Source organism: Lonchura striata, chromosome 1 (assembly GCF_046129695.1).
Source record: "Lonchura striata isolate bLonStr1 chromosome 1, bLonStr1.mat, whole genome shotgun sequence".
Taxonomy (NCBI): domain Eukaryota; kingdom Metazoa; phylum Chordata; class Aves; order Passeriformes; family Estrildidae; genus Lonchura; species Lonchura striata.
In genome coordinates this window covers 44,003,288-44,057,794 of record NC_134603.1, presented here as the reverse complement: position 1 = coordinate 44,057,794, position 54,507 = coordinate 44,003,288, and the positions used below count along the sequence as shown (strand labels likewise).

General features: G+C 36.9%; 3 protein-coding genes across 5 annotated transcripts in view; 2 read left to right on the top strand and 1 right to left on the bottom strand.

Annotated features, from left to right (window-relative positions):
* Positions 1-883, top strand: part of LOC110468129 (transthyretin) — an 11,074-nt gene extending 10,191 nt beyond the window's left edge. Inside the window, exon 4 of the mRNA XM_021525735.2 lies at positions 598-883. Coding sequence (XP_021381410.1) covers positions 598-705 — 108 coding nt within the window. The 3' untranslated portion in view covers positions 706-883. The remainder of the gene's footprint in view (positions 1-597) is intronic.
* A 1,983-nt stretch (positions 884-2,866) lies between these two features.
* On the top strand, positions 2,867-9,459 carry LOC110468128 (transthyretin-like). The gene is made up of 4 exons (XM_021525734.3): positions 2,867-3,007; positions 4,683-4,813; positions 7,336-7,471; positions 9,139-9,459. The coding sequence occupies exons 1-4, from the start codon at positions 2,939-2,941 to the stop codon at positions 9,244-9,246; spliced, it is 444 nt and encodes a 147-aa protein (XP_021381409.1). The 5' UTR covers positions 2,867-2,938; the 3' UTR covers positions 9,247-9,459.
* An 803-nt stretch (positions 9,460-10,262) lies between these two features.
* B4GALT6 (beta-1,4-galactosyltransferase 6) lies at positions 10,263-40,989 on the bottom strand. 3 transcript variants are annotated; one of them, XM_077783794.1, is made up of 9 exons: positions 40,675-40,989; positions 25,292-25,408; positions 24,814-24,867; positions 19,952-20,076; positions 19,299-19,415; positions 18,298-18,485; positions 16,032-16,154; positions 15,099-15,200; positions 10,263-13,846 (listed from the first exon to the last, which is right to left on the bottom strand). In XM_077783794.1, exons 1-9 carry the CDS (start codon positions 40,787-40,789, stop codon positions 13,699-13,701), a joined length of 1,089 nt encoding a protein of 362 aa, XP_077639920.1. In that variant the 5' UTR covers positions 40,790-40,989; the 3' UTR covers positions 10,263-13,698. The 3 variants fall into 3 exon arrangements, with proteins under 3 accessions (XP_077639920.1, XP_021381408.1, XP_077639924.1); XM_021525733.3 differs by having other exon boundaries at positions 24,814-24,927; positions 40,675-40,980; XM_077783798.1 differs by lacking the exon at positions 40,675-40,989 and adding an exon at positions 28,729-28,925 and having other exon boundaries at positions 24,814-24,927.
* Positions 40,990-54,507: the final 13,518 nt, after the last annotated feature.

The window sequence follows — 54,507 nt, the reverse complement described above, 5'->3', positions numbered from 1 at the left end:
AATACTTTCCTGGGAATTGGATGTCCCATGTCCCATTGGACTAATTTGAAGAGCAGAATATTTGAATTGTCTTAGGGTAAGGGTCTCTCCTTGTTCTGGCAAATCTAGCCACTCAGTTCTTAATGCAAAAACTGACACATCACCAGTTGTCTTAAAAACAGGAGGGGGCACTGAAGTACAGAAAATAGCTTTGGGCTCCAGCTGCCTGCCTTGTTTGGCCAAATCACACAGGAGTTGTATTTAAATTCCCTAGGTGGAATTTCACCCCTGTCTTTCTTACTGGTCATTTGAGATACCTCCCCCTTAGCCTCCTATTCCACATCACAAAGCAGTTTGCCTGGCTCAGGTGTGGGTATTTCCATCCAGCTTCACCACAGCTGAGGCTCTCTGTGGACCTCAGCCCAATTGTCACAAATATCTCAGTCCTTGGCAATCACAAAGTAACGGGAAGCATCACCCTTCCTTCAGCGGGGTAAAAGCACTGAGCAGGACCAGCAAAGTGCTCTGCAGATGAAGTGGGGTGTGCTGCCTAGTTGTTAATAAAGGAGCTTTGGCTGTATTGCTGTTCATCATGACCACGAGTGTTCCCTTTTCCAGGTGGTGTTCACTGCTAATGATTCCGGTCACCGCCACTACACCATCGCCGCTCTCCTCAGCCCTTTCTCCTACTCAACCACTGCTGTTGTCACTGATCCCCAGGAATAAACACGTACTGTCTTTTTCACACTTTCCTCCACTAGAACTATCATAGGCTTTTATGGGAGGAAAGTTTTTCCTACTGCTAATGCATAACTTTCTGCTACATTAGTAGTTGTTTTTTTTTTCCATTTTGTAACCTGGCAAACTTCAGACAAGTCAATAAAATATTACTTCTTTAAAACTATTTTGACTCAATTAATGGAATTTTATTGTCTTCTAAAGTATTATGAATTGCATTTAAGTGCAAAGGACATCTGAAAAACACGCATGGGATGACACTTTATTTAGTTTTGTTATCTTCCTCCATTGCCTTAAAGAAGTCTCACCAAAAACATTGGCTCAAAACAAGAAATTCATATAGTTGTGTTACCTGAAAAAAATTACCAAATAAATGTACTCAAAATAAGAAAGTAATCTGTGCTACTCCAAGTTTGCACACAGAATATATGGTCCCACTACCAACCAGGTCACAGGGTGAATTTGTGAAATTCTGAATACCTAGCAGCAGAACAAACAATGCACAAACCATTGAAATAAGTATGTCCAGAGAGCTGAAAGAATTAAAGTCTGTGTATCTTTACTTAAAACTTCAGGTAAACCTCAACATGATGTTTCAAGAGGAAAGTTGGCTGCTCAATCAATCTAAGTACTGAAGTAATTTCAATTAGCACTTTTTTTAAACATCTTTGATTAAAGTAATTATTTGACATCACACACCCTATATAGGTGGATTCCAGTTAAACCCCTAATAAGTTAAATCTATAGCCATCATTAAAAAGAAATCCAAAAAGACAAGCATCATCTTAATATTCTCTTCATATTTTTAGAAACAGGAAATGGTAAGCTTAGAGTGTCAGTGATTCAAATAAAGTTGCTGATAGCCTGACTAAAGACTTTGAGGGCTTTAGCAGTAATTTCTATCTCGTGGTCTATTGTATTTACAATATCCTGAAGGAGAGGAATTGGTTTTAACTGGATTACATAAATTAGAGAGAAAGAAACTTAAATCATGCCAGCCAGAAACCTTCAGCACTCATTTGCCACTGACCTCGGAGTTTATACCCAGAGCCTGCTGGGATGACAGCATGGCAAGTGAATTCACAAGTTGCAAAAGCCATTAACGTTTCACTGGTTACTTTTTCACAGATTTCTAGATGTTAGCATAGTTACACAACTCTTGTAAGCAGTGCAAACAGTTTCAAAACAGCATCCATCATAAAGTATGGAGATTTCATGGGATCCTGATATTCCTGGAGCTTGAAAACTGGTAGGTTTCATTAAAGTGTGCTATGCTAAACCCTCAAAATAGGACCTAAATTTGCTCATATAGATATACTCAGGGAAAAAACAAACAAACAAAAAAAAAAAACCCCAACAAAACAACAAAACAAAGAGAAAAAAACTACTCTGCATGTAGTCATCCCTGTGATGAGAGGATAAACCTAGTAAAAAAGTGTATGTACATATGTCTGACCAAAGATCAGAAATACAAAACTGAATTTCAAGAAGTCACATAGTCACATTTCCCTCAATTGAACCAGCATCAATGATGCTTCTGGTAGGAGTTGACTTATAGTTAAATGGGGAAAGTCCTGAGCTTGTACTGAATCTAAGGGACAAGAGACACAACTTAAAATACTGTTAAATTGTGCTTCAGAAGTTGATGTGTAGGTATCTTGGTGCCATGCTGAAAACCAAAAGCAATATATTTTTCTTCCTAGGGAATGTGCAAGATAACAAAGTAGGCCACAGATTATCCACCTATCTTTTATTAGTTGGGGGGGAGACTGACACAGAGACAAATCTCTTAATATATGAACATGGGTGACTCAGTTAAACCAAACTATAACCACAGAGAATTTTTCACTGAAATTGCTATGTTGACATAAAATTTGTATTTCTCTCAGTTATATGAGGTCAATACATCGTTATTCATCAATAAAAAGAGAAAAATACAGAATAGACATTTCTTCCAAGAAAATTGACGCAGTACTTGAACTAGGCAATGTTCACAATATTTCCACAGACAAGGATAGAAAATACTTATTTTCACAGACAAGGTTCATGTTTGTATAGGTTACTTATTTTCTCACTGTTTACTAAGTAAATAGTATGAATCTATGTGTTGAAAGTCATAGGGGTTTTCTGATAAGTAGCTTCATCTCAGAGGCCTTGATATAAAAATCACAGCTCCCACCATTTTCTGCTTGCTGACACAGACTTCCTAGTGGTAGGCGAAATGGCTTTTCAATCTGTATTTCTGGCTTTCTTAGCTGGCCTGGTACTTTGCTCCGAAGCTTCACCGTTGGTAAGTGTCTCAGAACTGAAGTCCTTCTACTGATGCAGTCATAATTTTTTTTCTTTTACTGTTTTTTAGTTTGTGTAAGCAATAGAATATTCTATTTTTTTTAATTCTAATTTTGATTTTTCAGTATGTACTGACTGTACTTCTCTGCTGTTGCTCTTTTCTGGTCCTTTCTCCTTCTCTAGTGATTAGTGAGAGGACTTTATGGGTAGAGAAGTAGCGCTTATCATTAGACACGGCAACTACATCAAAACAAGGTAAAACAAGAAAGGAAAAATTATCATATTCACTAGACAAAAAACCTTGAGCCTTCATATCATAATGAACAAGCTGTGTCATGAGGAATTTCATCTGCAAAACCTATGCTGGAGAAAGGCCTTCTCTAGACTTCTGCCTTACTGTTCTTCCCACTACAGCTTAATCCCATGTAAGTAAAGAACAGAGCTAAAGGCAGGATTCTTCTTCCAGAGGGCTCATTTATCCCAGGAAAGCAAGTTAAAGACTCATGTGCTTCAGCCTGAAATTCTCCTACAACAGCCTTGTCTCTCTCTCCTTAACTACTCATTTTTCCTCTCAACTCTGATCTTTGGGAAAATAATACCTGACTAATGTTGTTGAGGAATTAGACTTGCATTGAGTTCCCAGGGTGGCAGCGCAGCCCTTCTTGCCAAGGCCTCATGAGTAACACCAGTGAGGAGCCCTGCATTCCAGAAAGGGAGCATGAGGAATCTGGGCATACAGGCAGTACAGATACATGCTGACACATTGGTATGATACTAGACAGGGTTCCTGGTCCATGGAACATTCCCAGATTGTAAGAAGGCATGAAAGAGAAGGCTCTCAATTTTTAACCATCTACATCACAACTCGTTTTACAATGATTAAATGGATATCAGTGACTGCTATTTTGAGTTCATCCCTGATTAGCTCCTTCTAAAAAGCTCTATTTTCTCAGTCTTCATCTGCAGAATTAGGTAAGGTCAAAGCCCTGATTCAACTCTGTTTTTGAAAAGGTAAAACATCAGGCCATAATCACTACTTGTATTGAATATATTAGGATGAAACTATAGCCATCCTGTATTTGAAGGAAATTTTTCCTTTCCTGTCCTTGTGTAGCTGCCAGGGTTGACAAATCTGATTCAATATGCTGTTTGGGAGAGAGTCTGTATGTGGTCTTATCATGTTTACAGTAGAATTGTAACTCTGTGGCCACAGAGGTAACTCTATGGCAACAAGGTATCAGAGGCTCTCAAATCCAGAAAGCTGTGCTCAAATTGCCAGTCCAAAATACAGGGGAAGAGTTGGCAGATATTTAAACATTTCTGCTACCTTTGAGGATGTAATTATTTCCTGCTGAGGCCACAATTTAGTTACAAATTCATGCTGGAGATGATGTGTAGCTAAGCCATGCCAAAGAAAAAAATAGAAATGTGGTCTCAGCTGCAGTGCCTCCTTGGTGGACTTGGCTACATGCCAAACAGCTCCTGAAATCTTCTTTCCTGGCTCTACCATATCCAGCCCCCAGAAAGTTTCAGATTATGTTTCCTCAGTACACAGCAATATTCTTGTGGAAAATATGGTTTCTATTGTAGATCTGAAGAATAATATTCCTTACTGTTTTATGATGCAATGTCACTTACCCTTCTTGCAACATAAAAATTCTCTCTTCCTATTGCAGGACCCTCTTGATGCCAAGCATCCTCTTTTTGTAAAAGTCGTGGATTCCGTCCGAGGAAGTCCAGCTCCAAATGTTGCAGTTAAATTATATAAAGAAGCTGCAGATGGATCTTGGGAACTGTTAAATTCTAAGTAAGTCACACTAAAACAATGAGTGAAAGATGGGAAAGGCAATAGGAAGAGGCCAAATAGTTGAAAGAGCAGTTACACATTCTCTAAAGTGAGATGTCTCTTTTGCTCAGAGGAAAGATAACATACAATTGAATTAACTTGGTGCAGACTGTCTTCTAAATGTACTGTAGTTTCAACTTAAAAAAACGCTTTATAGTGCTTTATAAATCTTATGAACACAAGAAAGTATTTTAAGCTATCCTTTAATTCAGTCATCACTTCTCTTTATTTTCATTGCAAAGGTCTGTATTACCTTTAAGTACCCAGCAATGAACTGCTGCATTGTTATCAGAAGTATCAATAGAATTTTACATTTTGAAACCAAGACTCTTGTTGAGAATCCTACCTTTATTGGCCATTTTCCATCTTTCGAAATGGATTTTCATTTCTCACAACACCACAGTTTTAAAAAGAAACTGTTTTGAACATATATCACATCATATTTGATAGCCTTCTTTTCTTCAAGATAAAGGACTTAGCCAAAAGGAGAAAATCTGGGGATAAATCTTTCCTCACCTTCTCCCCCACAAAGAAGCAACCATACCTCAAATAATAAAAAATAATCTCCATATATATAAATATTTCCATGTCTTTTGAAAAAGATAATTTTAGAATTTAAGATGCAGATTAGTTTTTTAAATTGCCCTCTAGTTTAGTATATATTAACACTTAAAAAAAAAAAATAAAAAGCAATTTTTACTTAAATTATAGCCTGAAATTAAATTGGAAAAATTCTTAGGGGATACACAGAATGAGTATTCTTTATTCACCAAGCAATATTCCACTTCCACACTAAGTTCCGCATGATAGTTGCGAAGTCTCACCTGAGACCTTTCCAGGGATGCCAACAGTCTATTACACCTTAAAAAAATGGTGAGAAAGGGCTCTCAAGGACTAAAGCTGGCATAGCTCATGGACTTCAACAGTGGAATCCCGAACTTAGATGTATTTCTAGACATGTCTGCAGAAACTGTTCATACACCTCTTTGGCATCACGGAGCAGTGGGATGGCACAAGCAACACTGCTCTCATGTGCCCTTGAAAAATACAGGTACAGTGAAGGCCACACATACTTGTACAATGTGGGGAAAACAATCTATTCATGTTGTCTGGTTAAATTGACTCACTCCCTCAAGTGAGAAGGCAATTTCACACATATTCTATCACTGTAGATGCGTGAAATTTTCCAGTAAGAGTGTTCAGTTCACTTATCTTTATTTCTGAGCTTAGAGACTCTATATAAAGATACTTATAGCAGCTGGATGTTGACTGAAGTGTTAAAACCACATTTAACATTTGAAACCAGGAGCTATGTAAGCTCAAGACAAGGTAAGCAAAAGTCATGCTAATACTAAATCAGCCTCTCTCACCTTGATAATTTGTAAATAATTGAATGTTAGAAAGAGGTCCTGTAACAAATGTTCTCAATTAATGCATTTGGTATTATCTGAAAAAGTTTATTAGAGAAGTGACCAGTTATCTAGCAATGATCAATCTATGACAAAGGAAAAGAGACAATTGAAGAGATATAAAACTTCTGATAACTGACTATAGAGCATCTTGAAAGAGTAATGCACTGCACAATGACATTATTTTTCTCTGCATGCAATTTGAATAAGATATGCTCAGCAAAAAATTGGCAGCTAGAACAAAAGACAGCGATATTTACATACCAAAATTGGGCACTGGAAGCTCTGTTATTTGTGGATAAACTACCTTATATGAAAAACCCTTAGTATTACATAATTTATTTCACAGAAAGGTGTTTCAAAAAAAGGGACATGTCTGAGAGACAGCATTCAATATTGTTTCTGGATCCCTAAATGGGTTGGTATTCAAAGATGTATGGTTTCAAACCAGTACTAGGGCTTTATATAACACTGATAAGTATCTTCAAATCAAACAAAACTACCTGTTTGTTGAGGCCAATACAAACCACAAGGAATTCCATGAGGCTACACTGCTAGCTGACCTATGGTCATTTCAAATAGCAGATCTCAAATTTCTAATAGCCATCTGTAAAAAATATTTACACCGACAAAACAACTCAATATATTTCAATAAGAGACCCATGGAAAACTCAGGACAGTTGACCCTACTTAGTTGCACAGCGAGTGCATCATAGAGCTTCCACATTGCTTACAGCAGTGGTGAAGTTTTCCCTCTGAGTGGGTTCATTTCATTGAACTCTAAGATTCTGCCAAGAGTCTATGAACAATAATGCCAGTTTTTGGCTTGCCCCCAAACCATGCAGAGTTAGTGAGATGGCAGGCAGCCATCTGCTGTGCTCACTGTGGAAGTAGCAAATGCCAAGATAAGCTCTGAGGCATTCATAATACAGATGGACATAAGCCATTCCAGATCAATAGAAGTATTCATCCTATTACTTAAGCCACACACCACTCAAGTTCAATTGCTAAAATCTGCATCTTTCTCAGGCTTTTAACCAAACTATAAAAGTGTGTTTTTCTACCATTACACAGACAAACCAATGACAAAGGAGGCCTCCCAGAGCTTACAACTAAAGAACAATTTGTAGCAGGGTTATACAAGCTTGAGTTTGATACAGCCTCTTACTGGAAGAGTCTGGGCTTGAATCCCTTCTACCACCATGCTGATGTGAGTATTCCTTTTTTCCTCTACTTCTGTTGCAAAGAATAAAGATACTTAATATGTGTAGACTTCAGTTATTAATTGTATATGTTGAATTTAATATTCACTTTAAAATATTTTTCATATTAACACTTTAAATCCACAGTCTCAAATCTTTGTAGTAACATAGTCATGACAGAACATAGTTACTAGCTACCCCACAAATCTCAGACCTCCTAGATGCATTATTTATTGAGAGGTTTTCAATCCTTCTACCTCTACTTAAGTCCATGATTGTTTTTGTAATTATTCTAAGTATCAGAGAGACAACAAGTGGAGTACTCTGTGAAGTCCCCTGAAAAGCACTGATCTGTTTTTTGGACACAACATTTGTATGGCTACAGACAAAATTTGTAATTTAGATTTTTATAGAAACAAAAGTATGTACTATGTTCTGGATGCTTGGAGTTCCAGTTTACAACAGAAAAAAAAATGTACAACATGCCTCTTTAATTTGCTTGGGACAAATAAACTGGTTAGAGAAACGTGTTCCAAATCAGGTACTGCTGAAGGATCTGGGGACTGTCTTCTTCCCCTCAACAGCATATAACCTTTCAGTAGCAGCAGCTCTGTGTTTGTTGTTTGTTAAATTGTGACAGATCTGCTTAGCTGTTCCTTATCTCCATGAAGAAAAGGTGCAAACACCTGGATTAAATTCTTTGTCTTCCTGAAGCAAATGAAAGATGACCTTCTTATACTAAACAATAATGAAGGTTAATGGCTTTGCCTTTGTGGGAACTGAAATAAAAAAGGGAAGATTTACAGGATGCAAAAAAATTGATTGTATATCAAGATAATGGTTGACTGGAAATTAATTTAATCCACAGTGCAAGAGCCTTCTTTCCTGAAAATAAGCCTCAGTAGGGAACACATTTTGCTCAGTTCACTGGTTGTTTAATATTCATCTTTTTTATTAATATTGAAAGGAGCACAAGCTGTGCATCACAGAATGCTATTAAACCGTCTATTTTAAAAGCTGACACCTCTCATCTCACAACACAAAATAATGTATTATGTGGAGTGAGAAATCAAAGGACAGGATGTGCTGGTCAGGGAGATGTTAATAGGGCTGTGATAAATCATTCATATGTAAGGTTATTATCATGCTGTGGCCAAATAACTAATGCAGTCCTTCTCTAACTACCAGATTTTGAATCAGAACTAAAGAAACTCATTGTTTTACAATCTGGCCTAATGATAGCTAGTGTAGCACTGTTTAATTCTGTTCCTTGAAGTACAGAACATGGTAAGAGCAACAAAAGCATTCCAACACTTGAAAGAAGGGGCTAGCTTTTTTTTTTTTTTCTTTTTAAATAAAGAAAATAAATGGAGTTCATAGAAGACCTTCATAAGGAAACAATAAAAAAAGTCTTACTATTTATGAGTACCAACAAGGAAATGCCAATTTGGATAATAAATAAATTTAATAAAGTCTTAAATAATGTGATATTTATACATTTAATAAAGGGTATTTAGCCAGCAGAAAAACTGTGTTACAAGCAGTCACACTTCAGAGTGAGAATATTTCTGAAGTTTCATGTGAAGTTCCATACAGTTATCAAAATGTTTCCATCTAGGCTTTTATCTAGAGATCACTTCTCATTTTGTCTTATATTTGTTTTTTCTTTTTCCAGGTGGTATTCACAGCTAATGATGCTGGTAATCGGCATTACAAGATTGCTGTTGTCCTCAGTCCCTTCTCTTACTCAACCACAGCAGTAGTTAGTGAGCCAGTGGAATAGAAGCTGACATTAGGCATGAAAATTCAGTTGTGTAAATTAAAATTTCCATAAATGATAAGAACTTACTAGCTGAATGTATCAAGAGCTTTATATTTCATAGTAAATCATTAACAGTAGGTTTTTTATTCACTTTGTTAACTTAGGAAGAAAGTGTATTGACTTTGTTTTCAAATACTCTTTTGAATAAAAGTATTCTGCATTTCTGTATTGTCAGTATTGCCCTTCTGATTAAAAATTTAGGATTCAAAAAACCCACATTAACCTCAGGAAAAAGTGTATTGAAATTCCATTATGGGGACTCTGAGAATAAACCAATCTTCCATGAAGTTGATAAAGTAAATTTCTTCTTGCAAAGGAGTTGAATAAAACAACTATGAAAGGTGTCTAACAAAAAGCAAGCAGATAGAAAATGCAATCCACCACTACCATCTCTTACGTTTTATTAATGAAGCCCACAACCTGTGAAGTCACATGGGATTATTTACTCAGGGCCCCACAGAATCATGTATTTGCAGAAAATTCTGCAAATATTGTCCCAAATTAAAGTACTCCCCCAGAATTACTTGCATACCTCAAACCATCAGACATCTTCATAATAGCTGTAAAATGCAAATAAAGATAATTGATGAATCCTGAGAAAACCAGTGTCCTATTTAATGCCAGCAGAAATATGGATGAATCCTTCTATTCCCATTCTAGTAATTCCTATACAGGGAAGAACCATTAGGGGATCAACAGAATAGCAACCCTGTCTTGGAAAAATATGCAAAAAGTTTGAGTCACTTAGCCTAATAAAACCAAAAGCTGAAAGCCTATAAATACAAAAAAAGAGAAAACACCCTGCTACCCTAAGGCTTGATCCCATCACAACCTAACCTGATAAATTTGGACAAGTGTGTCCTTTCTTTTTGCTGTTACTTTGGGGTACTGAGCACTAGAAAAACGAGGATTTTGTCTAGAAACAAAACACAAAGATAATATCTTTTCCACAGAATCTCAGAATAAACAAACCAACACAATCTTTAGAACATTATATTTCATAAAAGACAATGATAAAAAAGTACAAACATTTTCATGAACAACAAAAAAACCCAAAACTATGATAGTACACAGGAAATTCCCAGCATTTGTTTCAGTGCATTTTTTCATTAAGCCTATCTTACATACCTCTACAAATAAAATAATCTTAAGTACACTTCTGCTTGCTGATATGCAATGGATCCTTTTAATTTTTTTAAACAGTTGGCTTGTTAGTAACCCACTACAACAAGTACTAAACATAACAATAGAAAAATAGACTGGCAAGATCCAAGAAAAAGGATATTTTGCACTTGCTTTTCAATACACTGCCTATTTGCAAAATGGACTTTATATTTCATATTCTCCTAATTAAATTTGAGATATAGAAAATGGGCTTGAGAGTATCTTAGCATATTAATCAGATTCTACTCTTGATATTTCTGCAATGTTCTTACTTGCTAATTTGCAAGACCTTCAGAATCTTGTAAAATACTCTCTTCTTCTCCCTCCATGTTCACTCCTTGAAGACATCCCTTGTTTGCCTTGTCAGCAATACAAAAGCCAATGTGATTGGCTTCTCTCTACATGTTTCAAGAAACATGAAATTATCAAAAGGAATGTGCACAACTCTTAGCTCTGCATCGTATTTATTTTGTTTGAAGGCACTGTCTATGTTAAAATTCACTACAGAAGGGTACTGAGTTCAAACAGGTAGTATACAAACACTATTTTGATGTAATTTAAGATGGCAAATTCTAAAGCTTCCCAACAAAGTGATAAACGGTATTTAGAGAAGAGTGTTGGTCAACAATTCACAATTTAACATCCATCATATTGGGGCACCAAAATGCATACTTTTTAAGAACTCAGCTATATGTCACAATCCATTCATATACTGGTGTAATTCACATTTTTCTAGGACCATACATGATCAATCACTTAAAGCTGTAAAGTTATATTAGTTCAGCCACAGCATATGTATAATATAGTATGTATATATGTAAGTATATATACATATATACGCATTAGATTTTTTTTAATTGCACATAAATTTCACAGAATGCCTAAGAAATGGGAACAAAAGCATGCTTCAGAAAATAGTACAGACCTATGGTACCAAAGGATGTTTCATAATCATGTGTGAAATTGTAGGTAAACCTGTACTGAAAACCAGAAATCACTTCAAAATTACATGAAGGATTTAAAAAAATATTCAACTCCTCTTAAAGAACTGTATTAGTCTGCTATGAAATAAGACTAATTTTATTTTGAAGAAAAAATTGTTCATACACTGTATTATCTCGCCTGTCTCCATATGCTTCAGAATGTTCTATATACCCAGTTATAGAAAAATCTATCAGGAGGAGAGCAAACCACTTAAGCATGCTTTTGAAGGATGTTTTCTTCACTTTATGCTTTTAGTTATTTTAATTGTATTACATCATTCTTAAAGTATATTAGATTAACTGGTAGATATTAAAGTAATTCCAGTATGGTATAAAATATCCCTTACAATTGTTCTCAACTACTAAATTAAATAATAATATTTCTACTAAATATTTGGGATGCCTATAGCTAAGCTCATAACATTACTGAAGGACGGCTAAGGGCAAAATTTGCTGCTGGGATGCCAAAGAAATAAAACGTGTTTATGGCAAACAAACTTAAAATATATAAAGCACCACACCATCTGTGGCAGCAATTCAGGAAACCAACATATAGTAATGACTTAAAGTTAGGATTCTTTGTCAACACTCTTACAGAACACTCTGTGGATAAACAATCCTTATTATATATACTGCTTTCCATTCTTTATGGGAGCAGAAGTCAGTCTTTGGTTCCTAAAGAGTTGAGTAACTGTGACAAACAAAACAGTTTAGTATATCTTGGTCACTATATTTGCATCAACATAGAAAATAAATGACCTGGTCCTTTTCCTTTGTATTAACAAGGGATGTAAAAAAATATTAGGAAAGATAATAATGCTTAGCAGTGGGATACTTTTAGGTAGCATAACATTACAAGCAAAGAGAAAATAAGATAAGGAAAGAGGCTAGTTACTCATACATTTAACACCTATTAAAAATAGAGAAACAGACAGGACCAATCCTTAGCGGGACTGTGCAACCTCAATCTCATTGACAGTCATCGATTTGAGGATCCTCAGTGCATCATAGAAGCACTCAGCACTCTACCAGAATAGGCCCTTGAATAGCTATATTGAATAATATATTACGAGTGGGATTTTTAAAAGCCCTTGAGATTGGCCTGCTTTCTGTTCTGCTTATGTCATCACCATCCTCATCAGCAGAACAGCGCGACCAACACCGTGCTTCTGAGAATCCCACACTGCAAGCATTTGAACTATCAGAATTATATTTTATTACTCTCTTAAAAATCTAACTTTAATATTCTTCCAATGAAGACACATTTTTGGCTCTTCTGATTTTGGAGGAATAAAAGTGCTGTTTACTAGAATTTTAAAAAACAAACAAACAAAAAAGAACAATACCAAAATACTGTATGCACCCAGACACATTGTTTTAGGCATTAAAATCCCTGACATTGACACTAGTGGCACACTTGGAAACAGTTAAGAGTTCCTGTAGATCTTAATATGCAACAACTGCAAGATTTTCTGTAATACACATGCAATATGCATATAAATACGATTCAGATGGCAGGCAGGGTATCATACAATTTTGCTGGCAATAAATAAAATCAAAAGCTTTTTTTCTAGCAGGTTTATATAAGAATCTGATTTTTCTAAATATATATGCAGAAGGCCTAGAGCTCAAAACTAGTATAACAGTTTACAGTCATAGCTGGCCAACAATTAATATTTCCTTCATTTCACATAAGGTATAACCTTTTTATGAGCACACTTACATTTTACACTTGTTCTTTCATGCTAATAAAAACATTCCTATAGAATTCAAACAGGAACACACTCAAATACATACTGAAGCATAAAATATTGAACAACTGAAAAGCAATGTACACACATTAATTTACATCACATATTTACAAAACACATTTTAAAAAGAAACAAAAGCATTCATTTAAATATGAGGAGGGGCAGTTTAGTATAAAAAATTCCTGGAAGAGGCCTCTGTCCTTACTTCCAGAGAAGCTACAAGTCTGTTTTCTGCAGTTTATTTAGTTGAGTAGTTAAGATAGAGAGCGTGAAGAATGAAGGCTTGAACAGTAGTCTCATGCTGTAAACATCTGAGTAGTAGCTGCTGGCTTTTCTTTCAGATCAAAATCCATGGTACATACAATCACTTCTCATCCCAAATATGCATCATCAGTTGGTCAAAAACTCTAATTCTAAGCTGTTGTTTGTTGGTTTTGTTTTGTTTTACAGTGTTTATCAGTAGCTTCCAGTGTTAAAAGTTTATTCTGGTAGGATATCTTGCCATTCCACTTCCATCAATAGTCTCTAACAGGAGCAAGTTCTGGTAGGAGATTAACAGTTATATTTTTATACAATCTACTGACAAGTATTTTAGGAGTATATACTAAATTGTTCAACCCATCAATATACTGACGTTCTCTGGAATACCTCAGAAGTTTGTACCTGCAGAAGGAGTTGGGAGAAGAAATATGAGAAAGATTTGCAAGAAACAATTCAGTTGATGTTAAACATGATACTGTGACAGTTATTTAATTTTTAAATATACCTTAAATTCTGAAACCACTTTTCAGACCCTTGAAATTACCAAATAACCTACCTTATGTTTAAAAGCAAGCTTTTAAAGATTTTTAATACAGTTAAACTTTATGGTCACATATACAAGTTAACATGAAGTCTAAATAACAGAGGAAGCATTCAATACGCAAACATTTTGTGGTCACAAACTAAATAGATTTCTTAAAGATTATTCAATTTCTTCATGTTCTTTTGCTATAAAATTCAACTCAGGAGTTCAGGGAAGATTTAGAAATCTTCACGATTCATTATACATTTAAATGTCTGAAATTATTTTCGTTTCACTCTTGAGACTCCTGCATTTGCAAACATCTATATTTGAGGTTAAACTTCCCCTCCCCCAGATTATCCATATATGTATTTTTTCATTTCCTATAACAGATTGACTAATCTTTACTATACATGTCTATAATTTTATTCATAATTCAAAACTGTGAATAAAAGAGAAAAGATATGTTCCCAGAAAAAGACACCCATTGATGACAGAATTGAGTATTTTTAGTTATCTGAAAACACATATCATAAACCCTTTATTTTGTGCTTCACCTTCTAAATTTTATGCGTGGCTCATCTGCTGCATTCTGGTTTCTATTCCATTCCAGGGCAGCCAGAACCTACTGGCCAGTTTAAGTGTTTTGTATCTTTGTAGCAAAAGAAAAGAACCCCAAAATAAAAGGTTTAAATCAATGTATGCAGGAAATGAGAAGATCTGTATCTCAGAAAGAATGAAATATGAGGGAAGAAAGCAATCCTTGAGAAGTTTTAAAGTCAGTTTTCATGCAGGAGTCCTTTGCCCTAGCTGCACTGCTTCCTTTTGCAAAATATCCAAAATAGCTAACTAGTGGAGCCCTGCCAGCACTAATGCCCAAGCTATTATGGAACAACAATATTATGGATCAATATTATGATGATAGTATCTTCTGACATGCAAATTTAGTCACTCTAATGGTTAAACAAAAAATATCCCAACAGCAAATATAATGTGTTTAAGAAAATATAAATTTTAGCACCAAAGAGGAAATAACACTGATAAGAACTGACTGTTTATTCATATGAGTGGATGCAAGAAAAAAATTCTACATCTTTATCTGTAGTATTTGAATTTCTCTGTTTTACTTACCGTCCTAAAAACTGGACTTCACCTCTGTGATGATGAGGAATGGATTTGTACTTCCCTAAATCGCCTTCTGGTCTTGTTACATTATATCCAGCATATTGAACTCTGCAGTATAACACATGAACATTTGCAAAAGCATCTTCTTACAACTTGTCATACAAGGTACAGCAAAAGTGAAAAATACACATCAAATATTTTAAAGTAAGTCTTTATGTTCACTGACATTCCCTTCCTAAAATAACTGCAACATTCCAAACCAAACAACTAAAAAAGCTGGCAAAACTAAGTGCAAAATAATAATAATAATTTCATATTTAATATTTCCTGCTTGTTCCAGCATAAAAGCATGAAAATAGCAAGAAAAAAGTATAAAAGCAAACTCATCCTTAAAAGATGAGTTTACTCATCTTTTTTTTTTTTTTTTTTTTTTTTAAGATGACAAACTCATCTTTATCAATAAACTCATGCAGACACTTTCAACAGTTCAGTTAGAACAGCTTAGACTCATTTATTGAGCAGTTGCTAATGCCATGAGCAGGGCTGTCTGTTGTCCAGTCTGGGACTATCAATATATTTACAAATTAACCTCTCTCAAACACTGCCCCTAAGATATGAAACTCATGCTTACACTACACGTCTGTGGGATGGTATTTCATAATGCTAGCAATTAAGAGTGATGCAATATGCTTAGTATGGTTAGCTGTTGTTATACCTTCTGTTACAAGACCTAGCTCTTACAAACCTACTAGGTGTCCCCAGGCCAAGAAAAAAGAACATCATACTTACTCCTTCAAATGGCATAGTCTGATATTTCTGAAGCAAACTCTGCAGAATTTGTCCATTTACAACAAATTACAAAAATATAACAAGTGACAGAACAAAAAGCACTCTCAAAGAGTGGATGGTACAGAGAGACCTAAAGCACTCTAAGCTCACCTGTTCCAAAGATCATCATCTTCTCCACCCCATCCCCAAAAGGCATTTGGAAAACCATTGATCTTCTTGAACTGTTCCACTGTTAGGCCACTTACACCACCGAAGAACTCATTGTATGGAAGGCTGGAAACAAAAAACAAATTCTATGTTGTTAGTTGAACTTTCATAGGCAGCCCTCTCTTTGAACAATACCTGTCCAAAAAAGCAAGAGCCCCAAGCTAAGGACATGATCAGAGGCTGAATGTATTCACTAAAGGAAACTGATTCACAGATTGCCAGCATTGAGTAACATACATCAACCTGAACAAAAGGTTTGCAATATAGTGTCTGACTTGCATAAAAGGTGCTTCTAAATGTAGCTGCAATTAGTACCACACATATGAAACAAAAGTATACCAGGTATTTCAGATGGCTGATTTAGACGCACAGCTGAAGTGTTAAGTGAAGACCTCAAACTATTTATGTTGACACTATTCAACTGAAAAAACCTCTCTAACCAACCAAAAAACTACAAATCAGTAATGCATCAATTAAATAACTTTAATTTATTACTATATTCTACAGAACTGTTAAAACTTGAGAGAAACAGTTTAACAGTACATATTAACAGTGAAGGGCATGCTGATTAAAAAAAAAAATATCCAGTTTTTAAAAGATAAACTTTTGAATCAAAGGGATCTACAGGCTTTCCTGTCAGTATGCAATGGTATTTGCTAACACATATAATTAAGAAATAAGCAATTAGCCAACATGAACAGCCTATCCATATAACATACTATGCCCCAGACAATGTAATATCCAGTCCTCCAGACACTGTCAATCTAAGAAAAAATTAAAACACTTAAGTATCTATATTTATTTCCACCAATATTAACTTGCATCCTTAACCTAGAAGCTGCTACAGTACAGCGCACAACTTTATAAAACAGAAGCCTCTCAGGAGACCCTTCCAAATCTGGAACGAACCTCTAAGGAGTTAAGACCATCTACAAAAATATTTCCCATTGCTTAGGACACAATTGCCACACTGAACAACTCCAGAATGCAAGGGGAAAGAAAACAGAAATAGACAATCATGTCATTTCTGATCTCTGTGGAAACACAGGATTCAACCAAATCTTAATAGCATGTGGAGAATGTTGCAATTATATTTGCCTTTCAACATGTAACTGACACAGCAGGTGTTTTAACTCCCCTCCTGCCTCTCAAAAAACCCCACATACATATCTCCAAAATAACCAACAAAAAAACATTGCCAAACCAAAAACAGACCACCAACCAAAACCAAAATGAACTGGAATATGACAGTTAATGGGACCTTTTGAGGTTTGTTTATTTTTTTTATTTTATAAATCTGGTTTTGTTTATACAAAATTTATCGATTTTGTAAATACTTACCTTAGACATTATATAAATGCTTTAAGTGCGTTATAAGTACATACAAAGACAGATGAAATCTCTTATTTATTCATAGGTGCTAATTTATTTATTTTTAAACACACATGAAATCTTTAAGCATTTAACTACTGATTGGTTGACAACCTGAAGTCCAGACACAGAGCCATGGTTTAAAGGCATTGCTTTTCATCTGTTAATTGACCAGTTTGTCAAGTTGATTAATTTCACAAATAACGTTCAGGATAGCAAATACATACATGTAGCAAGCAGTAAGCTACCGCTTTCTGTGAAGTGATTCTAAGAATGTCATGAGATAGAAGAGTGTTAAGAAGCAAGTGACACATCATTAATGTAAACTGACAGAAGAGAAAGAGGTAAAAAAACTGCAGGTCCCACTATATTCACCAAATGTCAATAGAGACTGAGAGACAATATACAAAATGGTCTAGCAGTAAAAAAACTTTAGTTGAAAAAGCAGTACGAAACAGAAATAAAAGTGCACATTTATCAGAAAATAAAGACTGGTTTTTCTTTTGTAAAAGCCAGCACAAGTCTTTATGTACCCAGAAAACATTTCTATTAAGTTAGGTAAGATTTTCCTCCTTGACATACAAAGCCTTCTTTTTTTGAGATCAACCTCACTGCAGCAAGCTCAACATAGAAAATCATAAATAATATCTTTTAATTAGTAAAACATCAAATGTAGAAATTAAATTTAAATTTTTATTAACTAGTCATCTCTCTAAATAGCATAGTAGGAGGCTGCTATGTTGTTTTCACCTACTACATATATATAGCATCACAAAATTAATACTTTTAAATATTTCTGAGTATTTAAGAAATAATGTGAATAAGACTATTTACTTACATGTACATGTACTTGTCCAGCTTTGCTGCAAAATGGCGTGGCATTTCTCCACATCCATAGTAATTTCTGTCATTTTCAGGTAAGTGATCCACATCATGGAATATTATGCAGTCCCACACAGCATCCTTCATAGCCTCTTTGAAGCCAACATTAAAGAGCATTGCTCGATTAAAAGGTTGTGTACCTGTCTTCACACAGAAAACAAAGGAGACTTTGTAAAAATAAGAGGAAACTGAAATTTCCATACTATGAGAAAAACATACTTTAACACACACACACATAAAAAATTGATAATGATGCCTCTTTTGACCGGCAGCTCATAGTAGGTTGGCTGCACCCAAGGATGGGGTTTGCCCTCCTGGCTGCCAGGGCACACATTGTGACTCCTGTGAGCCAGGAGTGAGCCTGGCCCCTGCTGCCAAACAGCACCCCCAGATCACTTTGTGCAGGCTGCTCTCCAAGCACTTCTCTCCCAGTTTTACACTTGTGCCTGGCTTTACTCCATCCTAGGTGCAGAATCAAACATTTTGACTTACTACATTTCATCCCATTAATCATTCCCAGTGCTCCAATTTATCTAGAACCCTCTGCAAGGCATCCCATCCTTTAAAAGTCAAAGACAACCTCCCAGCTGGATATCATCAAGAACTTGCTGATGGTGCATTCAGCTCCTGCACCCACTGAATGTAAAGCCCTGGAACTAAGACCTGAGGAACACTGCTGCTGACCTACTTCTTTGCCTTGAAAACTTACAACTACAATAGATTATCAGAGGCCATCTCATTACCTACAAAATATCAGCCTATATTTGAAGAAAAACATCATGTATCTGGCCACTGCTCAAGCTGAAGAATGAAAACAGACCTTTCCTTTCTCCTTTAAAGGAGTAGAAGAGTAGAGTAACAATTTTTAAATTCTGGATTCATCCAAATCTTGGTAAGAATATCAAATCCCTTTCAGTTAGGAATCTTGAAAGTCACTTTACAAGTACATGCTGTTACCTGTTCAACAACATAGAAGGCAAATTCCAGCCGCTGCTTCTGCAACATAGGTATCAGATGACGGAAAAAAATTGGAAGATGCTCGTGACGATTCCGAAAAGGAATAAGGATAGCCACCTTCAAGAAAAAAAAATAACCTATGCTAATAGGCTTAACCTAATACTATTAACCTAATGAACCTAATGTTATTATATCAGCATTTTAAAATTTTTATTTTTTGATACAGATCGTATTTCTTGTGGCTGTTCAACTTCTACATTTAAACTGGTTCAGTGTTTTACATGTTGGCTCCCCCTAGGAAAGTGTGCTGAAAATTTGCTCAAATAATTAAGAAAAAAATTTTGAGTAAAACGTAAATAGGATTTTCCTTTTATGTTCACTTGCTTCTAGTTATACTTCAAGGAACAGACTCATAGGACAGATTTGCATCCATATGATGAAATGTTTAGTAACTACAGCTAATGAACATTTAAAAATCCTTGATGATCCATTTCAGATTTTTCTCCTAGCTATAGTTTCTTCTTGAGCACAGATGGCATACAATGAATACTATAAGATACTACATATGTAGCACCAAAGACTGAGTGCTTGCACTCAGTAAATTATTCTTATATACCAACAAGAAAAAATAAAACAGAAAATCAGCATCTAACCTTCCACCGTGGCTTACAGTCATTTGGCTTCCAGTGTCCTCCAGGTTTAATGTCTAAATCTTTTGAAAACAGTTGCTGAATTTCATCAAAACTAATTTCACTCATATTAACATCAATAAGGCCTCCTAAAGAGAGGAAAAAAAGACATATATTAATTTTAATTATGAAAATTGACCTAATGCTACAAGGAATATAATGGACAAATGGCATCAGAAATTTGTAGTTACACTACCTATAGGAAAAGAGAAACAATTTATACTATCCTCCTAATATTTAATTCTTACAGAATTAAATGAAACCTAATAATAATTCCTTCCATAAAACCTATGAACAAAATACTCATTTCAAAGGACACAGAACAAGCAAAGTAATTTGAATTCTACATCTCTCATAGAAAATTTGGGTTGCCTTTCATTTCAAGTGCCACTGTTAATTCTACATCATCTGCACTATTGAACCTTTACTCAAATTCCGTGTGCCTTCCTGCTCCACTTCCACATTAAAGGAAAATCATCACTACACTCAAGAAATTTCCTCAATTTAGATTTTAGATTATATGTGTGGATTTCTCTCTCAGGGTTCCTGAGGTCAGGGTGACCCCAAGAGAGATCCAAAAGAGTCTTTGCTTCCCTAGCCCAAATGCAGTTAAATGAGGAGTCTTGGAATGCTTTCAATTGTGTTTTCAAGGTTGCTTATTTCTTCTCTTATCTATAATATTTTCTCTCTGACCTGTCATGGTCTGCCTAGTACAGAAGCCATAGCAGTCTGGACTCAAGCCTGGGCAGCTCCCACATTATATACTCAAAACTACGTGTACCATGTTTACAGTTCCCATACCAATACCTAAGATCTATGTTAGACAGTGTGTCTCTAACTTAAACCAACAGAAAAGTGTCACTATCACAGCAAGACATGTGGGACAAGAACAAGAAGGTCAGGACACACCCAAATCCCTCCATCTTGTCCCCTGAACCCTTTATCTTAAAAACTCCAAAATTCTACTTTTTCCACACTGTGTCAATTCAACGATTACACTACTCAAACCCTTGTAACTTGTAATTCCTCATACAAATTGACAGTTTTCAACAGGCTAAAATTGAAGCCACAGATATTTTTGACTTCTTACTAGGGTCTCTGAGACCCCTGCTAGAGTCTCAAGACAGCCAGGCCAGTCAGAGGGATGTCCTGGACTCTGACAGATATGCATATTTCATGTAGAGTCTTCACTCACTAATTCACCACTATTTGCTTCAAACCAATTCATAGCAGTGGGCTGGATTTGAGAATTACCACTGGTAGAACTAATGACCCCAATGGGAAAAGCATTTGCAAAAGAGTAACACTTGGGAAGTTATTGAATAAAGACTACAATATGACTTGAAAAAAATCAAGTTAGTACCTACTGTGAGAAAATATTAACATTAGTTGCCAGCTGACAGTTGTCAGTCATTAGTTTATGCATAGTAAAAAGTTCAAAACTGGAAATAATGATTCATAGTAAATACCTTCAAAAGCAATAGAAAGAAGCAAGGCAATCTGGGGAGAAGAATAATGTAATACTCATTAACCAGAAGCTCATGTTTTTCTTCAGCGATTACTACACTCTAAATCATCACATAAAAATCTTGCAAGAACTTTCTGACAAACACCATAAAATATTCTTCTTATTTTTGTCTACAAAGTTAAGTATCTTGGTGAGGGATGGCTTAAAGTCAGCCCAAAAATCACTCTCATTTTCTCCCATGTCCATATGCAAAAGATCCTGTTTGTACCAAACAGATTACTTGTGTCACCAAATTGACTAGTTAGTATTTTGAAAATACTGAAATTTTTTGGACGTACTGGTAATAATTACTGTTCAGAAGGAAGAAGATACTGCAAGAGATATTTCAGTTTGATTAAATATAGTACTACTTGCAAATGAAGAATGTAACTTTTTAAATGTAAAATCATACATGAAAAATTATCAATAACAGTACACTGTGGAGCTATTTCAAGAGAAGATTTAAAGAAACCCATATTTATTTATTTTAGGAATAAAAGAAACCTGGACGTTGCTAAAAAACCTGTATGGATAGACATTAATAAAAATAATTATTTAAAAATAAGCTTAGATTACCATAATGGTTGTCTGAAACTCTTCAATAACCCAAAAAATAAATCTTATAAATCTTATGGAATATAAAAACAAAGTCAGTCAACAAAGGACTGGTATATAAACATGTACAAAATAAATTTTTAAAAAATTAAAACTAAATTTTAAAAATCAGTTTTAACTACCAAGAGACAGAAAAGCAACAAGACCCTTTCAGTTCAAATACAGAATCTAAAAGGAAAATAAAGATAAATAAAGGTCAATTACTCCACCAAAAAGGGAAGGAAATAGCAATGATGTGATTCAGATACCTCAGTATTCTGAGAAAAGTTCAGATCTGATCAGATGATTACAGAGTTCAAATTAGAAAAAAACATCAAATGGTAGAACAGTATCTAGATAAGGTCTTTAGATAAAAGAGCTTCTAACTCCATGGGACACGATGAAATTTCATCCAAAGTGTTTCAAAAGAAGCTATAGCAAAACCTGAAGTATTGGTAATACCAAAAGCACACAGGAGATGAGTGAATAGAAATCAGCATTTTTTTTCCCTGTCACTGCTGGGGGGCAGGAGAAAACATCTCTGTAAATAATATCTCTGTGCTTATTATTCACTTCCTAGTTCCATCAGTGTCTAGCAGCCTGCACAAAACATATTTACACAACCCCCAAAATAAGAAAGCTGAGAAAGCAAAAAACATTTAGAAGAAGAAAACGCAAAAAAAAAAAAAATTAAAAAATGAGATCGATACAGAAACCAATAGCATAAAATTAATTTAAAATAATAAAAGATGGTTTGTTACTGAAGGAAAAAATGAAGCATGCACAACAAAACAAGCAATACCTAGCTATGCTACAGTATGCAGAAAGACAGTTTTACAGTTTATAATAGATTGCACATTAATATGAGCCAATACAATGTAATTGTACAAAAATAGAAAATCTCATCCAGGAATGTATTAACTGCTGCTATGTGAAAAAAAAAAAAAAAAAAAAAAAAAGATAAGTTTTCCAAAACTAACTTGTTTTGTAACCAGGATTCAAGCCACTTCTGATGCTTTAGAAAGAAATCAATGACAGTCTATGGTGCAAAAAATTCAAGAATGACAAGCGCTTTAGATACTATGCAGTCTAGAAAGGTTGGGATTATTATTTTACATACAAAGGAAAAGACAGACAAATTCCTGCACTGCTTCTACCTCAAAGAAGAGGTGTTTTGCTCTCCAATTACAATAGCACTGCTCAACTGGTGGGTTATAACCTGTTATACTGAGTCACACAAAAAAGGCTATAGCTGTTCCTATTTTAAGGCCATATGTACTTGGGACCAAATATGATTTTACCATGCCCCTTTCATGATATAAATTTGACAAGGTGATGCAAAGAAGAAAAGTTGACTTCTATAATAAACTTAGACTAATTAAGCATGTCAAAGTATACATGATTCCAGACTTTCTTTCCTGGCTATCTCACACTTCCTACATTTCATTAAATTAAAAGATCTTCAGAGATGTTTTATTTTGATTATAATTAGAAAGAGCGATGATGATTAAAATGGCATACATAGAAACCAAAAAGGGAAACACATGTCCCTTTGTTGAAAAGCAACTTATCCAGTGCATTATTTTCTATTACAATTATTATTTCTCTATTGAATTAAACAGGACAGAAGAAACACAGAACAATTGCTAACAAAAAAAAAACATCAACAAGAAAAAAAAAAATATGGAACAAGGAGAGCAGTAACAAGGAGATCTACAGAGAAATAACTTAGTTTTGAACTAAACTGATAGAATTCCAACTGCCAGCTCCCTTGAAAGTGACATTAAAAATACTAATTTATACGCATTTTTCAAACAGCAAAATCAACACACCTTGTTTCTCTGATTATCCAGATTTGGCATTTGTTGAATTTTTATGTTTCCAAAAATAGATAAACATTTTACTATCGAAATAATTTGGTTTTATGTGTTTATAGGTTCAATAATATATGATTTTGAAAGGCAAACCCTATGTATGGAGGGAAAGAGATTGAAATAAAGATATTATCACACCATGGGGCTAATTACCATCTGGCTTAAGACAGTTTTCTATATGATTTAGTTTCATAAGCAACAGCAACTGATCTATACTTTTGGCTCCATATCTGTATATTTAAAATATAAAACAAAGCTTAGAATCTGACATTATTGAAAAGAAACACAGGTAACATGCACTGTTTCCATTTTCTTCAACAGATAAGCTCAGTTGAGGTTTTTAAAAGTTATAATGGAATCTAGATTATCCTAATAAAATCCACTCATTTTCTTTGAAGAAAAATTGATCAGAATTCAGTTCAGCTGCCAGCAACATTTTCTGGTATGATATGGATCTGAACTGCTATATTAGATATTTAATTAATTGCTCATGCTGAATGACAGCCCACAGATTAAGTCAGGTGTCTAAAAGACAAGAGGTTAGAATTCTGCAATGCATCACAAATAACTTCAGAAACTATGTGAAATTTTCTCTCTTACAAATCAGTAGTTCAATTATTTGATTTAAAATTAGTAAAGTTGATTAGTAAAGAAACCAAAACTTCATTAACACATTAGTTACAGGCAAACTTCTGCTAAGCATCATTATGCATTACCAGACTTACTTTATTCATTAATTTCTGTTACATACTTAGACTCCTTACAATTATATTTTATATTAAAATAACTCTGTTTTGTTTAAAATACAATTTAATTTACTAGATGAACATTAAAATCAGTTTAAAACTTACTCATGTAAGGCAGCTTCTCTGGACAAGGCTGGTAAGGAGAGTAGGTGAAGTTCTCTGGAAGATACATTGTTGTTTGAGCAACATAGTCACTAGAATTGTTTCCTTCAGGATAATCTTAAAAGGAAGAATTGATTTTCATAAAAACCTATGTTATCTACTGAAATTGTAATATATCATCATGCAGGTGAGAACATTAATTTTTAGTTAACAAATTCCTAGCAGCATGATTTAAAAAGCATTTTATTGCTCTAGAGGAATAATAATTAAATTTAAGTATCATTGTTACAGCTAATACAAATATTTCTTACTGAAGTGAACTGATAAATATTAACTATTTTACCTAGATTCCAATTTCAGAAAAGTAGGATTTGGGTCTAAGTTTTAATAATCAAGCTATGTCATTAACGATTGCCTTTTTTAAAGTTTTTTTTTTTTTAAAAAAAAAAAGTCTTAAAAATTAAATAAGAAATATTCTTACCTGTGCCATTCAGTGTAGTATTTTTGTTAGTGTACAGTCTTATCATATGTCCTATTGTTTTTACATTTTCTCTCAACATTATACCACGAGCTTGCACCATAAATAGATATGTGTTTGCTGATAAAACAAAAAGCAATTTTGAAGTTGTATTAAAATAATGTATTTCCAAATTATTCTAACATACATCTACAATGTGTTCAATATTTTTTACTGTGTCTGAATCCATGGCCAGTGAACAGTAATTTTTTGAGATGAAGGTCCACACAATGAAACCTAACAGCAAGAATAGAAAATAATAAAATGGATTCATAACCATGGCTCTATTCAAATCGAAAAATTACAGATTGCCAATAGATATTTTATATGACACTTTCATTTCTCTTTAACTAACAAAAAGCAACTGAGTGACAAGTAAATTTAATTTACCAATAAAAACAATTTCAAATGTAGATATATACCTCATATATAGAGCTACAAAAACATCACCGAAACATAGGACAAAAAAAAGTCTAGAAAATCTTTTAGACCCACATAATGGTCCCTTTTTAATGCACTAGTTAACACAACTTCCAGACAAAATATACTGTTATTCATTCACTCCAAACAGCTGCTTTGTTATACAACTGTTACAAATCTCTGCCAATCTCAAAGTATTAATGTTTTATAATTATACATGAAATATTTATTATAGGCATCAAGGGTGAGTAAATCAACATTCTGAGTAATTAAGTGACTCAGTAACTACAACAACATAAAATATTTCTCTGTCTCAGTCTTGCACCCAAAACCCCAAATATGATCTCAAGACATTTCTTTGTATTCAACAGAAGTTAGTAAGGTAGAATTGAAGCTGCATTTGTATCTGAGTGAGCAAATGTCTACCAAGGACTCAAAGAGCTAAAAAAAATATTGCAAAAGGAAGGACAAATTCCTTTACAGAAGGCAGCAAAGGGTCAAAGGGATAATCTGTCACTTCACCTACATTAAGCACCCAGTCTGGGGGATACTTGGCTCCCTGTCACTAGGAACCACCCTAACAACAAAAAAATGCTCTGCATCTTTGCGGGAAGAAATAAACATACCAGGGATGAAAAATAAGCAAAGAGATTAAAAAGAAATTAAAAAATGATCACAGGAACTCCATCAGATGACCCAGCACCAGTGGTATGACACAAGTAACTCCAGATCAACCAATAATTTCTTATGGCCCAACACAGAGTCCAGAGCTACTGAGAGCTGTGTATAAGGGACTGGGGGCATTTCCAGAAGAAAACACAGTGATTAATTCTACCACAATAGCAAACAATACTACCAACACCTACAGACATAAACACATCAGCATAATCTTTCAAAGAATAGTATTTCAAAGTCCTACAATAATGTCTTCATTTTTAAATAAATGAAGTTTTCAAAGAACTCCTTATTAAAACAAGCAATATTGACAGCTAAAAGAGAGGCTCTGAACATGCCAGGTGCCTCACATGGTATGTAATTCTCAAACCCTTGGCCAGCATGACTAGCTGCATGTGTTAACAAGAGTTTGCATGACTGTAAAAGTTACTCAGCTGCTACAATCCTGAAGTTGTCTCAACACTTTCTGGCCACCAAAACAGAAGCAAAACAAAATAAAAAAAAGGTACAAGGTACAACCTTGACCTGTCAACAGGTAGGAAGTCCCCCAGAAGAAAGATTCTTACCAGGATTCAAGACAACAGATAACATTCAGATTTCCTTACACGAAAATTTCTCGAAATTTTAACCCAATTGATGTAAAGTAACATACTGTGGTTCCAATTGTTTCATTCCATTTGTAGTTTTCCATTCAGATACTGGGATTTTTAGGGTGTCTGTACTAAGAATTTCAAGGAATCTGTACAATTTGTGAATTCATATATGAAGTTACATACTCAAGAAAACTTCTCTTTTTGGAATCAAAATAAAGGCAATTTGATCTGTTCCTCCAAGAACAACCATCTATCTTCAAACAAACAACTTCAAAATTCAAGGTTTTCCTGAAAGTAAAGCCATGTGTATATTTACATTCCAAATAGGACAAAAATTCTTAACTAACAAAAAATTTCTTTCTTCAAACTTTCATATATTTTAAATTGGTATCATCTTTTCCCCCAAATAAGTTTTTTTCTCCCATAGGTACAACTCTTCTCTTCAATATCTTCCTATTCCAACAATAAAATAAAGTGGGTTTTTTAATATAAATCCGTTAGTAAATACTGATTTCAGAGCTAATCTCTGGAAGACTGTGTGCTTTATTCTTCTTTTTAATGTGATACCAAAAGCTAAAGTCACTTGAATTTTTAACTCTGCAAAAGGTTTATAGAGCTTTCAGCAGGTTTATAGAAGGATAACCTCAATTCACATAAACCAAGTGTGGTAGGTTGATGTGGCTAACAGCTAAGTCCCCACCCAGTTGCTTGCTCACTCCCCTGAAGTGAGATGGAGGAAATAATAAGAAGGGGAAAAGTCTTAGCAACCTGATATAGTAAAGAACTGAGTAAGAATTTTCAAACAAGTCCACAAAAAAACCAAGAGGCCATGTAAATGTTCTCAATTTTTATGGGAAATGTTATTGCAGTCCAGATAATATAGACATAAACCTTGGAAAAGCAAGATTTTCTGCAAAAGCACCTATATCTTCCCTTTAGTGAAGCAGTTACCCCTTCTGACACAGAGGAAAAAACACAAACACACAAGACCTTTGTGAAACTTAGAAAAAGCATTTGTTTAAAAAATAGACATAATTATAAAAAAAAAAAATCCAACCAGGTAAAGTCTGCTGCCACCTTGGCTTAAGTATGCAAGAGCTGTTCTTGCTGCCAGGAAGATCCAACCTTGCCATGTTTTTATTGAGTAATTCCTGTAGCCTACCTCCTCTTTCTTACTGAGCTGCTTGTCAACTCACTATCCAACTCTACACAAACACATCAGGAATGAAACATTCTCCTTTCTGGGCCGTCTTTTTCCCCACTCACTACCTGGCTCTCCAGCACAATCACAGTTACAAGGAGTACAGTCTGCTCAGTTTATTCCACTATCATTCAGCAGCTGCTTAGGTAGCAGCAGATGCTTGAGCAGCCAATTAAGTCAGAAGCTAAAACATCAGGCAAAAATCAAAGATATTAATGTAGTCCTAAAAATAAATCTCATCTACTGGCACAGGTTTGTTGGCAAAGTCCTGTGACACAGAGTGCAGTTCACGCATCACGTCAACCAGCAGCAACAGCAACAAAGTATTCAACCCACACAGGCCGAAACAGCAACAGAGAAACACAGCTTTTCTTCCAGTGGGGTGGGGGATGACTGAATGCCAAACGCAGCCAGATAAACTACAGAAGTTTCCTGATGTGCCCTGATGGCAACTTTCTGCCACAAGTGCCAGAATCAGTGAGGGGAAGTGATCTGCAGAACCTCATACTTACCAAGGAGGAGGGGTGCGCTGGGGATATGAAGATCAAAGGCAGCCTTGGCTGCAAAGATCACGGGATGGTGGAGTTCAGGATCCACGGGACAGGAAGATGCAAAAAAAAGCTCACAACCCTGGACTTCAAGTGAGCAGACTTTGGCCTCTTCAAATATATGTGTGATGGAGTCCCATGGGATAAAGCCCTCAGGTGAAGGTAGGGGCAAGAAAGCTGGTTAATATTCAAGGATAATCTTCAATTCAATCTTCAATCTTATGAGAGATCCATCTCCAATGACTATGGAAACAGGTCAAATGCCAGGAGGCCCCCATGGATGAACAAGGACCTCTTGTGAAAAAAATCAAATGCAAAAAAAATGTAGTGGGGAGGAAGCAACCACAGGGAATGCAGGAGGAATACAGAAAAAATACATGAGCATCCAGGGATGCAGTTAGGAAATCTAAAGCCCAAATGGAACTGAGTCTGGCCAGGGATGTCAGACAACAGGAAGCATTTCCATAAGTACAAAGATGACAAGAAGAACACACAGGATAACATGAACCCACTGCTCAATATGAAAGACACAGATAAGTCTACAATACTGAATATCACCTTTTCTCAGTCTTTATTAACAGACCAGTCTGGAGCAAGGAAGTCATACTCTTGCCCTTGGTGGAAGACTTAAGCAAACATGCACAGGTTAAGCCAGTGGGCCCCTATGGGATGTACCAAGTGCTAAGGGAGATAGCAGACGTCATTGCATAGCCACTGCTAACCATATTTGATCAATCATGATGAGTGGAAGAAGTGCCTGAGGACTAGAGGAAAGCAAATATCATTGCTATCTTCAAGAAGGTAGACCCAGAGAAGTAAGTACAGGCCGATCAGCCTCATCCTGATCCCAGGAAAGGTGATGGAAACCATTCTTCAGGTACATAAATGAAAAGAAAATCAGAAAATCATCAGAAACAGTCAACTAATTGGGTAACCTTCTCTGATGAAATATAGATCAGGAAAGAGCAGGGGGCATTGTCTGCCAGGATTTCAGTAAGACTTTTCACAATGTATCCCATAAGACTGTCATAGACAAACTGTTGATGTACAGGCTGGTTAAGCAAATGGTGAGCTGGATCAAAAGCTGACTGACCAAGCCCAAAGGGTGAGGTCAGTGACCAGTGATGTAGCCCAGGGGTCAATACCAGGTTCATTCCTGTTTAACACCTCCATTAATTATCTGGATGACAGGCAGAACATACCCTCACAAAGTTTATTTATGACATAAAAATGGGGTAAGTAGCTGATATGCCAAAGGGCCACGCTGCCATCCAGAGGTACCCCAGCAGGCTGGAGAAATGTGCTGACACGAACTTTATGAAGTTCACAAGGAACAGGGCAAATTTCTGCATTTGGGGAGGAAGAACCCCAGATGCCAAAATATGCTTAGGGGCATCCAAGTGGAAAGCAGCTTGACAGAAGAGGCTCATTGGAGGTCCTGGTGGATATCTAGAGGAACACGAGCCAGCAATGTGCTGCAAAGAAGGCCTACAGCATCTTAGGATACATTAGGAAGAATGCTGCCAGCAGGTCAAGGTGATCCTTCGCAGCCTTCACTCAGCACTGTTCAAGCCACACCTGGTGTACTGTCCAGTTCTGAGCTCCACAGAAGAACAAAGAACATGGACATCCTGGAGAACATCCAACACCAGGCCATGAAGAAGACAAAGGGACTGAAGCATTGCTCCTATGAGGAACAGCTGAGAAAGCAAGGATTGTTGAGCCCAAAAGAGAAGGCTCAGGGGGTCACATTAATGTGTACAAAGGGCGGATGCATTTGTACACAATGTATACAAGGGAAGGTGCAAAAAGAGACACAGTCAGCCACTTTTCAGTGGCGCTCAGGGACAGAACCACAGGCAGTGGGCACAAATTGAAACACAGGATATTCCACCTGAACACCAGGAAACGCTCCTATACTGTAATGGGGATGGAGCACCGGCACAAGTTGCTCACAGTGGTTGTGAGAAAGAATCAGAAATATTCTAAAGCCTTCTGGACACAGTCCTGAGCAACTGGCTCCAGATGGCACTTCTTCAGTAGGAAGGTTGGACTAGATAATCTCCAGAGATCCCTTCCAACCTCAACTAATCTGTGATTTTTCGTCTACTTTTGTCTTTCTGCATTTGTACCAACCATCGCTGTCACAGTGCAAGGCAAAGCACAAACCGGGAATGCAAAATTTCACACGTAACCAATGACAACATCTAATAATGTATCCACCTAGAAGCAATTTTATTTGTAGTCTTCTTATTTCACTGCACATGGTCCATAAGTAAGAGAATTTCTGGCTCCAGAAACATAGAATCCAGGCTGTCACACAGCTTACAGGTTAATCAGATGGAAAGTGCAGTGAGGAATATAAAACAACACACACACACATAGTACACCTTGGAATCAATACTATGCTCAGTGTTCCATCTCAAGCAACTGCAAGTGTGAGCTCAGAGCTCATAACTAATTCAGATGAAGTTTTCCTATCAATTGATCCAGATCTGCATCAGCAATCATGAACACACAGCCACATGTCAGTAATCAAAAGTCCCGGTTTTAGGGCATAATTTAAAACTCATTCTGATAACACGCATTAGGGCATTAAAGGGATCATCCTGTATTTCAGAGGACATATTAAAAGTATCAGATGAATCATTTTTTGTCTCGAATTTTTATAGCTCACTAGTTATTAATAGTTTTATGCGCTAGACTGTTGGGGGGGCAATGCATTAATTCCAAAAGTATAAAAAAAATCCATAAAAATGGCTCAGTGTTTTATATCAGGTGGCTTTTTGTTATTTAAGTATTCACTTGAAGACTATTTACCCCTTTTTTAAAAGAAAATTATATCATTCACAGATCACTCTCCATTAGGGAATCAAGCTCCTTCCGAGCAGTACAAAAATCAAAGCACTTCTTACAATACTGCATTAGTTTATCATCCCACATCTTCACAGGAAGCGAAGCACAAGGAAAAGCACAAGACTCATTTTTAAATAGAAACTTAGTAAGTTATCATGCTGTACTCATACACCAAAGCAGAGCCAAAAAAATATGCCACGCACTTAGAAGAAATCAATGTAGTAAAATATGCAACAGAAGAAGTGAAGTTGAAACTGGGTCGGTGACTGACATTCTGAACAGGACTAGGAAGTTAGTTATGTGATTACTTTAAAAATATAGAAAAGCATTAATTATTACTCAAAATTATTTTTAAATGCCGAACAAAAGATGAACAATCTTGGAGGTCACAAATTTGATTTTAAAATGCAGCTTTTATTCTGCCAAAGCAAAACCAGAAAACTAAGGCCAAACAAACCCAAAAACATGGAAGAAAGAATTATGTCAAGAATATTTTGAAAGCAATTAATAAAAAGTTAACATGCCCAGATCTTAAAGAAAAAAGATGATGCTCTATCATCAGAGCAGTTATAGCAACATTATACACTTATCTTTCCAGGGAAAAAAAATTGCTTCATTGACAACCCATGGATTCTGCAAGATTCAAATGCAGTAAATATGGCTTTACAGAGAATAGGTCTTGACAATTCACCATTGCCCTTGAAGTTACTCATCTGCTAGTCAAGACCTGTTTTCATGGGACTTCTGAAAAGCACATTTAACATATTGCATAAAAATTGGTCTGGATTCAAACAGGTTAACAGAAAGTTCTCCTCTAGTAATTGTAAATGGGGAATCATCTCATGGGGGCATTTCTAGAACAAGTCCCCCATGGATCTTGTCTTATCTCAAAGTTATGTGATATTGTTCTCAGCAATACTAGAATTAGAAATATATTACTGGCAGAGTTCATGCATAGCAAATTAACACAGAAGTGTTAAAGATTAAATTCTATGATTAATCTAAATATACAGTAAATAGAAGTCAGTTGAAATTGCTTATGAAATATCACAGTTACAATTCTAGGAGCTAGAATATTTTCTGCAGGATAATGACTTTAGTCTGTGAAACTGATCCACTAAACAATTTAGCTGTGAAGGACAATACCCGAAGTAAGATAAGACTGCTGTAAACTGGTTCCTATTCAAAAATCAACAACAAACATCAATAAATACTATTGCAAGTGTTCAAATTCCTTACCATTGTATTTAACAGATTTGTTGTTAATCAGAAGTTGTTTCTAAAACAGATACAACAGCATTAAAAAAAAAGAAAAAAACTGTATATCTTGAAATATATTTTTACTTGATTTGTTTTTCAATATTCAATAGAGTTTGTGCACTATTTGTAAAATAATAATAAATCAATTCTTATTTCACAGGGATAGTGAAACTGCATTTGAGTCTGTATATGTATATCTACTTATAAGAAAAATATCTTAGAAAGACATAAATCACCTCAATCTGTTGAAAAAATCAAAAGCTACCAATGTTTCCGGTGGCTAACAGTGATCATTCAAATGGCACAGATGGGCAAATCTTTGTCAGCTGCAACAGAGTAACTTCAAAATTGGTTTGTTAATACTTCAGACAACCTCTGTATATTCACTGCAACAATGGATATGCCAAATGGATGAGTTCACTTACTGTAAGTCTGAGGAATTGGATAAATGTCAGTTCACTGTTTATTGGGAAACAGTAAATGAGGGGATCTCCATTTACAGTGAAAAAAATTGAATCAAGATTTCTTTCCCTAGCAGTAATTTTAAGCATGATAAAGGATAAAGTGTTCAGTAAAATTTCTAACATATTTGATACTACTCTATCCTCTCAGGCTATTAGTTGATTATACAGTAAGCTGTAGAATAATTCTATAAATGCACAATGAACTGAAGGTAAAGAAGGACAAACAAATCTAAGAAAGTGAAATGACCATTGGCAATACCTTGCAGAAAAGCATTTTTTATATTTTGTCTGAAAAATATAAAAGTCCTGGAACCAATCTCTGCACTGTGCTCACAAAAATCTAGCGCTGGATCCCACACATGCTGCTCCCCATAATATGATTGCATAATTTGAATACAAATGATTACCTAAGAGTAAGAGCTATAGAAAAGCAAGAAAAATAGTCACTTGTAAAAATAGTCTTATTAACCAAAAACCAGTAGATAAGCTATCTTTCACCACAGATAGATGTGAAAATGGTTAAAGCTTTGGCTCTGTCAGTAAGGCAATAAATGTCCCCAGGGTATGCAATCTCTCCTTCACAACCTATGAGAAGAATGCATTCAAATATCTGGCTGGCTTAAGTGAAAACTCATTTCACATGAGGTCTCATAATTACTTTGTGCTTGTGAAGTTAGTTGCACACCATAAGTACCTGGGTTTTTTCTGTTTTCTGACTTAGAACAACATCACAAAATGAATACTGGTTGAAATCTTATGTAGGCAAGTTCCTTGACTATAGACAAGTAATGCCTAAGGGCTTTAGGAAAGCTATAAAATAAAAAATGCAGAACAACTGATTCAGAAATAAATATTCATGTTTAGTCAAAGTTAATCTGTTGGTAAAAGTGAAAGACAGTCATGAATGACAGGACTACAATAATTGATTCAGCATCAGGTGCTAGGAATGATTGTGCTGGGCCAACATCATGGGAAAGTCTTTGCAACTCTCAGACCAAGGCAGAAAATGTACCCATGATACAGCCCGAGTTCAGTGGGTTCAAGGAGCTCAAGCGCTTAGTCAAAATGCTGAGGAACATTCAATCACTGGAAATCAGAGATCAAGCAAAGTGTTTAAACCTCCATTTCCCCTTTGCACAAGAGAAAAGGGAAAGTCCCCATTAATCAGAAAACAAACTACAATTTCATTGGTAAAGAATTTGGTGATAATGATAACATGAAAAACCACAATGCAAGCAAGAAGAAGACCTCTGCAGCTAATGAAAGTACTCCTGCTCCAAATGAAGCCTTTAATAACAGGTGAACTTTAATAATGGAATATAGCTCAAAATAGCTCCCAAACAACAACCAGCTCTGTAGTACAGGCATTTCCCTGCAGAAATTATGAAACAATGGGACAGACAAGAAACTTTTAAGAGACCCATGAGAATAATTTATTTCTTTCCCTAGAAAGAAATAAAAAGACAATAACAGGGAAAGAAAAATACAAACATGAACGTCTACCACACCTTGCAAAAGTCATCAGCCTTTTATCAGATACTTCCACAAAGCATGAGAAACAAGCAAGTTGTATTAGTCCTATTTCACTGCAGCCCTTGAGCTGCAGTAAACCTATACACAGGCTCTATTACAAAACCCTCAGACAAGCTATTACCAGCTACCTACCATTGCGGCAAACATGGTCAACAGTATCCTGCCCTGTACTGGCAACAGTATAACCAGCACATCCATAGAGCAACTGTTGTCTCTTCAGCAGCTTGTGAAATTGTACTTGGGGTACCATGTCCACTTTGACCATCCCAGTAGGAGCCAAACATTAATACCAGAACAAGCCCAGACGAAACTTTCCAAAGTTGAGCATATTACGAACAAGCAGAAACTAAAATAAATGGGTTTGTTCAGTGTTAAATAGAAATGGCTAAGAGAAGCATGCATTTTATTTTTGCTGTCTTCAGCAATATAGTATTCTTGTACAGAGAAGACTAAATTGAATATTTGAAAGTACTCAGTGAAAAGACACAAGGCAATGAACATAAGGTGGGATATTATGATTACATATCACAATTTTCTCACATTTGTCTGACACTGGAACAGTTTCTCAGAGAGACAGCAAAATCTTCATCCCTGGATCTATTCAAAACACAAGTGGACACAACCCTGAGCAACTTGATCCAGTAGGATCTGCTTTCAGCAGGAGGTTGGATCAGGTGACTTCCAGGTACCCCTGCCAATCTAAATTATTCTGTAATCAAACAGCAAGTCTTCAGAAATGCCATGACTACTACAGATGCCAGGAACAAAGAATACCAGCACAAAGGCTGTACCCACATTTATGGGCTCAGCACCTGAAAGCAATGATAAGCTTTTATCTTGCTGATAGCATTTCCAACACTCTTCTCCATTTCTGCACAAGTTCAAAATGGAGTGATATCATTCTTCCTATTAAGAAACCTAGTAACAGAACAAGAAACAGATCTATATAAAATTGTAAGCTAAAACCAATAGAGATGATTCCAAGTTTCATGCAGGTTGCATGGCTGCATGTTGGTTAGGACTGACAAAAAAGTAAAAAAAACTAGCAAGATTTTAATAAAAGATGGAGAAGACCATAAGAGAGAAAACATTAGCTGCTTTTTCCTCTTCAAACTCATTTCACCCTTCGGGTTTCTTAGTTACTGATGTCAAAGGAGACTGCATCTTCTTTGATCACTGCACTGTTTCATAACCAGTTCTTACTTGAACTGCATAGGTCATTGCATCCAAGGTAGACAAGCTAGAATCACAGAATAAGCTGAGCTGGAAAGGTCTCATCAGGATCATCGAGTGCAACTACTGACCCTGCACAGGACCCTCCAAGAACGTCACCATGTGCCTGAGAATGTTGTCCAAACACTTCTTGAATCCTGTCAGGCCTGATGCTGTGACCTCTTCCCTGGAGAGCCTGTTCCAGTACTCAAGCACTCTGGCTGAAAAACTAGACTGCAATTGACTACAATATGGAGAACTCTAAGATACTCTTCCTCCTAATCTGGCAAAAGTTCTCTGCTGCAACAAGACAGAAAGGAATAACCCAGGGATGAATAAGAAATCATTTTCTGAGATCTGTTATGTCGTCCAATGTAATTTCAGTTATATGCTGAAAACAAACTGGAAAAACAGGAAAAAAATGAAAAAATTTTTTCTCTTGCAATACTCAGATTGGTTTGGTAGTGAAATCAGACCAGCAAATGCTCTCCCTTGGTCACCACTGCCTTGTTAATTTGTCTTATTCTCCTAATCTTTGGATCCTTTCCACAATGTAAACTCAAACCTACACATGGGTTCTGGATAACTGTCAGGACCAGGCATAGATTATTTGAGTCCCTTTTATTACTACTTTTATCTATAATACTGAAAAAAATCCCCATGTTTGTGTCAAATATTCTTGCTCTCAGCTAGCTTCTTCAGCTTTTAACTAATGCATGAATATTTGCAACTTTCAGTGAAGTTTCAGAATCATAGGCTATTAATTCAAGATCAGAAATTTCAGTTTCTGCTTTTACCAGAGGAGCACAAAATGAAATACTGTCATAAAAGTGGTCATTCTGGAGAAGCAGCACCTCTTATTTGCTTGCATTGAATATCTGAGACTATCACACAGAAGTGTCATTAAACATTTAAATGAAATTTTAAAATTTTAAATATTTAATATGTTTTGGACCATTTTTACTTGCTATCCTATCCATTAAGGTTTTCCCTCTGTAACATCCACTGAATTAAACAGGAAAAATTATAATTACAAAAATAGTTGTCTTCTCTAATTAATAGTTAGAAATCAATCTGCTCTTGTGTTTCAGCTCCTCTATCAAAAGACTACAAGGGTGCTGAGGTAGGGTTGCAATCACCTCTACCTAATCCAATCATCTGTGCCTACAGAAAAGTCAAAAGCAGGCATGTGAACAATCCCAATACAGTGTATGAATCCTCCTTAAAGATTTAAACCCTATAATTTTTTTGTATTATTTGCAGTACTATATGTCTTCATCTCAAAACACAGAACCATGTGTGAAAACATGAAAATGTGGTTTTCCTCCCCTCATATTCTGAAATACATGGAATAATGAAAGCTTCTATTTCCCAAAGAACTAACATGGTGAGACAACAAAACAACAATAATATCTGTCATTATCATAATAATTGGCAATATCTGTAATATGGTAATATGGCAATATCTGTAATTATAGTGCAAATGAAAAGTTTTAAAATTAGACATATAATTATATAATTTTATACCTTAAAATAAGTAATTAAGATTTCTTTCCTCTAAACAAATTGTCAATACTACAAGTTGACTTAAACTCTATTTGTTACAAAATTTGCTGTTTCATTAAAAAAAAATAAACAGTAACTTTATTTTCTAAATAGTTTTAAGGATAGGAATATGATACTGACCTCTTTGAGAATCCTTCCAGTGTTAAGGGCTTACATGTGCAGATGTCTTTTCCCTTTGGTAAGCCATGAATTGCTTACTAAGGGGGACTCCCACTCCATTAGCCCTTAAGAATTCAAAATTTCAATTGACTTTGACATCTCACAAAACCATTCTGCTGCATAACTCACTTATTTTTCCTTTCCCATCTTCCACTACACTGCTGCTCCATAAAACATTCGGGATTCCAACTTCTCCCTCTCTTTTCAGTTTCTCTGACTATTATAAAGAGAAGCCAGCCACGGAGGAGCTCCAGTTCCCTACAACACAATTAGAATATTCTTCCTCTCTGACATTGTGTCTTTTAGCTTGTTGAGGAAGAAAATGTTCTGGTGAACATTTTCAGTAAAACATATCTGTGTGCATAAATTACGACAGATCCCAAACAGTTATGATTTAGCTGCAGAATATATTTCATGAAAAGCTGCTACAGGTAAGGTGGCTGAGCTTCAATAAGCAACCTTTAGCCTTCCTCCTCTCCACACACACAGTCAGCCTTGACTTAGATGCATCTATTTCATTACACTTAGTAAAAAGGTGCAAGCACAGTGAAATATTCTATTCCATCACAATATGCAAATGCAATGAGCATACAGCACAAGATTATTAGACGAATCATCTGCCTGTAAACTTGGGTGTTCCTAAATGTTTTGAAAATCTTCTGTTCTTACAGCTTACAGTTTCACTATACTGCCAGGAAGCTTGCTGGTTTTTAGATAATATCTGACCTTCTTTCTCTCCATTCCACACAGTAACATTTTAAGGAGCAAATTCCTGGGAAATCAGCATTAGATCTGCAGACTGATAGGCTGAGATGTAAAACTTTCCTACTGCCCTTCTCCATTTTCTATATTCTCTTCCCCAGGATCCTTCACCAGCACAGCACAGCAGCATTTCAAGACAGACCTAAGAAGTGCCACAGACAAGGAATAAGTTCATTATTGCAGGGTTTTGACTTAAGCTGGATGAGTTCACAACACAACTGGATACAGTTAGGGCAGCACAGCATTGATCAGTAGCTGGAAAGAGCTGTAATCTCACAAACTCATGTAACTATCCAAGATTTTTGCATTGTTAAAGCACATCTTGAAAGAGCCAACTAAGGTATTTGTGTGTGAGACAGCAAGAGAGACTAGTTTGAATACAATTATTTTTTCCCTCAGGATTGATCAGATCTAATTAACATACCTCAAGAACATTTTTGGTACATATGTTGATTTCATTTCATTCCTGGTACAAAGGAAACTGAACACATAGGTAATTCCCAATAGCTGAGCAGAAAGATGAAGTCTGAAATTAAACGTCTCATCACTAAAGGCTCTGATTCTGAACAAGGTACTGCATAAGCCTTGCTTAGTGAGACAATGTTCTTGCTAAGTAAGCACCCATTGGCAAGATTTAAGTAACAAAGTAAAACTACAACTGCATACATTATGTAAGATGTTATAAGTTTCACTTAAAAAGATGTAGAAACTGCACTCTGCTATTTAAATCATGTATCAATTACTTGCAATTAAAGTCTATTTTATATATGTGTCCTGAACCCATCTCAAAGACCTAAAATGTCTAAGTGGACATCAGCATCATTCTTACTTGGAAGACTACATCAGATCCCTTTCAGCAGGAAAACAAAGTTCAGAATTCTAATCCTATAAATATTATATGTTTCCTAGTATTTTTTGTATTTATTTGAACTAGAAGAATAATGAGACTTGTCAATATTGTAGGAAGTACATAAGTAAAGGAGAAGCACAGAATGATAGGAAAAGAATATAGAACTATTTAAGTATAATAGCAACAACTGCACCTTAAAAGTGTTTACAAGTTAAATAGAAGATAGTGAACAAGAGGGAGCCAAACAGCATAAAGACACAATCAACAGGAAGCAATTCCTGAAGATTCAGTGGTCACATCAGTGTGGACATTTTTTAGTAATGACTGCAGAGAGAAGTTTTAAGCACTAAAGATGATTTTGCAAGTATTTAGGTAACACGTGATAAGCAAGGAGATTTACAGAAAAATGTGGCAATGTTCCCTGGGGAAAAAAAGGAAAACATTCCCTAATCAAGGGACACCTAGGAAATCCCACAGGAAACACAAGGAAATCCCACAGAGCACCATACAGGATACCACTGGCTTTAGCTCTGGGGTAATGCTAACTAGTTCTAAAAGGATCGTCCACTGTGAAAAAGCCTGATGGTCTCTCAGTAACAGCAGAAGAGTGAACTAAGGAAACCAGCACATTCTTTTGGTTTGTTTTAGAAACAAACTTGCATAGTTATTTTATGAAGCTTCTTCTAATTCAACGGTTTGTCTCCCTCTGAAGTGGTTCCTTCAGAAGTGGAAGAGTTACCAAACTGTAAAACCTGTGAAGAGAGAGATCCCAATAACAGCTGTAAAAAACAAATATTCAAACTGGTTCTTCATTTTTGTTCACACGGACTTTATTATTAATGCAGTTACTACAATCTGAAAGATAAATACATTTAAGTGACTCCAGCAGTTTTGTAGTTCTTTCCGATTCATACCACTGTAACACGAGGAAATGCCGAGCCGCTTTAGTGCCTCACTTTGCCAGCCGGAAAAGCAAGGGCAGCATCCACCTACCTCGCGATGGCAGATGAACCTTCTAGAGCGTTTGAACGCAACAGAACAAAGATGCGGGATCCGCGCACGTTACCGCCGCCCCCGCCGGCAGCCTCGACCCTTCCCGGGCGGGCGGGATCGCGTTCCGACAGCCGTGCGGCCCCGAGCCCGGCGCCGCCCGTGCCCTCCCCGCCGCGGTGACAGCCAGGGGCAGGCGGACGCGCCCCCCACCACCGCCCTCACCCCCGCTCCCCGAGGGGGCGGCTCCGGACTCACCGATCCCGGGGGCCACATAGATGAAGTAGAGGCAGGACGAGGAAAAGGAGAAGAAGAAGATGAAGGCGAGCATGGAGCGGTTGGAGACGCGCAGCGCCTTCCGCAGCAGTGGCATCCTCCCGCCGCGCCGGCCGCCGGCCGCTCCGCTCAGTCCCGGCGAGCCGCGGCGGCGCTTCCTAGGCGGAGGCGGCCCGCTCCTCCCATGGATCGGGCGGCGAGAAGGTGACGAGGGGGCGAGGGGAGCCCCCGCCCTCCCACCCCGGGAGCGGGGCTGGCAGGGGCAGCGCCGCGGCGTGCGGAGGAGGGCGGGCGGCGGCGCTTTGTGGCCGCTCCTGCTGTCTCCTCTGCTGGAGCGGCGATGCCCGCCCGCCTCCGCGCTGCGCCTCCGGGCGGGCTGAACCGCCGCCGGAGGGAGGAGCCCCCTTAGCGCTGCCGCGGGGCTCGGGGAACGCTCCCGCCGCTGCTCACATGCCGCCGGGCGCCGCGGCCACCCGCTCTCCCGCCTGCAGTCCCCGTACTAGCGGCGGCGGCGGCCGCAGCAGCAGCAGCATCCCCGCTGCGGGTGAGCAGTCACCTCCGCGCTCGCCCAGCCCCACGGCTGCCGCGCCGCCCCGCACCGGGAGGGGCCGCGCGGCCGCTGCGGCGGTTGTGGCGCGCGCGAGCCCCGGCGCGGCGGCGGCACTGCGGGACTGCAGCGGGCGGGCGGGCGGGCGGGCGCGCGCGGGCCTGCCCCGCCCCCGCGCCCCCGCCCGCCAATGGGAGGCGAGGGAGAAGGGAGCCCGCGGCCGCCGATTGGCCGGTGCGCGCGCGCCGCTGGTATCGGCGGCGGCGGGAGGGGGCGGGGAGCGCTGAGGCGGCTCGGCCGGGCCTCGCGTCCCGTCCCGCCCGCCCGACGCTCTCGCTGTGGCCGGCCGGCCGGCATGGGCACCCTCTCCGTGTCCCGTCACCTCGGCCTTGTGCAGGGCACGGCGGGGCCGGGTTCCTGCCCTTCCCGTGCCCACTTTAGAGCGCTGGTGCCGGTCGTTCCCCTCCCTTCTTCAGACGGCGCTGCCCCTGTGCAGCGGGTGGATGTCGTGCTTCCAGCTGTTTTAATGCAGAGTTGGAATGGGAGTCAGGGCTGGCAGCTCCTCTCCTATGAGGAGAGACTACAGGAGCTGGGCCTGCTTAGTCTAGAGAAGAGGTCTGAGAGCACAACTCGTTAATGCACATGAACATCCCAAGGGTGGCTGTCAAGAGAATGGTACCAGACTCTTCCCGGTGGTGCCCAGCGACAGGGCAAGGAGTAATGGACATAAACTAAGACACAGCTGTCACCACAACATATAAAAGAGGAAGAACTTCTTTACACTGAGGGTGGCCAAGCACTGGAACAAGTGCCCAGGGAGGTCATGAAGTCTCCCTCTTCAAGACTGATTTAAAACCCACCTGGATGCAAACTTGTGTAACCTGTTCTAGGTTACCCTGGCCTGGAAGATGGTCCCTCCCAACACTAACAATTACATGATTGTGTCCTTCCGTCACCCAACAGTTCTCCATAGAGCAGAATAGGAAGCATTTCCTGAAGGTTTGGCTACACTTGTGCTTTAGGATTTAAGGAATTTACATGTGATGATCTATGAGTTCCATTACCGTTTCACTCCCAAGGCCATTGCTTTAAAAAGGTATTTTTTGAAAGCTGGCAGCAGAAGCTCCATATCGATTCTCTGCTCTTTCTTGCTTTGGCAGTGAACTTGGCTGCCACAAGTTGCTGGGTGATAGGGTTAGGCCAGTAATCGCTCTGTTCCTCTGGAGAATGCTGTCATGGATAGATGTGTGCCAAGGGGTTGGCAGCAGGCCACGTCATGTCTGGGCACACTTGATGTGGCAGCAGGATCCGTGTGCACAAGAATCCAGGTCTGTGTTGTTAGTGTGTGTGGAATTTAGTCAGACAGAACAAAAAGAATGGAAATGCAGAGTTGCTCCACTCCCTGCAATACAATTTTGTCTCAGTCACTATACTTGTACTATGGTTTTTAAGCAATAGATTTAACTAATAGCTTCATCTTGTTCCAGTAATCATCAAAGAATCATAGAATGGTTTGGGTTGGAAGGGACCTTGAAGACCATCTAGTTTTGACTGTCCTGCCATGGGCAGGGACACCTTTCACCAGATCAAGTTGCTCGGAACCCCGTCCAATCCTGGGATAAGTCCCTTGAACTCTTCCCGGGATAGAACATTCACAACTTCACTGCACAGCCTCTTCCAGTGCCTTACCGCCCTCATATTAAATATTAGATATTTCTAATATCTAATATTTAAACCTAATATCGAATTCTAATATCTAAACCTATTCCCTTGCAGTTGGAGAGCATTCCCCCTTGTCCTTTCAATACATGCTCATCTTATTTCAGCAGTAACAGAGAAATTATTCTGTTCACGCAGCACAGCTCATGGTCAAGTAGAGTTTATCCTTTATACTGACAAGACAAGCTTATAACTTCCTTCAGTCACAGGCAAACTGCTTCAAAACACCCTGCAGGCTAACATATCAGTATTTCTTAATCACAAATCTCGAGTCAGTTGACATTTAAACGTCAGGGCTAGAAATACAAAATATTGGCTAATCAGTGAAGTAGTGATGCAAATAACAGATAGTAAAAACAAAAGCAAATGCTTACTTAGTAAAAATCTTGCTGGATGTTGAACAGTTATTTGCACAATGGAACACAGTACACACTATAGCAATCTATAGCCACTTCATAGGCTTCCCTCATTATCACTGATGCAGAGCATAGACAAGGATTTCCCAGTAAGGGTTTTCATAGGAGGAAGAGAAATTCTGTTCCTTCAGCTCTGAAACAGAGACTTGTCAGTTATATTTTGATGGATGCTATTGCAATGGGTATCTGTGCAGGTTTTAGCTGGGGTGGAGTTAATTTTCTGCACAGTGGCCCATAGGCCCATAGGGGATATGTTTTGGATTTGGGCTGAACACAGGGTTGATATACAGATACACATTTGTTACTGCTGAGCAGGGCTTGCACAGAGCCAAGGCCTTTTCTACTTTTCATACTACCACCATGATGAGGGGACTGGGGGCACATGGGAGGTAGGGAGGAGACAGCTGCGACAGGTGGCCCCAAATGACCAAAGGGATATTCCAGATCATATGACATCAAGCTTAGTATACAAAGTTGAGGGAAGAAGAAGGAAGTGAGGGACATTTGGAATTATGGTGTTTGTCTTCTCAAGTAACCTTTACATGATGGAGCCCTGCTGTCCTGGAGATGACTGAACACCTGCCTACCCATGGGAAGCAGTAGGGTAGGCAGGTGTTGCAGAAGCAGAAGCTTTTAGATTTCTTTTTTTTTTTTTTTTTTTTTTTTTGCTTTGCTTGTGTGTGCACAGCAATTGCTTTCCCTACTAAACTGTCTATCTCAGGCCAGGAATTTTCTGACTTCCACACTTCCGATTCTCCCCACCTCCCCCGGATCCCGCTGGGGGGAAGATGAGTGAGCAGCTGCAGTATCAGATAGAGGGATAGATTGTGTGACGTATTTTGTCAAAAATTGTTTCTGAATTGCCAGTAACAGCTATGTAACTCAATATATGTCATTTATTTTATTGAGCAGAATGAAAAACTAGCCATAGGAATACAACAATGAACAGTTACTTACATATATTATTTAAAGTTGAAGCTTAAGCTGACAGTAATATAGGACATTATCTTGGGTTTATGGAGTAAAAATATACTTTATGTCTTGTTGCTATCTCACATTAAAGTAAAATTTATTTTATATGTAATGTGGCATTATTGCTACTTTATTTTTATGTGTTAAAGCTATTGATTTACTCTGCTAACTGGAATAACTGAGAATTAATTGTCTCATGATTCTCCCATATTCCACTTCTATTAGATTTTTTTGATACAGTTTTAGATCTGTTTCTATGCTGTAAACATAGGGAAAGACATTAGAAGATCAATATGATGACAACTCACAGAATCTTGTCAGATACAGGACTGAGATCTATGGTACAATAAATCTTAAGACTGACCCTAACTTTTGTGTGGAGGAACATTAAGTGGTGCCCTGCACAGCACTGTCTCTGCATAAGTAAAAGCAAATGCCATGCCTCCAGCTCAACATGAATTTTGGTTTGATCACTTGGACTGTTAGGTGCACTTTTGTAAGAGTTTAAGAAACTACCGTGATGAGCATGAGACAACCTGTGGAGTAGTATATTAACTCATATATATAAAGAAATGTTTGTGGAAGCAGAAAAAAATGGAATTTTGGAAGATAGATGTATCATGTTTAATTGAATCTCTGGCAGCAGGACACTGCAGGAGCAGCAGCATAACTCAGTTATGTAGGTGACTTCATAACTGAAGGTGTCTGCTCTGATCATAATGCTTGAAGCTTCTTCTTTAAATATTACTTTTTTGGTAAAAAGATTACTGCACAATTTGTAGATCCCTTCTTTGAATAATCAACAATATTACACTTCACTTATTATTGCAAGAAGAGGAAATCCATTGGAAGTGTATTGCTCTGCTGTGTTTCATCTTGCAATGGAATTTCTTCAGTAGGTTCTTAAACCATTATAGGTTATTCTAGAAGAAGATGAGGACTCCTTCCTCATTCTTGTTTTCAATCTAAGCATCCCAAAGTGAATTTTCTATGGATCAGCAAGCACAAAATCAAACAAGATCTCATAAGAGCAACAGCTGCAGAACCATCAATGTCTCCAAAGCTGCTATAAAAAACACATCTGTCAGTCATTTCAAAAGTTCATGTATTTCTTGAAGTCCAACAAATGCTGCCGTAGAGACTCCTTATGCAAAATTAACAGGTTTCCCATACTGCATGGGCACAGTTGGGCATGACAATCTTCTGTTAACAAAACCTCATCTTTTGGAGAAAACTAACAGCACTTTTTTTTTTTTTTTTATAGGGAAGGAGGGAGAGGTTTAGTGATTTTTTATCTTGATTGCTTCTGTAACCCATCTGAAAGAGTGACACCTCACATTATTGTGGCTTTATAATTGTGGACATAGGGTGCTGTAAGACATCAGGCAGGAAGGAATGCCAGAAGACCCTGAGGGAAGCGAAAGTATCTTACACTACTGCTGTCATCGAGTGAAAGAACTGAGCCTGATGCCAGCATCACTGAAGCTGTGTCAGAGACTATCCAGGGAGGTAGAGAGTGGTGCACTGCTTAGATCATTTGTTAGACCTCACTGTTAAAAGAATACACATATGAATGTGCTGCCTATGTAATATCCAGTTTTGCAGTCTGCAACTAAATTAAAAATTCACATTTTGTTCCCCAGGTCATCTACTGACACATGTTCATATTATTTTTTATTGCTTGCACCCAGTCTTTTAATCAACTGTCATAAACTCTTGTTTAACTAGTTGCTTTATCTCTTCCATAATGGTGTGTCTTGAGATTCTCTCCTCCAATCAATACTCCTACACACATTGCTAAATTTCACCTGGCTGCCTCCATAGTCTGTATATTTCAGCCAGAAAAGTTGCTTGGTTTTGTGACAATTTTTGTCATTTATCTGTCTAAACACTTTTTATCAACAATAAAGTGCTAAAGTACGTTATCAGTTGTGAAAATCTTGCGTTTTTTTCTTTTTTACTGCAAGTTTAATCATTAATACCAATGTCATGTGTGTCTTCCTTACACCCTACCTTTACATTCTGGAACTGTCAAGTCATGTCTATTTGCTCTCTGGTTGCTGACTGTCACTTTATCTTCACTTTTAGCTAAGCCAGCCCAACTGCCTTATTTAGGCTGTAATTGACAGCCCAAGAAGCAAAATGATTCTTTCACATTTTTTCACAAGAGCTCTTTCCTACTCACACCACCTGTCCCCCAAACAAACCCAGTGAGCTGCAGTCAAGGCACAAACCTCCCTTAGCTCCCAGCAACCCCTTTGGAGCCACAGTTTGCTCTTCACTACAGCAAATGACATGAAATATTCCCTGTGGTTTTCCTTCTTAAATCTTTTGCCATTACTGCTTCAGCTCTCTTCCTTGCCTTTTCTGTTTTCCTTAGTTGTAGTAATAAAAATTGATAAGTGAGTGTAACATGGTTTCATTATTAATCCTACGTGTAGCAATTACTTTGTTGGTATTTTTCGTAAATACCTTTGGTTTCTCATTTATTTGGATTTAGCAGCATGATTTTCATTAGTCACACTTTGTTATACAGGGCAGCAGCATTCCAGGATCCTGTACAATAACTTATAAGCAACACTTCTTCTAAGGTCAACGAGGAGTTAAAATGCCTGGCACTAAAAAGCTCAGGATAAGAAGCATAAGAAGAGGCCTGACAAGTCCAAGAAAATGCACAGTCTGTGTAAGATTTTTAACAACGAAGATTAATTATGTTTAAAGATTAAATCAAATTTTTTCAGGGTGTTCCAGACCCTGGGAAAGTTAGTGTTCTTCAGTGTGTAGCACAAACACATAAAACCCACACCAATAAATAATGAAAAATATAACACCACATTTAAGTTTTGGGCCATGTGACCTAACCTCATTACATCCATTATAATCCCACTATTAAATCAAATGTCAAATTGGAAGTATTTTGAGAAAGTTTGGTATTTTCCTTTGTACTACATCTTCAAGTCTGAAACTTATTGCACTCTCATGCATATGGTGTGATTCTGGGGGCTGTCATGTGCAGGGCCAGAAGTTGGACTCCAGTGATCCCCGTGAATCCCTCTGACCTCAGGATAACCTATGATTCTATGGTTCTATAATTCTCATCTTGAGATTAGGCAATTTGTAATTTTTTCTGTGTCATGAATATAACTTTGCTATACCGTACTATTACAAGCATCTTATGTGGAAAAGACAATATCTTGCATTAATTTGTGTTCATATTCCTTTAAAACAGTGCACACACAGTTGTTTGGAATCTACATAGGAAGGATAAGGTGCAAGTAAATATTATTTTTATCACTGTGTAAGTGCAGTATGAAAAAGGATTGATAAAAGAGTCATTTTGGGAGCCATGGGATTTATTTCACCTGTAACTTGTACAGGTGAAAAATAAATGCAGCAGGAGACAAAATCATCATTACTAACATAAAATACTTTTATTATGGAAATCAGAGTATTTACAGCCTGAACCACTCACATCAGAACTAGTCTGAAACCTCTGCTTGCTGCATTTGGATGAATAGCTGTTCCTTAGAACATTTTTGGAAATGGAGAGTGACTAAGAAATACTAAGAGAGGACTGCAGGATAAGCTTACACTCTTGGACTCCTTCCCTAACCTCGCTTTTAAAAATGTCATTCAAGTCTTAAAAAACAGAGCACAAAACTAAATCATGCTGTTTGGGTGGTAATCACTTCAGTGGGGGAATAAATTGATAGAAGATTTTCTGGAAGGCTTGAGGACTTCTGCTTTGCTTTGTTTTTGTGGCTAAAATCTTATCCTCAGAGATACAATTCCTGGCTTATATAAATAGAAACAATCTGGTCTCACTCATTCTACTGCAATTAGGGAAAAAGCAATCAGAGTTTGTTAAACAGACTTCAGAGAAAGAAGAATCTTATGTCTTAGAAGACAGATGTTTTCTGATTAAGCTTTCTGTCACAGCCTCATTAAAATTGCATAAGTCACAGATAACTTTAGCAAAGGTTACAGTTGTTGGATTTCCACTGTTTTGTTCAGTTCTCAGTAACAGTTTTATTTAGTTTGTGAGATAGTGTTTAAATAGTTTGAACTTTCTTGAGAGCTGAAGCAATGCTTCTCTCCTCAGAAAAACTCTTCAGTGTCTTGCAAATCTAAATAATAACCTAAAGTTTTCCTGAGTCATCTTCCTACTTTTCTGCTTATGCTATGAAACAAAAAATAAGGGGTGGCTAAAAATTGATAAGTGTGTTTTCATGCATAAAACCTCATTTATGCAGAGGGTCATGTAGTGACAGTTGTGTAGAGACAGTGATGCTGCCATAATTGTTGCTGATATTTCTGGCAACAAAAATTTCCATTTATTTGATTATCCTTTAAGTAACCATTAAAGTGATCCGTTTTTTAAAAAATTCTGTGTAAAGTGTTTTTTCCTAAGATAAGCTTTTCACAAATCTAGGGAAAATTTCTCTATGCAGGGAAAAAAAATAAAGAGAAAGCAAAAATCCTCCAAATTCTTCACATCTCTTTGTCCTCAAGAGAAAAAGAACAAAACCATTCGGTCCTAAATGAATTTCCCTATATTTTGAAACAGAAATAGTGGCCTTTAATAGCATCTGTTTTCTCAATCATAGGCATGAACACTTTCCCAAATATTGCTAATGCAGCTGATTTCTTAGAACAAATGAAATTCTAAAAATTCTGTCCTGACCAAGAATTGGCTAGCCTCTCAGAATTTTAAGAACAGACAGTAAATATATGTTTGGGGGAAAAAAAAAAATCAAATATTACAACAGCATTGCAGTTATTCCTTGGGGAATTAAAATGTTCTGGCATGAAAGAATATTATCTATATTGTGCCAGAGACAAAAACATCCAGACTGAAATTCTAGAAATAGTTACAAATTCCAGTGAATTTTCCAGACTGCATAAAAAGAATACTAATCTTGAAAGGTTGTTTGATTTTTTTGCTTTTTGTTTTGTTTTCTTTTCTTTTCTTTTAGTTTGCTTTGGTTTTGCTTTTTTTGCATTTTTAAAAATCATAATAAGCTCTAGATTTAAAGTAAATTTTGAATCATATCTTTAGGCTACCTGTGCTAGAGTTAGCAAAAACTGCTTCCTTCAGTGGGTAGCATTCCTTGCAGTACGTTTCCAAGTGTGTTTATGGATTAGTGGTGTTGTGGTGCATTATGCCACAAGACCTTCTTTCCAGGCCATAGCATCAGTTACAAAAATTTAGTCTGAAAAGGCAAAACTAGCCTTTGGCATAACCTGCAGCAAACTGAGACTGTTTGTAGCACTACCTGAGGGCCCCCAAAGCCCAACAGGTTGGTTTTTCCTGCTAGTCCACTTCCTACTCCAACGATAGCAAAGAACAAGTATCCTACAAAACTCTAAGGCAGCCTTAGGATAGCCATCTATTCACATTATTTATTGCTGGTGTTAGCACCTAAAGGTCCCAGTCACAGAAGAGAACCCAAGTCCTATGGTCTGTATAAATGAAAAAATTAAAATAATCCCTAAATCAGGAATTACATCTGTTTTACATTTAGCACCTGCTAATCCCATTGTAGGGATGTAGACACATGCTTGTGTGTCTACATCTTGCAAAAATGTGACTATTTTAATTTACTTCTCAATGCTGGTAATTTATCTTGATCTGAATCACAGAGACAAAAATTAAGCTCATGGAGCTCCATATACTTAATAAGAACAAGAGAAAACTGCTATGGAAATCAGTCTGCCAAAATCTAATTAGGGGTTCTAATTGTGCATTGTTGCCCAGAGAGTTTTTCACAAGTAAAAACTTGTTAAGAGTAATTTTTTCAAGTGCATGTGGCAAAACCAGTAATAAATATTGAAGTCTTATGGGCTATGATTATGAAATTATTTTTTGTGTTCTCATTATAACAAGACCACTGTCTTAAATATTTAGATTTACTTAGGAGTAAATATTAAAACAAACAAAAACACTAAACAAAAACACAAGCAAGCAAGCAATAAATAAATAAATCCACTGAAGCATCAACAGCATCCTGGATCTGAACATTTTCTGACCAAGTGTCTACTTTTTTACTCCAAGATCTTTCGAGAGAATAGATGGTAAATATTTAATGCAAACTGAAATGGAGAGACAATGAAAAAATGCAAGGGGAATAGGTTCTGCATTTCAGAATGCTTTTGGAGAGAATTAAACAGGTAAGAAATTATATTTAAATTTAGGTTTAGTGGCATGGAATCAAAGGCCCATAAAGTCAGATACAGGCAATCTGGAAAATAAGTTTTGTGATAGGGAGAGGTTTTTTCATTCATAATAGCTTGTATATATGTAAGTGTTCTTTCTAGCTTACTTAGTATCTAGTTTCTAACATGTATTAGAAGAGAAATCTGAGTTTTAGTGATGGTAGAGAATAGGACTTGACAGCCTAAGAGGGAAAGATTACTTATTAAGTTACTGTGTACTACACTGAAAGAGTAACATCCTTGTCTTCTTTTTCCTATTATACTGTGGATAAATTGGTTATTTTATTTACTTTGGAGTTAGCATTTTCTTTCTCTGTCATGAGGATTTCTACAGCTACCCTTTTATAGCCTCGGGTACCCTCCCCAGAGTTCCCAGTTTATTGCCTAAGCAAAAGTTTCCAGACTTTGTCACTTAAATAAAGCAAAAATAAAGATAACAAAGAAAAAAAAAAAAAAAGGAACTCAACTTCTGTGGAAAGCAAACAAAAATACACGGGAAAAAGTTTGTATTGGAGAAACTGCACAAAATTACCAACAAATACTGACACAATTATTCAACATTTACACAGCCTGTTACTTAAATTTCTAGTCCTTTCTGTTTTCTTTGTTTCACCTTTTTTTTCTCTATATTGTCTTTTTAGTAAATATGGACAGTTGTAAAAAATAGGTGAAAAAAATATTTGAAACCGCATAGTCCTGCAACAAAAATAAAATTAATAATTTATATTGTTTGTGGTTCAACAGAAAATACTTTCTTGCTTTAATCTTCTGAAATTCATATGATCATTTTAGTTATTCTTGCACTTGGTTTAGCTTAGTTCAAAATTCTTAGCTGATGATTTTAGAGCTCCTTATGATCAGCTAAATCTAGAAAGAGTTTAAATGACCCAAATGCTTTAAGAGTCAACAGTAAAATATCAAATTTCCAGGGTTGTTCTCTTTATCCTACAGGCATAGGGGATTTGCAGAAAGGGGGAGATGTAAATATCCAGAAAACATGTTTGCATTCCTATTGCAGTCTTGCAGGGAATTTATGTCGTTCATGTGCACACAGGTTTCCTTGATAGATCAAGGAATTAAGTCAGAAATATATTTTTAAAGTATTTTATAAAAAGACTTCCCTTTTTTAATAGATGAATTCATGGTTGCAGTTCTGATAATTGCACCTTCAAAAGTATAGCTTGAAAATGTACAAGTGAAATAAAGACAGGCAACTCTGTGGGTGGCTTTTGTACAAAAGAAACTAAATGGGTCAGGTTACTTAATTTTGGAAATTAACAGCTAGGAGAAGGCAATTAGTGTGTGATTATTCTTTTTTTTTTTTTCCTCCAAATGCAGAAACTGGGAATCCTCCAAAAAAAGACTGCAGGTTTAAAGCACACAAAAAGAAGTGTATTTTCATGAACTGAAAAATTAAATGTTGAGAAAAATTAATCAGATACAAAGGAAATTCATTTAATAATTGCTGATGTATTCAATGGTTTAGTCTGAATTTCTGGTTCTAGTAACTCCCAGCCTGCTGATCACAGAAATTGATTAATGGAGAAGCAAATGTATCCACCCACCTCTTGAAATATCTTCTGTGTCTGGGACAGTGCAGTGAATGTGGCCATTTGGGGCATTTCAACATTTTGTAGCCTAAATAATCACAGCAAGATAATCAAGCAAATAAACACTTGCTTAATGGAATAGAGTTACATGATATTTTAGCTCTGAACCAAAATTTGTGAAATATTTACTGTCTAGGGCATAATAGAGATCTTTCCACATAGAGGAGCTGTGTCATGAGTGTGCCACACAGATCTGGAATATGGAGAGCCCAATTTTTAGTGGAAGTTAGCAGACAACCTCCTCCCAGGAGCAGAAAAATAGGGGTGAAGTCCTAATTTTGAACTAGGACAAAATAACTCACAGAATTTTTACCCATTATTTATGCAGTTGGAATCCATCAGCCATGCTGTGACTTCTGTGATTAGATCAGTCCTATGCTCATTTTAAATATTTTTATTTGAAAGGATAAGCAAATAATAATCTGTATTACCCAAGGTTATAATTATTACAGTTTTACTGAATATAAATAGAGGTTAAAGACTACAGTTCAGAATGCACAATTATGTTCAGCAGACACAAAAAAACCAATGCATAAACAATCACTTCAAAAGATGAGGCTGTTTGCAAAAGAACATCTTAGAAACGGAAGCTGTGGCTAAAGTTCAGGCTTGCAATCCACATGGTTTTACAGCTGAAAAAAACCCAAGCAATGTCAGTGCATTTTGTTGTTTAGAAGTTGCTTTAGATGCCAAAGCTCAAATTCATTATTACCTTCTTACTCTTGGGTTACCTTTGTGTTGAGCAACTTCTCCTTCTTCCAAGTCTATGGGTGTACCCAAGTCTGCATGGCGGAGTGATGCAGAGAAAGAAAAGTGATATCTGTTTTCTCTAAAGAATGGGGAGCAGCAGAAGAAAACCTCCAAATCCCTGTTACAAAATAATTCGTCCCTCTCCACTTCCAATTCTCTTCTTTTGTCTATTATGCAAAAAGCCTGATGTTTAGACCTGCCTCTTCAATTAATACAGTTTCTTGACACTCTGGCAATTCTTTCCTATAGATTGGCAGGTCTGCTCAATCACCTTAGTGAGAGCCGTGCACAGTAATAGGATGCAGGTATCTACAGCATCTGGGTATCAATTCTGCTAAGCTGCTGTAGATGCTATCATCTTTTGCTTGGTTATTTTATTTACTTTGGAGTTAACATTTTCTTTCTCTGTCATGAGGATTTCTACAGCTACCCTTTTATAACCTTGGGTACGCTCCCCAGAGTTCCCAGTTTATTGCCTAACCAAATGTTTCCAGACTTTGTCACTGAAACAAACTTTTGCTTTAGTCTGAAGAAGTACAATGACTTTTCAGATAAAACTGTGGTTAGTTTTTCAAAGTTCCATAAAATGACAGAGGAATTTCTGATACCTAATACAGAAATGCCAATGATACAGTGGCACCAAGTATTTACATTACTGAAATTAAAAATTAAATTTAAAAAATAATAGTTTTTCAGCACCTACTTTTTAATTCAGGAGGATCTTCTGACTCTTTTGATAGTATGCTTTTGTTTGTGCTTAGGATTTATGGTTAAAATAGTGTGATGTAAGGTGGTTGCTCCACCAGCATCACAACCATAGACAAGAAAAGACCTTCCTCCCCTTTCCTCCTTCTGAACCCATCCTGCCTGTTCATTAGTCTTGATTATGTTTCCAAAGATAAGATATCTATTAAGATATTAAGATATCTATTGCTATGAAAACTTCTATATACTGCTGTCTTTAAAAACAGGACTGCATTACACTAATGGGGAAATGAAAATGTTGTTACTGAAATAAACTGACAATAAGAAAGGATTTTTTTTATTTATCATTTTTTGGAATTATCAGCCCTCAAATTTAGCTTGTCATGCATTTAGATTTCCTTACAAGGATACAAAGTGAGCATGTCAGCCTTGCTGGTGATTTAAGTCTCATCTATTCTGCTCCAGATGGCCTGTCCAGGCAAGAGAAGGACAGATGGCTTCAGACATTTCAGTGGTGGGAAGTAGAAAGACAGCAGATTTTTTTCCTGCGTGTGCTTTTGCTTTCTGAATTTTCTTTTTCCTGGAAACAATTTCTGTTGCTGAAGGAGCAATTAGGTGATAGTGAGTGTTCATTCAGTCCATTGCCTTTATAGTGGACAGACTATAATGGTCTCAGATAATGGTTGAAATGTGTAGAAACAACTCAGTCTCTCAGATTCAGTTTTTTGTTCTCTGACAAGATCATATTCTAGTAATTAAAAGGCAGATGTGAGAGCAGAAGAAACAAACATATTGATCTCAGATTATTATCTTTCTCCTTTAAAATCCTATTCCCCTATCAACTTTTTCCTGCCAGGAATGCAATCTTATCTGTGGCAGT

Bases quoted from the DNA above. Each gene is read 5' to 3' on its own strand.
- LOC110468128 (XM_021525734.3), top strand. From the start codon at position 2,939: ATGGCTTTTCAATCTGTATTTCTGGCTTTCTTAGCTGGCCTGGTACTT. The intron at 4,814-7,335 runs GTAAGTCACACT...ACCATTACACAG, and splicing joins TGGGAACTGTTAAATTCTAA to ACAAACCAATGACAAAGGAG. The intron at 7,472-9,138 runs GTGAGTATTCCT...TTCTTTTTCCAG, and splicing joins CCTTCTACCACCATGCTGAT to GTGGTATTCACAGCTAATGA.
- B4GALT6 (XM_021525733.3), bottom strand. From the start codon at position 40,789: ATGCCACTGCTGCGGAAGGCGCTGCGCGTCTCCAACCGCTCCATGCTC. The intron at 20,077-24,813 runs GTAAGTTTTAAA...TCCTCTCTTTAG, and splicing joins AGAGAAGCTGCCTTACATGA to GAGGCCTTATTGATGTTAAT. The intron at 19,416-19,951 runs GTTAGATGCTGA...TTTTTCTTGAAG, and splicing joins ACTGTAAGCCACGGTGGAAG to GTGGCTATCCTTATTCCTTT.